Source organism: Papaver somniferum, chromosome 5 (assembly GCF_003573695.1).
Source record: "Papaver somniferum cultivar HN1 chromosome 5, ASM357369v1, whole genome shotgun sequence".
NCBI lineage: Eukaryota > Viridiplantae > Streptophyta > Magnoliopsida > Ranunculales > Papaveraceae > Papaver > Papaver somniferum.
This window is the reverse complement of record NC_039362.1, coordinates 50,717,154-50,789,242: the sequence shown is the minus strand read 5'-3', so window position 1 is coordinate 50,789,242 and position 72,089 is coordinate 50,717,154.

Genomic DNA, 72,089 nt, shown 5'->3' with positions numbered 1-72,089 from the left:
TTCTCCATTGAATTCCACAATTAATAATAAATAATCAACAACCGGGGGTATGAGCTACCTCTAAGTAAGCCCCGATTCAAATGGTGAAGGTGCATTCAACGACGATACACTAACAGTCACCACACGAACGAGTATTTCAAAAAATACAACGAAACGATGAACCTATGCAAAATAGAGAAGAAAATAATAAATAATTAAAAATATTGACCAGGGTGCTGGGAGCACGGACACACGACCAACCGACTGTGTCGTGGTCAATCCCACGCCAGTTTTATATTTTTAATGCATTTTTATTATTTTTCATGATTTGATGAAAATCCTCTCATTTTATCAAATCTCCTTCGTCTCGAGGAAACTCCTCCGTTTCATGGTACTTCCATAAATCCATAAAAAATAATACAAAATTAAGGAAAGGAGTATGGGGCGTGACCATTGGCCAACCGGCCATGCCTTGGTCCCAATCGGCCCCACACCCCACGATTGGTTATTATTTTATTATTATTTCTCTAATTTCATGAAAAAACTCCTTGATTTCATGGTATTTTGCACAAATCATCAAATAATAATAATAAAATAAAATAAATTATGAAAAATTATGGGACCAGGCCTTGGCCGGCCGGCCATGCCCTAGCCGGTCCCACACGCCCTTTGTTTTATTATTTTATTATTAGTTTTCCTTGAATTCATCAAATTCCTTGATTTCATGGTATTTATCTCAAATTAGGAAAAATTCCCTCAATTCATCAAAAATACATAAAAAATACACAAAAATTAGGGAAACTCGTGGGACCGGGCCCAAGCCGGCCGGCCATGCCTTCCACGGTCCCACACGCCCTTTTTTTTATTATTTTAATATTTTTTGCTTCCCTGAACTCATGAAAACTCCTTCAATTCATGGAAACTCCCTAAATTCATCAAATTTCTCAAAATTCATGAGTTTTTCATAAAATCATCAAAATATTATAAAATTAAGGAAAAGGCACCACAGGACCGTGGTCACGACCGGCCGACCCATGCTTGACCACGGCGGTCCCACGCCTCCTCATCCCTTATTTTATAATTATTTTTCATCATCTCATGGTGTTTTCCTCAGTTTCGTCGAAACCCTAATTTTGGCATATTTTCTCGAATGGATGCTCAATTGCACGCCAGAAAATATCAAAATTCTCAGGACTGAGACGCGGACGCCTTGGGGACACGAGCACGCTATCTTGACCGACCAAGATTGGATCTTTGGCTCACGAAAGCCGGTCCCATCAATTTTCACAGTTTTGACCTAATTTGCACAATTGCTCGTATTAGGTCCAAAACTCTTCCAAACACTTTGGATTTTCATGAAGTGATCGTCAGGCGGTCACGTGACAACCCAGGGACGGTTTCATGACTCCATGGTCGGTCCCTCGCCTCGTCATAATTAATTAGGTTTTCTCACCTAAGGCTCAGACGAGCATTTTTGAATAAATGATTAAGCCAGCATTTAATCATTCTTCCACCAACAAATCTTCAACTCTTCAGGAGTTCTTTTTATTTTCTCACGTGAGCATATGGAAACTACATGGTTGATCCACGGTCCCATGTAGTCGCTCCCTCCTCCGTCCCATGGTTAAAATTCTGACGAACCATGAATTGATCATCAAATGATCAAATTAGGGTTCCTGAATCCAAGGATCATCATTCCAGATTCCAACCTTAATAATTTTACGACGACCTCATGGTCATTAATCTTATTAATTATGCTTGTTCAACAACCAGTACTTTAATTAATATTTTTGTCACGCTGCCAATAATCCATCAGATGAGCAACACTTGCTCAGACGATCAAATATTCAACAATTCATCACATTAGAAACACTTGCTCAGATGATAAATATTTGCTCAGACCAAGGAATATTGGTTCAACAATCAATATTCAACGATCCATCGAATGAGCAATACTTGCTCACTTCATCGTAAGAACTATACCTCTGTCTCATGACATGTTCAATTCATGAGTTTCAAAACATCATGTTCATCTCAGCGACTACATGGAATCATCGTCCCATCAAACCACGAAGTCATCAATTGACTAACAAACCACGAGACGTCAATCGTGTCACTTGGGGGATATCACTTAGGGTTTTGGTCTGGCGGTCTACGGCACATGTGTTCAAACACACAATGGAATGTGAGCAAGTCGTGCAATCAGTTGAAGGAATTCACGAGGTAGTGGGTGGAAAATCGACCAAGTCTCCACACGTTGAGCAACTGGTTTCAAACACGGTTTCCACTTCCCCACTCCTTGATTCCATCAACTGTCACACTTCATAGAATCATGGTGTCTACAATTCCAGCAATATAAATAAGTCTTTGAATTATGATTGAATCATCGGCATCAACAGTATCATCAATCTCACGTCAAACTGACAACACGAGATCATCAACTCATCAATTGAGAAACTACTCTCAGTTGAGCAATTTCAATCATTCAGAGCTTATCATATTCAGAATTCACACACCCACAATCTTTGATTGCCATTGATTTCACACATTTCTCAGCTTCCCTCCTACAGATTAACCCATCCTATCTTGTGACCGAATTTACTCTGGAACGGTCATTGTCTTGATTTAGGCCGGAGTACTACATATTGATCTCTCGAATCTAAAGCACCCCCTTTGCAGCGGTGCATCTGTGTGAGGTTTAAAATTTCGCTCGGTTCGAGGAGTCTCCTTCGTACGGCCGTCTCCTCAATTCCTTAAAAACCAGCAAATCGTTTTTTCCCATCTACAGATTGGCGACCACAGTGGAAGATTAATCTCTTGGTTGCAATCTAACAATTTCACAAGATGGTTGGTCTTAGGACTAATTCAACTAATTCAGATCAGAATATTTCAAACGACAACATTCCTCATGTTACACCTGGCGGCATGGAGGGCAGAGGGATCCCGACTTTGGCAGAGTTGGCTCAAATCTTAGAGGTCCATACCAGGAACATGGACCTGATGAAGGAGACGATAAACCACATCCTTGACTTTCTCATCAGATTGACATCCGAGTTAGGAAGTATCTCCGCTCTAGAAGCCTCAACACCGGGGACAGAGACGTCATCTGACCCTCAAATCAACAGCTTCACCACATACGAGAAGCCGGTGGAACAAGAGGTCACATATTTGATTGAAAATCTATGCGAACTCCTGCACTTCTCCAGGGATCAGCGTACAGACACATTTTCAGCACTTAACCAGATATCATCCAGCGTGCAAATAACGCCACCAACACCATCAGTTGAAGAAGTCTCCCTAGTGCCTGGGCATTCGATCGACAACATCTCTTTTGAAGAAGAAGATCGCATGACGGATGAAGGACACAACCGAGCATTGTATGTCACTGGTTTCATCAAATGCACCGAATTTAGAAGAGCTCTTGTTGACACCGGTGCTTCCACCAACATTGTCACTATGAAGACTCTCAGGATGGACAGATTCCCACGAGGTAAAATCGTTCGCTCTCCCATCCTAATGACATGATTTGAAAGAAGTCAAATCCATACATATGGATATGCATACATAGATTTGAGGGTGGGGATGATTCGATCGAAAGCAAAGTTTCATGTGATCGAGAAAGAACCTGACTACCACATAATACTGGGACGCCCATGGCTCCATGATAACAAGGTGGTTCCTTCAACATACCATCAATGCATGAAGGCCCTGCTCGACAACAAGATCGTTCGTATTCCGGATTCATCATCTCCTTATGCTCCCGTCTATGATACTGAGTTCCTTGAATCTCAAAAAGGTGTCCAGGAACCTCAGGGAAGGATTCGCAGTACTCCACTTCCAAGCTAGAAGATTATCGAGAAGGCTGATAACAATCCGTCATCCTCAGCTGCTAAAATAATCAAGTCACCTACTACACCGACTAAACGCCATAATGATCAAGTCTCAAATCCAGGGACAAACTTCACGACCGATCGAGATGTAGAAGGGAGAGTCATTTATCATCGACGGAAAGATTAGCAATTAATTGGGGAGAACGATGAAAAGTCTCCCCATCATGAAGAATCGTGTCAGAGTGAGCTATCACTTGAAGAAGAAGTCCAAAATGCCCCACGAAAACTACAGTACGACACTAACTCTACCACTGACAATCTTGAAACAATCAACATTGGGACTGAAGACGATCCAAGGCAAATCCTGATCATTTCAGTGCTATCACCAAAGGAGCGGACCGAGCTGATAAAATTATTGAAAGAATATCAAGATGTCTTCGCCTGGACGTACGAAGAAATGTCGGATCTAGATGACAAACTCGTCACCCATCACCTGCACATCGTCCCTGGTTCCAAAGCTGTCAAACAACCTCCCAGACAATTTAGACACGAAGTCGAGGAGCAAATCAAGGTCGAAATCCAGAAACTGTTGGCAGCAGGGTTCATCAAGCCTATTCTTCATCCAACGTGGCTAGCAAATGTGGTACCTGTTAAGAAGAAAAATGGTCAAATCAGATGTTGTGTCGACTTCAGGAACTTGAATAAATGTTGTCCAAAGGATGATTTTCCTCTACCCAACATTGACATGCTCGTCGATGCAACCAGTGGTCACGGTATGTTCTCATTCATGGACGGCTATAGTGGGTACAACCAGATCAAGATGTATGAACATGACGCCAACAAGACTGCGTTCCGTACTCCCATTGGGAATTTTCACTACACTGTGATGCCCTTTGGATTAAAAAATGCTGGTGCCACCTATCAACGAGCCATGACTGCCATATTCCACGACATGATGCACAAGCAAGTAGAAGACTATGTTGATGATGTGGTGGTAAAATCGAAGACTCGAGCATCTCATCTCGAAGTTCTAAGGCAGGTGTTTGAAAGGTGCAGAGAATACAAATTAAAAATGAATCCTTTAAAGTGCGCATTCGGAGTTTCTTCCGGAAAATTCTTAGGATTCCTGGTCACGGCTGAAGGGATCAAAGTCGACCCAGACAAGGCAAAAGCTATTACCACCATGCCTCCTCCACGTACCGTGAAGGAACTACAGAGCTTTATGGGCAAGGTAAATTATTCGACGCTTCATTCCTGGATTAGCTCAACTCATTGCTTCGTTCACACCTCTGCTGAAGAAAGGAGCAAGCTTCACCTGGACAGCTGTTCAACAAGAAGCTTTCCATAAAATACAACAGATATTATTGTCACCGGCCGTCATGAGGTCTCCAGTGCAGGGACGACCTCTGATTCTTTACACAGCCTCCAGTGACGTCGCCATCGGCGCACTCCTCGCTCAGGAAGACGACGAAGGCGTCGAACGACCGATTTACTACTTCAGCCGCACAATGAGAGATGCTCAACTCCGATATCCAAAGGCCGAAAGGGCATGCCTGGCATTGGTACATGCAATCCAGAAGTTCAGACATTACTTACTATCTAACAGGGTCGTACTCATCTCCAAAGCTGATCCCATAAAGTTCTTGCTATCAAAGCCAGCCTTGATAGGGAGACCAGCGAAGTGGCTACTCCAGATGTCAGAATTTGACATAGCTTGCACGCCACCTAAAGCCATCAAAGGTCAAGCGGTCGCAGACTTGCTCGCCGCTTTTCCAGGGGAAGACACAACAACACTACATGAAGAAGTGCCCGGCGAATTCCCAGACATCTTGGTCATCAAGGAAGAAACATGGCTTCTATACTTTGATGGATCTGCCACCCCTAGTAGTGACACCGGAGGAGCGGGCATAGTGCTGGTGTCTCCATCTGGTGAAGTTTTCTCACATTCGTTCAAGTTGGATTTCCACTGCACCAACAACTCAGCGGAATATGAAGCCTTCCTATTAGGATTATCCTTGGCCAAGCAAGCAGGAGCAACACACCTCGAGATAAGGGGAGATTCAAAATTATTGGTCAACCAGATGAATGGAACGTATTCTCTCAAAGAAATCACACTTGCTCCATTCAGAACCGAAGCTCAGCGACTGTTGACCTATTTTGCTGACGCAACGATCGTCCATACTGGACGGACTAACAATAGGCATGCTGATTCCTAGCAACTCTCGCCTCCAAGCTGCAATTCGAAGGAGCACAGAAAACGATCACTGTACAGAGGCGTACGGTATCTTCAACTTGGCTCACTCAGATCGAAGACATTCCGAAGAACGATTGGCGAGCACCCATCATTCATGAATTGAGCAGCTCTATTTCAGAAGGCCAAGTCAGCCTCAAGGAATTGAAGAACTACTTCTTGCTTCATGGAGGGCTATACTATCGAAACCCTGATGGATCTCTATCACGATGTCTTGGGAGCGACGAAGGGAAGAACTCAAGCGCATACATGAGGAAGTCTGTGGGCAAACGTTAGTGGTAACACTTTACAGAAAGCTTCAAAGAATGGGGTACTACTGGCCATCCATGGAGACTCAGTCAAGAGCTTTACAAGGATCTTGTCCTGATTGCCAAACACCTCCTCATCACTTGGAGGTTTTGACGGTCCACCACACTGGGGACTGGAGGGAGCCTTACATCAAATACCTCCGGGACAACGAACTACCACTGGAAAAGAAGCAAGCAGTCAAACTCATTCAGAAAGCTAAGAGATTCGTCTATCTCGATGGGATCTTATACCGCAAAAGCTTTGGTGGAAATTTACTGAGGTGCTTAGCCGAACATGAAATCCCTACAATCCTGAAGGAAGTACATGATGGAGAACATCAAGGAAAGAGGAAACTATTTCTTCAAATTCATGAGAAATATTATTGGCCAACCATGGAAGATGATGCAGCCGCACACGTTCAGAGGTGTCACCAATGCCAAACCCATGGTAATCTCATCCACACTCCTTGTCTCCCGTTGAATTCTGTGAATAGTCCGTGGCCTTTCTACAGCTGGGGACTAGATATCATTGGGAAGATCAATCCAGCATCTTCAAAACAACATGAATACATCATCACTGCGACAGAGTACTTTACCAAGGGGTCGAAGCTATTCCTCTTCGAAGCACCACTGGAGTTACGATTGCCGCCTTCATCAAAGAGCACATAATATGCAGATTCGGAGTTCCTAAGCATATCATCACAGATAACGGAACTCCTTTTGCCAATCAAGATGTTGAGAAGCTGCTCAATAAATATGGGATCAAACAAATCTTCTCCACGCCTTACTATCCACAAGGAAATGGTCAAGCAGAAAGTACCAACAAGACTTTGGTCAGGATTATCAGTCGGACGATTCATGACAATCCTCGATCATGGCATGAGCAATTACCCATGGCTCTATGGGCTTACAGAACTGCACCAAGGAGCTCGATCGGTACTTCGCCATATTCCCTTGTCTATGGAGCCGACGCCATACTTCCAGCAGAAATCAAAGTTCCCTCAGCCAGGATTGCAGCATCCAGTGGTGTACAATGGGATGAGGCCGAAATCTCCAGATCAAGAATCGCTGAGCTAGATATGCTGGAATCAAGGAGAACCAAGGTGGAAAAATATGTGGAAGCTTACAAACAGAGGATCTCCAGAGCCTACAACAAAATGGTAAGACCTCAAACATTTCAAGTAGGAGATTTGGTATTAAAGTCGGCAAAGCACATTCAACAAGACATGTCCGCTCCTAAGTTCTCTCCTAAATGGGAAGGGCCATATGTTGTTATCAAAGCAGTGTCTAGCGGGTACTACAAAATTTTAGCAATCAATGGAGGAAAGGAAGGAAACATCTGTAGTTGCAGGAAATCCCACAACACACCCCTTGTATTATCATGACTATAATTTCTAGATCTAAACTTATTTGATATGAAAATAAAGATAAAAATAATGAAAATAGAAAATAAGACACAAGATTTACGTGGTTCGATCAATATGATCTACATCCACGGGGTTAGGGATCTTCACTATGATTGTTTGTAATTACATATGGATTACAATTGAGACTCCATTAATGAGTATTTGGAGCTCTTGGTTGAAGAAGGAAGAAGAAGATAATAACACAAATTCTGCTCTCTCTCTCTCTACAAATGTGTCCTCCCTAAAGTGTCTCTCTCCTTTTTCTTTTTTGATTATTTTCCTTTCTCTCTATTTCCTTTCTCTTTATATAGGTAGTTGCATAATGGATGACATCTCATATATGGTGGGGTACAGCTAACATTTCCCCTAGTTTCGGATTTGGCTTGCGGTATTTTCGAAAACTTACAAATGTTAACTTCGCAAACATTCTAAATTTCGCACGATCATCATACTTTTCTCACGTTTCAGCTGATGTCATCTGTTATGTCATTTCTGAAATCATACTGTGATGTCTTCGTGATGTATTGCTAGTAATTTCGCAAGCATGTCTTTGTTGCGAGATTCCGATCCTACATCTTGCCTTTTTTTCTTGAATATTGCTTGAAGAGCGATCTTCAGGAAAAAATCCGTTGTTGTAATTGTTGGAGCGAGATACGTGTTGTTGGAGTAGTCTTTGATCTTTGTTGATGAAGGAACGAGCGAAAGAATACTGGAATTGAAAAGTACGTACTTGCCTCTATTCTTTTGTGAAGTTCCGGAATGTTGCGAAGTAAATAAGAAGTATCATCTTTTGAATTATGCGAAGTATGAAGTATCCTTGAAGAAGTATAAGAAGCATAAAGTATCCTTGATGAAGTATAAGAAATATTCAATTCTCGAAATATAAGAAGTATCCGTCCTTGAATGAGAATAATAAGTATTGCCTCTATTCATGCGAAATTATTACTCCATTTTTGGTGATTCTTGCCGAGAAGATAAAGAACATAAAATGTTTTCTTGGTAATCCATAGTTGCCTCTGTTCTTTATCTATGAGGGCAGAATCCTTGAGAAAATGTTGAATGTGCGAATTGTTTCCTCATTCTTGTCTTGCCTCTGTCTCATGTTTTGTGCTCATGCGATAGTATAATCTCTTCAAGTTGCTTATAATTATGCGAAATAATTGAGCGAAATGATCATATCGTTCGGAATAATCACATTCTGCGAAATAATCATATTCTGCAAAATTCTGACACATTCTGTGAAATTCTGTCACATTCTGAATAATCCTACGAAACTCTGAATAATCCTACGAAATTCTGACACATTCTGCGAAATTCTTAAAAATTCTGCGAAATTCTGAATAATTCTGCGAAATTCTGCAATATTATTCCGTACAGTTTTGTAAAGTACTTGTGCGAATATAATGCTTATGTGATGATTATGTTATGAAATGTGTATGCGATGTTTATGCTATGAAATGCTTATGCAATGCTTTTATGATGCGAGTATGATGCTTGTATGATGAGAATGCTTATCTATTGCAATGTATAGCTAATGTTTGTGTTACTTAGCTCATTTTGCACGCTAAAATTGATGTAGCTTTAAATTTCCTCCATTCTCCATTTCTCTGGCTTTTTCTTTAGTGTATGCATTCTTCTTCATGTAGTTATTGTTTCTCACAAGTTCTTACTTGTGTTTCATCTTTCCTTTTTCCTGCACTATTAGTATCTCATAACAATATGATCGTAATATCAAGTCTGCGGCATTTTCACTGCCTCAGTTTCATTTCCATGTACATATTCGCAAGCTTGTTTGCTTACATATAATCATTCTCGCAAGCTTACTTGCTTACTCATTTTCTTATGTGGTCTTATTTTGCCTTCCTAGTTAAAGGTCTTATTTTTCCACCTCTTGTCATTGCGACAAAATCGCAGGACGTCTTTGCACTTTCATGAAAAAACCCATTGATCTTGCCTTAACTTTTTCTTTTGTATTATTGTCTCTTCAGGATTGTTGCGACAATATGACAGGCCTAAATATTCTTGCGAAAATAAAGCCCCATGACATTGCCGTCTTGCGACGAAATCGCAGGACGTCTTCACACTTTCATGTAATGACCCATTGATATCGTCTTATCTTTTTTCTAGTATTATTGCCTCTTCAGGATTGTTGCACAAATATGACAATCCTTAATACCCTTGCGAGTAAAAAGCCTCATGACATTTGCGTCTTAAGACACTTATCAGCTCCCTAATGGAGGGTGCCGCCCTTATCTTCCCCCTGGTTTCCCCTTCAAGGAGGCGTACTTCTACCATACAAGGTTAGCTCCTCCCATCCAGTCTTAAAAACAACCAGTTGTTTTCGTAGCCTCTTATCCCTTTTGCCTATATGGCTTATGGTTACGAGACTACACCCTAAGTGGGGTTTTCTTTGGGCCGAGTGCAGTATAAGCCAAGACTTGTCAAGAATGTCAAGGACGCTTCAAACGCCCCTGGCACTCTTGACTCAACCGTGTACCTCGGCGCCTTGATCAGATTCTGCACTCCTTGGGAGAGTCCTTATTACCTTAGTCGCCCAACCTAAGTCATATGCTTAAGCTGAGAATCCAAGGTGCCTCTCCCGGATGGGCTTTATTGACCCCAAATCTCCATGACTCAGGTTCCGGGGGCGGTGTAACCTTTCCCTGAACCATGCAACAGGTACCCCCTTATATGACGCACTTTAGGTCTTACATTTGCCTCTTGCGAAATTTTATTCGCGAACTAGGGTGTACGCCATAAAGGTTCGCCCCATTCTAATCGTAGATTTTTATGGATCTTAGATTGTCTCTTGCGAAATTTTCGCGTTTCTTTGTTCTTTTATTCTTTCATTCTCATAATATCATATCATTTGAAGCAAAGTAAATATTCAAGAGAAATTCTAATACATTATAATTCTGAAATCTTTGTAATTCTGCGATTGTTTCGCATTTTGTAAATCAAATCAAAAATCTTTTTATTCTCTGTAAAAGAAATATTCTAGAGAAACATATAAATTAAATTTTCTCAGTTTTCTGTAATTTTGAAATCTCGCAATCTTTGTAATTTTGAAGTCTTTGTAATCTTGAAATCTTTGTAATCTTTGAAATCTTGAAATCTGTGTAATCGTGCGATTGAATCGCTTTTTTGTAAATAAAATCAAAAATCTTTTTATTCTTTCTTAGTATAAAGTAAAATGTTCAAGGAAGTGGTACTTATCTTTCATGTGAGTCGTTGTTGTTGTCAAAGAAGTGAATAAATGCCTTAAAATGTATGAATTTCGCGCAGCAAAAAGAAGTGTGAGAAGTCAGATTTGAACCCTTGAACTGCTTCTTGGATTTTCTCGCACCATACCAACTGTGCTAAGCCTCTTTTGCGAAATAATCAAAGTTCTTGCGAAGTAATCAAATTCCAACTGTGTAAGAGGCAATTATGTATAAATTTCTCATACTAAAAATAAACATGCGAGAAGCAAGAATTGATCCCGCGACCTGCTGCTTGCATACATGCCTCCTGACCAACTGTGTTAACCCTCTCTTGCGAAATAATCAAAGATTGTGCGAAGCGATCAAATATCAACTCTGCGAAATGAACATTTGCGAAGCAAAAATTATTTGGTCGTAGGGAGAATTGAACCCATGTCCACTAGTTTGCATACTCCTTCTCTGACCATCTGCGCTACTTATTGCTTGCGAAAGAAACACGCAATGCTGTACTTTATTCCATTTCTTCGCCTTTAGGATTTCAAAAATGTGCGAAAAATTAAGCTTGATGAGGGATTCGAACTCGAGTTTTACAACTCACTCTAGTGAAGCTTGACCAACTGTGTTACCTCTTATTTACGAACTAATGAAACAATATTGCGAAATTATTTATTTTTTCGCTATCTGTAAACAGAAGAAAACTATGCTCGCAGGGAAGTTCGAACTTGCGACCACGAACGTACATATTGTTCTCTTGACCAACAGTTCAAGAATCTCTTTGCGAAATAAACGCACAATATTTTTCTCTTATTCTTTTATTCTCCCATGCAAATGAGAAGAAAATGAAAAATATGTGTCTCTGCGAAATTCGAACCCGTGACCTATCGCTTACTCGCTCCAGCTCAAACCATCTGTGCGAATTTCTGTTTGTGATAGAAATTGCAGCATCTGCCTCTTATCTTTTCTTCGTCCTTCCTTAACTTCTTTCACATTTGCCTTCTTCTCCTGAACATGAAAATCTTCCACTGAAACTTCCATTTTCTCCTTAAATTTCAGCACAACAACTAATTTTTTTCTCTCACTCTTTTCATGTCTTTGAATTGTTGATGATGTTTACTCCCTGAAAATGTGATTTCTTCCATAAAATTTCCATTTTTGAACCTAAACTTTGTAGATCTAGAAAAATATGAACAGTAGCTAATCTTCATGAAAATTTCTTGATCTAACAAGTTACAGGAAGGATAAATCCTTTACTCGTTCCCTGTTTCTAGCGCCATTATGTAGTTGCAGGAAATACCACAACACACCCCTTGTATTATCATGACTATAATTTCTAGATCTAAACTTATTTGATATGAAAATAAAGATAAAAATAATGAAAATAGAAAATAAGACACAAGATTTACGTGGTTCGATCAATATGATCTACATCCACGGGGTTAGGGATCTTCACTATGATTGTTTGTAATTACATATGGATTATAATTGAGACTCCATTAATGAGTATTTGGAGCTCTTGGTTGAAGAAGGAAAAAGAAGATAATAATACAAACTCTGCTCTCTCTCTCTCTACAAATGTGTCCTCCCTAAAGTGTCTCTCTCCTTTTTATTTTTTGATTATTTTCCTTTCTCTCTCTTGCCTTTCTCTTTATATAGGTATTTGCATAATGGATGACAGCTCATATATGGTGGGGTACAGCTAACATTTCCCCTAATTTCGGATCTGGATTGCGGTATTTTCGCAAACTTACAAATGTTAACTTCGCAAACATCCTAAATTCGCATGATCATCATACTTTTCTCATGTTTCAGCTGATGTCATATGTTATGTCATTTCTGAAATCATACTGCGATGTCTTCGTGATGTATTGCTAGTAATTTCGCAAGCATGTCGTTGTTGCGAGATTCCGATCCTACAACATCATCAATGGCAAATGGCTCAAAGCTTATTATGCCTGATCCATGAAACAAACTACCTCTTCATAATTTCAAGCATTTTCAAAAATGTAATTTCATTCCTCCAAAGAGCATGCGAATGCTCATTTGTTCATTAAACATTTCATAAATGAGAAAAATTCGTTCATACCATGATCAACTGTTTCACCTAACTAGAAACTCAGATTTACTCAAAAAACAACAACCACAAATGCTCACTCAGAGCAAACCATCCAGTAACGCATAATCCCTGTAAGAAGCCTCGTCAAGCTTCTTCTGAAAAATCTTGGTCTTTGCCTTAAAGTCTTCGACCGCTTTCTCAACCCTTGCTGACTCCAAAGCCAGTATCCTCTCCTCATCCAGTAAAGCTGCATTCATGGAAATTGCATCAGCAGCCTATGTCGCCTTATGAACCTTGATTATCTCAAGACGACGACGGAGCAAGCTCATATTGAATCGCAATACCTCACAATTAGAGATCATTTCATCCCATTGGTGCAGTTCATGGTTTTTGACGTCTCGCAAGTGCATATGATTCATTTCCTCGATGATCGGCAATAGCCCCGCTACCATGATTAAAAGGGTTGGAATAAAACCTTTCCACACTTCTGTGGTAGCAATGTGACCATACTTCTTCCAGATCTTGGTGTACAGAGATGCATGACATTTGGGAATCACGAATCCGCCGACCATTTCATTGTCTGGGAAGGTATTAATCAATGGGGCTTCGAATAAAAGTCCAGCGGTTGGGTATTCACGAGCATGGATACCGTCTCCGGTATCCACGGATCCTACAGAATCTTCACATGCCTGGTTACTGCTTTCCTCAACCTCAACCACGGTCACAGACTTTCCACTCTTTCTTCGTCTAGCATTGACGACGACACGGATATCCGCCTACGATGAAACGAATGAGTGTTAATCCCGGGACTCAGTACAATCTCAAGAGTCATAGGTTTACTTACAGACGATCCATCTTCAGCACGAGCCGATCCATACCGAGCAGGAGCTCTAACAGTCCGCTTAGGCCTTGCATTATGAGGAGTAACATTCTTCTTACAGTCCTACGACAAATCATTCTCTTGTGATCAACAATCTCGATTGAACAAATACAAGAAAGGAGAAGAAGAACAAGTATACAAATTACTGGGATAGACCTTGATATTTCACGCTTCGAATGAAGATCATCTTGAGAAGAAATGCTATTGCTCGACATGACGGCAAGGAGGTAGGATCAAAACTTCTCTGCACGATGAAACTGACTCAGGAATGGAAGAAATATTTGTGTGGATCATAGATTTGGAGTTTTGAAGATATATATATATATATATATCAGGCGATAATCATCACTCGCGAATAGTAAACTCAATTACGAGTTTCACTGAAACCCTAGGCTTTAAAGATCAATACTGAAGACGCGGAGGAAAATAACGCACTGGGGACTGAACATCACGGGTCAAAGGATAGGCCACGCGGCCTTGTACACGTCATGAATTCTCAGCCGTGTGTTATGTTACTTCTCATGAAAATCGACAAGTCATGATGAATTTAGATGTCTGGACATTGGTCCATGTCATGGATTAGAAGAAATCGACGTTAACAAAATGTTCATCATTCAGAAGAAAAGTCTAATTGAAGTAAAGTCATTTAAACAGTCAAAAGAAAGATATCCACTATGAAGACTAAAAAGGGAATGCTCTAACGTCTAAATAAGATGGAAGTAAAACTACTCGTCGGAATCATCCGTATTGTCAGCTTCAACGTCACTGTCCTTCTCGGAATCATCTTCTTCAGAGTCACTGTCAGGATCATTGGTGAAGTCCGGTGGACGGAAGATAACATCATCATCTGAATCCGAGTTATCTTCTGCTTCAGCTTCAATTTTCTTCATCGTCCTATGATGCTCTCTTTCATATCGATCAGGCTTAATGTAACGCTCGGATGGTTCCCATGTGATCTCTCCTTCAGAAGCATCAGAATCAGAAGGCACCCCATCCAAGAATTGATGCTTCTCCTCAACCCTCTGTCTCTTACGCCGGGTGCGATCTTTTTCACGTTGACGGGCATCCTCCTTTTTGTCTTCAGCTCTTTTCTTTTCGAGTTCACCAAAAGAGACTCTTCGCTCACCCAAGGGAACATTAGGCTTCACACCTTTCTGGGTAACCCTAGACTTTGATTTCGCTACAGGAGCGTCGGAATCCTCATCAGAAGAGCCAGAGGAAGAAGAGGAATACCAGTAATCGTAATTGCAGTTATTATTGGTCGACATTTTCTGGAACCGGAAGATCAAAGATTACTACTATGTAAACAAATCAACATAAGCAAAAAATGGTAACTCTTAACTCTTACCTTTTATACTTCCACTAACAATAGTGATAGTAATGCTAGAGTTAACACCTCAAAATCGTTCGTCTCTTCGAAAACTGCATAAAACGAACGAAACTTTATTAATTTCGAAACTGATTTTCATAAAATCACGAACACAATTTTCATAATGTGAACATTCACACAACTGACCTATGAAGTTCATAACAATAAAATATTTTATCATAAATATATTGTCTATCTTCGAAGGTTCCTCAAAACCCACGTTTCTGATTTTTCGAAAAAACAGCAGTTAATGCAACATTGCTTACATAAATTCTCAAAAATTTTATCTAATGAAAACAAATTCATGCAAATAAAATATACCATCATATTTTACACAATATATGTCACGGCTGCATATATATAAAAAAAAAATATATTTTTCCTTCGTATCGTCGTTATTTGTCTTTAAAACGAAGGTTTATTTCAAAAAATATTGTGAAAGCTCACATCTCATACATATGATAAAGTTTTGTATTTACATGAAAGCTTATAAGAAAATTTTTATCACTGGACACAAGTTCATCATACATATTTTCCTTCGTGTCGTCGTTATTTTTCTTTAAAACGAAGGATTATTTCGATTTTGTGAAAATTTACTCCTTTTATGATAAAGCCGTGGTACACATGAAAGCTCATACACTAACTTTTATCACTGGACCTAGGTTCATATACTAAAAAAAAAAACTCTCCTAAATCAGGGATTATAGTTAGTTTTCAAAACTAACGATCGAACGAACGTACGTTTTCAAAAAACGAGGGTTTTTTCATAAAACTCCACTAATATACACACATGTATATAATTTCATCATGGTCAAAGCATGAACAATTCATGAAGGTCATAGAATCAGCAAACATCAAAAAAAAAAAATATATACGCACCTAGAAAGTTCGGCAGGAAATTGGCCGGCGGCAACGGCGACAGGCGGCGGCGCTGGAACTCGGCGACTTCCTGCTGCTGACGTGATGAAGATGAAGAGTTGATCAAGGTGCTGGTCGTGTGAGGGAGGAATAAAAAAAAAGAGGTATTAATCCCTTTTATATCAATTTTTATTTCCAAAACCTAATTTTCTAAGGATTTCCTTATTGGGCCCGACCCGCGAATCCTAACCGACCACGGACTCGTCGTCCAAACCAGCGGTTCAACACCAATTTATGCTCATCAAACGACGCTCCAATCATGACATTGAAGCCTTCATCAAGTCGTGGCTTGCTCATGCTCTCAAAATCCGGTAACGTCTCAACTTACGACTAAGTTCAATTACTGATATTATTATTTATGGCCGGAAAATCACCATTTAATGCTGACTGAGGAACACAGATTTCCTCAGTAAGCAGGGGACTTAATGTAGATGGTGGATTTTTGACAAAGGCTAAATTCGCAAACCAGACGAAGCTCTGATTTAGCAATCAGACATGAGTATCGAGACACGGGTCTCTCATCGAATTCTCAACGAAGAGTACCTTATCTAAGATTACATGTGGATATGTAGTCTCACGACTGGACAACGGCATATCTCATGAATACTGAATACTTTCAGTGATTATTTCTATATAGCATCACGAGATGGACGGCTCCTAGACAGCTTGCTCTGCTAGTATAGAGCGATAACGTCTTCAGGAACAAACAAAAAGTTTACCCTGACTATATAAAGGATATGACTTACCGGCAAGCTCATATCGGGATAATTAATGCTCCTAGACAGCTTGCTCTGCTAGTATAGATCCACAAAGTTAATCATTCCTAATTACAATTTCTCATATTCCATGGTCGAATCCACGACTGGTCCCATGGAATGGCAATAAAGATTGTTCTGATTCTATGATCGAATCCACGACTTGATCTCATAGAATAGTAACTATATTATCCCATTACTCCGATTTCATGATCGAATCCACAACTGGTCTGATAAATGGTAATAGATAAATCTTAATTACTCAGATTCTATGGTCGAATCTACGATCCCATGGAATGGTAATGCTCACTTTATTATTATGAATTCGTAGTCGAATCCTCAGCTGATCCTATGAATTAATAATAAACATCTTATTACTTAGTTTTGTGAATTATTCTCCACTGAATTCCACAATTAGTAATAAATAATCAACAACCGGGCGTCTGAGCTACCTCTAAGTAAGCCCTGATTCAAATGGTGAAGGTGTATTCAACGACGATACACTAACAGTCACCACACGAACGAGTATTTCAAAAAATACAACGAAACGATGAACCTATGCAAAATAGAGAAGAAAATAATAAATAATTAAAAATATTGACCAGGGTGCTGAGAGCACGGACACACGACCAACCGACCGTGTCGTGGTCAATCCTACGCCAGTTTTATATTTTTAATGCATTTTTATTATTTTTCATGATTTGATGAAAATTCTCTCATTTTATCAAATCTCCTTCGTCTCGAGGAAACTCCTCCGTTTCATGGTACTTCCATAAATCCATAAAAAATAATTCAAAATTAAGGAAAGGAGTGTGGGGCGTGACCATTGGCCAACCGGCCATGCTTTGGTCCCAATCGGCCCCACACCCCACGATTGGTTATTATTTTATTATTATTTCTCTAATTTCATGAAAAAACTCCTTGATTTCATGGTATTTTGCACAAATCATCAAATAATAATAATAAAATAAATTATGAAAACTTGTGGGACCAGCTAGAGCATGGCCGGCCGCCCCTTTGTTTTATTATTTTATTATTAGTTTTCCTTGAATTCATCAAATTCCTTGATTTCATGGTATTTCTCTCAAATTAGGAAAAATTCCCTCAATTCATCAAAAATACATAAAAAATACACAAAAATTAGGGTAACTCGTGGGACCGGGCCCAAGCCGGCCGGCTGATTATAGTTTTTGATTGTGATTGTAGTAAATAGGATTCGTTTCAGACTTGTGAAGGAAATGAAATTTTAGATTTAATAAAATTATATATACAAAAATATTAACAATGGGTGCGAGAGGTAACCAAGACACTAGATTCCACTATTATGCAAAATTGAATGATAAATATTTCAAAACTCTATTCAATTCTTAAGTCCTCTTTTATCTTTAATTCACTATCAATCATACAGATTCTCAAACATTATTAGTAAACCTTAAGCATAGATTATCAAGAGATTAAACCAAGCATAACCTATCAAACTGAATAACAAATAATTAAGACATTCATTCAAATAATTTAAAACTCTGCAAAAGCAGCGATTAGGTGAATTATATAATTAAATGAAATAGTTACCCATTTATGTTGCGTGAATAGCTTCCTCCATTGCCTTGGTTACGAGGGAATTAGCCGCTCATCATGTTGGAAAACCTCTCAAAATATTTCATTGACGCTCAAAAATGGTTTACAAATGATGAGAATATGAGAAATACAATAAAATCGGGTTTGTAACAATTATATTTGATAAAAACCAGAGAACTACGACCCTCAGTGACGAAATAAGACTGCTGCAGTTGTGTCGCAAACGTTGTAGCAAATAAGTCGGCCTGATGTACGACCCACAGGTGTGAGTCGTTATTACTGTAGAAAAACGACTGCTGATGCAGGTCCGTTCTTCGTGTTCTTCATGTTCATCAGCAGCAGCAGCAGCAGAAACTGAGTTTGGGAAAACTCGAATTTCTTCTTCTCTGGCTCTCCTCAGCCCCCTAGACTCTGGACAACCTTTCTACTCAACCCCAGCAACCTATTTATAGCCAACAGACCCATCAGATCTCGCTCATTCACTCCATATAATTCTCTTTAACTCGGCAGTAAAGAAAATATTTCTGGGAATATTTTCTTTCCTTTTTCATCTTCTTATGCGTATTCAAGCCTCCAAATTACCATATTTAACTCCTTCACGCTCTAACAGGCTGTGAGGGTCTTCCATGCACGCACAAAACACGTTGAATCTTCTCCAAATCACGTGAAACCCGTGATATACACGAACTGCCCTGTTTTCAACCCGTGAATTGTTTAGCTGATTCTAGCCAATTCTGGTCGAACAAAACGCCCACCGTGTGTTTAATAGGCCATATCACAACTATCTACCAAAAATCAGCCATTGAATCTCCCTAGAACACGTTCAACAATTCGATCAAAAATCTGCAGAAGTGTTCTCCATTTTCCCGCTAAAAACAAAATTCAAATGGAAAAGATGACCTCCCCCTAATCATGTACTGGGGTGCGAATAGCAGATGCCTTTTGGGGTGACCTGGGGTGCCCCTTAGTAATTGAGTTGCCCCTTATCCAAAGGTGAGAGTCCGAATAACACGTGTCCTCCGGGGCTTTTACCAACTTTTCGAGCCGAATTTTGAAAATATAAAAAGACTACACATAGCACGTGCAGCAGGCCGTTAAACCGCTAGGTGGCCCTAGCGGCGGAGTGTTGTCTCCGGAGGGTTTACCAGAGGTGTACCCACAAAACCTTTACTCCTAATTGGTCACAAGTATCCAAAGAGCTATGAGGACATACATATTCTCAACCTATCTCCAAGTAAGTAGAATGCCAGAGAAATTAAAGGTGTCACCTCTAAAGCTGACTGAAGAAAAGGGGAGACACATCCACATGACTGCTAGATAAAGAGATATCAGCTACACAGCTAGATAAACATTGTAAGATGCGTCCGCTTCTTTACAGATGGATAAGATTAGGAGAGAGATAAAAATGAGAGGGACATCTGCTACACAGCTGGACTAATTACGTGTGATGAGTTAAACCAGTGCTAGAAAGATTTTGTGCCAGATTGAAAGCAGACTAACAAAGCAACCAAAATGCATCTTTCTTCGACTCTCTCACAGTGCTCAGTAGAAACAACGCCTTCTTCGGTCTTCAACTGTTGATGATAAACTCTCGAACCTCATAGAACCTTGACAATTAACTCTTCTCTTGGATTTCTTTCTTGACTTATAAATTTCTTCTTCTCTATGGCCTTATTGAACAAAAAGAACGTAATGATGTTTCATTCATTTTTTATTTTTTTTTTGAAAAACAAAAAATTACAAGACAAAAATTTACATGGCCATGAGAGAAGGACTTTCAAAACTTGGATCTTCGCAACTTGTGATGTCTTGGTATCATGGATTCTAACAACTTATATCATTTGCTCTTATAACTTCAACTTTGATTTTTGAATTATTCTCTTCTATTGTTGCTTCTAAACCTAAAACGTCTTCACTTTATTCATAGATTTTGATGTCGCTCCGCTTGTTGATGATGATAAGTTTCTACTGAGAGAGAGTCGCAATCCAGTAACTAAGACTACATTGTGAGGTTGCTTTGTCTTTCTGGCATTTCCCTGACCTACTTGCCTTTCCATCATGTATGGTTAGGTCCATCACGGTTACCCTCTAAAAGGAACAAGTTCTCTCCTGAATTTCAAGGATCTCAATGTCTTTTTCTCTAATGTCTCAATAAGTTGTTATCCCTAGCATTCCAATTTCTATCTTTTCGGTGAGAAACAATATGTAAACTTAGCTAACCTGATACCATGTGACGCTAGAAGTTTCAAAAATGCAACTAAAAAGTTTCTCCCATACCCCCAAACTTAAATCTAACATTGTCCTCAATGTTCTAAAAATAAAATTAAAAGCATATGAACAAGGAGAAACTGTTACCATTTGAAGCAAAAAGGGTTAGGGAAAGATATTACCATGTTGCATGAGATTGGGTTACCTCCCAAGAAGTGCTAAGTTTAAAGTCTTCAGCCAGACATCAGAAGGAATTAGTCACCTCATAGAATCATAAAGTAACAACCGAAATAACTGTGGGTCTTCAAAACCAAAAAGAGCTGACCAAAGGAAACTACAATAACCCAAGAAAGTGAACAAGGATAGCATGCCCTTATCTAGTTTCCTGATTAAGATATTTATATCTAATTGTGGTTCAGGTTCAGGTTCTAAGAAAGGGTCTAAATAAAATACTTTCATTGGTTGCGTTTCTTGATAGGTGGGATCCGAATCATTAGGTCCTATAGTCTGGAAAAACTCAAATATGATCTTAGAAGCGCACAATAATAACCTAAATAACTGAGGATCCTCTAAGTCAATAAGATTTGACTTACAAAATTGACCACAATGAGAGTAGTGGTCACTCTTAAGCAAATGTGTCGATTCTAATTTCCTAAAGCATTTAGGTTTAGTTTCACAACTTAATATTCGACACATTTGAAATATAAACGTTCCCACATTTGGAACAAAACTATTTGGTGGGAAAACAAAGTCAATCTGGGTATCATAGCCTGGGCAAACCACATAAACCAGAGGATGGGTTTCTAACGACTGAACTTCTTCCTGGACATCATTAGGTTCGGGGAAACGAGTATGAAGGTAATATTGTAAATTGGTCGAGGCAGAGATATCAAGTCCAAAATGAGGGATCTCTGTAAGAGCTAAAGGTATGGCACAAGGAGAATGATAATCACCCCCAAACTTAGATTTTTGGGTATCTCTAGATAGACTAGCTACAATTTCCTTAATTTCTAGATCATTGGAATCCTAAAAATAGTCAATTGATTCTTCGAGGTTATACTCAAGTGACGCATCCTCAATCATATTTAATAGCTCTACGAGTTCATTTTCTTCGTCTAATACTATTGTTTCTAAGTCACTAGACTCTAAAACAGCATTTTCGGAATAAACCCGTTCCTCTAAAGCATTATCGGCTTCGTAATCAAAAGAAAAAAACTACATCGTCTAAAACGGTGGTATCCCTAATCAAATCCTCGTCCTTTTGAATAGGTGAATAATCATAAAAATTATTTGGATTTGAACTAGAAATAATATAATCATTATATAGCTCAATTGGATTAATAGATTCCTGATTACTATGCCTACATATTTAAGATTCTTCATTACTACTATCCTCATCATCATAATAGTACAAAGATGATTGAACCTTATCTAAATAAGTAGTGTCTTTTATTCTAGCCTCGTCCTCTAAATTAGGCAAATATTCACTATTGATATCAAGGGTAGAATTAGAAACCTTATTTTGGAAATTTAGATTATTTCGAGCAGCATTAGCCAACTGTTCATTTTCTGCCTCTAGACGTGCCTGAATTTCACTGAGCATAACACTTATACGTTTACCACTCTCGTTTATCATCTCAGAATATCGTGTACACTCTTCTTTTGAATTATTCATTGCAACTAAACGTTTATACGTCCTTTCAATTCGTTGTTGGGTTCCTTCTAGAGATGGAACAGGTTCAGAAATATCATAATCAGGACTAGTTTCCAAAAACGAGTAACCAGTACTACAGTGTTCCTGATTTTCTTGCTCGTAAACCAATTCGCGTGTGGATAGTAATTGGGCTCACCATGGTATGAACCATAACCTTGAAAAGGTCGGCGTTCCCAACTACTATTCCCACCATGGTCATAAAAATGATGATGTCCATATTCAAATTCAGATCGATACTCATTGTATTGGCTTCTGTCATACCAGTTCGACATTCTTAATTTCAAGGGAATTCTACACAATCACAAACAAGGCTGACTCGACCAAATCAAACCTATAAAATCTAGCAAACAACAAGCATGATGGCTCCAGTTAGATTGTTTCTAGACCAACTTCTAATCCTTCGAAAGGGAATTCGTTACAATTTAAGCAAACCCCTCTGGAATCAATCCGAGTCAAAGTAAGTTGAATTGAGGCGAGGGAAGCTCAGTGGAGCTTTGATACCTAAGGCCTCACCGCTATCACAAGACGGTGCAATCACGCATTCAACTCACAGAAACCATCATGAACTTCGAAGTATGCTAAAAGAGTAACCAATATTTTTCGAACGACTTTCCTACTAAGCTCGTTACCCTATAGGTCTCATTCTAGTCAAAATTTTAAGCTTAGGTTCGCGTTTGGTTTCGTTTTCCTAAAGCGGGCAAGAAGGGAGAGGTGATGAAATCCGAACCCTTATCTTGTATTGGCCAGGCCTTGCCCTTTACTAGGAATTTAAAAACAGTCCAAATTCGTCCTCAATCAATGAATCACCTTAAGGAATACAGTAACTCGCTTACAGGAGATTCACGAGTGTTTCGATGGACTTACCTCCCGTACCAGACGGGGGATGAACCGTTGAAGTCGACTCGGACCACGACTACTATGTCATGTACGAACCCGAGGGGCCGAGACGATATTGTAATCGTCGTCCTTCCATGCAAACAATTTATATTTAATTTTTTTTATACAACCCTTCCGTAGGGTTTAAAATTAAAATAAATTGTCCAAAGTCCAGTCCAATGAAAAGAAATACAAAAAAAATAATAATAATTACAAAAAAAATGGAAAGTCTTTTAAAAAAAATAATAATTCTCTCTCTCTCTTTTTTTCTCTTTTTTTTTTTTTTTTTTTTGCTTTGTCTTTTTTCCTTCTCTTTTAGCTTTAAGCTTTGATTCCAAGGTCTTTAGTATCCAACTTCAAACCTGTAATACAAAGACACAACCAAAGAGATGTAAAAAGAACAAATGGAATAATAAAAAATAATAAAAACCTAAAAATTCTACCTAACCACAAATCCGCGTGGCGGCGCCAAAATGATTACGATTTTTGATTGTGATTGTATTAAATAGGATTCGTTTCAGACTTGTGAAGGAAATAAAATTTTTAGATTTAATAAAAATATATATACAAAAATATTAACAATGGGTGCGAGAGGTAACCAAGACACTAGATTCCACTATTATACAAAATTGAATGATAAATATTTCAAAACTCTATTCAATTCTTAAGTCCTCTTTTATCTTTAATTCACTATCAATCATACATATTCTCAAACATTATTTGTAAACCTTAAGCATAGATTATCAAGAGATCAAACCAAGCATAACCTATCAAACTGAATAACAAATAATTAAGACAGTCATTCAAATAATTTAAAACTCTGCAAAAGCAGCGATTAAGTGAATTATATAATTAAATGAAATAGTTACCCATTTATGTTGCGTGAATAGCTTCCTCCATTTCCTTGGTTACGAGGGAATTAGCCGCTCATCATGTTGGAAAACCTCTCAAAATATTTCATTGATGCTCAAAAATGGTTTACAAATGATGAGAATATGAGAAATACAATAAAATCGGGTTTGTAACAATTATATTTGATAAAAACCAGAGAACTACGACCCTCAGTGACAAAATAAGACTGTTGCAGTTGTGTCGCAAACTTTGTAGCAAATAAGTCTGCCTGATGTACGACCCACAGGTGTGAGTCGTTATTACTGTAGAAAAACGACTGTTGGTGCAGGTCCGTTCTTCGTGTTCTTCATGTTCATCAGCAGCAACAGCAGCAGAAACTGAGTTTGGGAAAACTCGAATTTCTTCTTCTCTGGCTCTCCTCAGCCCCCTAGACTCTCGACAACCTTTCTACTCAACCCCAGCAACCTATTTATAGCCAACAGACCCATCGGATCTCGCTCATTCACTCCATATAATTCTCTTTAACTCGGCAGTAAAGAAAATATTTCTGGGAATATTTTCTTTCCTTTTTCATCTTCTTATGCGTATTCAAGCCTCCAAATTACCATATTTAACTCCTTCACGCTCTAACAGGCTGTGAGGGTCTTCCATGCACGCACAAAACACGTTGAATCTTCTCCAAATCATGTGAAACCCGTGATATACACGAACTGCCCTGTTTTCAACCCGTGAATTGTTTAGCTGATTCTAGCCAATTCTGGTCGAACCAAATGCCCACAGTGTGTTTAATAGTCCATATCACAACTATCTACCAAAAATCAGCCATTGAATCTCCCTAGAACACGTTCAACAATTCGATCAAAAATCTGCAGAAGTGTTCTCCATTTTCCCGCCAAAAACAAAATTCAAATGGAGAAGATGACCTCCCCCTAATCCTGTACTGGGGTGCGAATAGCAGATGCCTTTTGGGATGACCTGGGGTGCCCCTTAGTAATTGAGTTGCCCCTTATCCAACGGTGAGAGTCCGAATAACACGCGTCCTCCGGGGGTTTTACCAACTTTTCGAGCCGAATTTTCAAAAAAATGTTTATTTTCCAAAGGTGCCTACAAACACATAAAACACCAAAATTAGTACAAACTCGAGTGCCAACAATATATAGTATTGAGATCAAATTAAATTATTTTTCATCATCTCATGGTGTTTTCCTCAGTTTCGTCGAAACCCTAATTTTGGCATATTTTCTCGAATGGATGCTCAATTGCACGCCAGAAAATATCAAAATTCTCAGGACTGAGACGCGGACGCCTTGGGGACACGAGAACACTATCTTGACCTAGCAAGATTGGATCTTTGGCTCACGGAAGCCGGTCCCATCAATTTTCACAGTTTTGACCTAATTTGCACAATTGCTCGTACTAGGTCCAAAACTCTTCCAAACACTTTGGATTTTCATGAAGTGATCGTCAGGCGGTCACGTGACAACCCAGGGCCGGTTTCATGACTCCATGGTCGGTCCCTCGCCTCATCATAATTAATTAGGTTTTCTCACCTAAGGCTCAGACGAGCATTTTTGAATAAATGATTAAGCCAGCATTTAATCATTCTTCCACCAACAAATATTCAACACTTCAGGAGTTCTTTGTATTTTCTCACGTGAGCATATGGACACTACATGGTTGATCCACGGTCCCATGTAGTCGCTCCCTCCTTCGTCCCATGGTTAAAATTCCACGAACCATGAATTGATCATTAATTGATCAAATTAGGGTTTCTGAATCCAAGGATCATCATTCCAGATTCCAACCTTAATAATTTTACGACGACCTCATGGTCATTAATCTTATTAATTATGCTCGGTTCAAAAACCAGTAATTTAATTAATATTTTGGTCACGCTGCCAATAATCCATCAGATGAGCAACACTTGCTCAGACGATCAAATATTCAACAATTCATCACATGAGAAACACTTGCTAAAATGATAAATATTTGCTCAGACCAAGGAATATTGGTTCAACAATCAATATTCAACGATCCATCGAATGAGCAATACTTGCTCACTTCATCGTAAGAACTATACCTCTGTCTCATGACATGTTCAATTCATGAGTTTCAAAACATCATGTTCATCTCAGCGACTATATGGACTCATTGTCCCATCAAACCACGAAGTCATCAATTGACTAACAAACCACGAGACGTCAATCGTGTCACTTGGGGGGATATCACTTAGGGTTTTGGTCTGGCGGTCTACGGCACGTGTGTTCAAACACACGATGGAATGTGAGCAAGTCGTGCAATCAGTTGAAGGAATTCACGAGGTAGTGGGTGGAAAATCGACCAAGTCTCCACACGTTGAGCAACTGGTTTCAAACACGGTCTCCACTTCCCCACTCCTTGATTCCATCAACTGTCACACTTCATGGAATCATTGTGTCTATAATTACAGCAATATAAATAAGTCTCTGAATCATGATTGAATCATCGACATCAAAAGTATCATCAATCTCACGTCAAACTGACAACACGAGATCATCAACTCATCAATTGAGAAACTACTCTCAATTGAGCAATTTCAATCATTCAGAGCTTATCATATTCAGAATTCACACACCCACAATCTTTGATTACCATTGATTCCACACATTTCTCAGCTTCCCTCCTATAGATCAACCCATCCTCTCTTGTGACCGAATTTACTCTGGAATGGTCATTGTCTTGATTTAGGCCGGAGTACTACAGATTGATCTCTCGAATCTAAAGCACCCCCTTTGCAGCGGTGCATCTGTGTGAGGTTTAACATTTTACTCGGTTCGAGGAGTCTCCTCCGTACGGTCGTCTCCTCAATTCCTTAAAAACCAGCAAATCGTTTTTCCCCATCTACAATACCTCAGTCAGCGGTCTTCTGAGAAAGTTTAAGCTTATTTGTTAATTGATTTGCTCTTCGTTGAAGTTTATTGACGTACCTCAATTGGTGTTTGTACTTGTAACACCTTGAAAGTTCATGACCCTTTAGAGAACAATACGAGCACGTAAAACTAGGATAAAAGTCAGGCTTCTGAGATGTGCACGCATCTAGACACATGGTGGAACCTGAAACATTACAAACAGAGTTTCCAAGAAATGGGTCAATTTTTTCTTCCAGATTAGTTGGATTCTCTTCTGAAAGAATATTGAGATTGATGTATGCATTGCTACAGTTATAAAAATCAATATTTTCACCAAGAAGTGCAACACTTGATTTCTCGTCTTCATTGGAATCATAATTGTCAGACATTTCATCAAGAGTTGCAGCAAGACCTTTGTTCCCGGTGTATTTTCTACGATTTGGGCACTCGTTTGCAAAATGGCCAAATCCCTTACACTTAAATCAATGAGGCATATCCTCATCATCAGTTTCATCTGCTTCCCTGTTTTTAGGTGGAATACGATTATGAGGTTTAACTGATGCTTTAGGCTTATCTCTGGAGAACCGTTTATTCATATTCAACAGAAGATCCCTAAACTGTCTTGTGATCATCGAGATTGACTTGTCAAGATCTTCATCTGATGAATCTGTCTCAGAGTGATCATTTTCAAAGATATACACTTTTTTACTCTTATCAAGTAATTTAGTGTCCTTTTGTGCTTTGAACGCAACATCCTTAGTTTTGGATGAATGTTCGTGATCAAAGATCTTAAGCTTCCCAACCAGCGTATTTCTGGAGAGATTATCAAGGTTATTTTCCTCAACGATGGCATGCTTCTTAGAGTCGTATCTAGATGGAAGCAATCTGAGAATTTTCATCACAATGTCCTTTTTAGGAATAGTCTTATCCAATGCAAAAGATGCATTAACAATTTCAGATACTTTGTGATTAAACTCATCAAATTTTTCTTCATCTTCCATACGAAGGTTTTCCCAATCGGAATTAAGATTCTGAAGCCTAACTTCCTTTTCACTGGAGTTACCTTCGAATACGGTTCTAGGATATCCCACGCATCTTTAGACCTCGTGCAATTGGACACATGGTGCTGAAGATTTGGGGTAATGGCATGTATAATGGCATTCAAACCATCGGAATTTTGCTTTGCAGAATTTATCTCGGCAGGGGTGTATTCACCAATAGGCTTGGGAACGTTTACATCTCCAACTGCCACGACGGGAGCATTATAGCTGAAAAAGCGGGGGTCTAACAACCACACCCAATGTTTCGCATAGCAATCTGTATGGACAAACTCCAATATACTTTTATGAGAATCAACTAGACAGTTAGATCAATCAATTAAAAGTATATCAAAGAGTTTATATCTCAATCTATCGATTTGATCTTTACTCAAGCAAATAGAAATCTTCGAGTCTTTATCAAAGAGAGATAACTTGGATGGTACCAAAGACCAATATCCAAGTGTCAATCAATTTAAATCAACAACCAAAAAGGTTGGATATTCTAATTGATTGAACAAGGTACAATCTGTATTATTTCAATTATATAAACAAACATAATGCGGAAAAGAAATAGCACAGACACCATAATTTTGTTAACGAGGAAACCGCAAATGCAGAAAAACCCCGGGACCTAGTCCAGATTGAACACACATTGTATTAAGCTGCTACAGACACTAGCCTACTCCAAACTAAATTCGGTCTGGACTGTAGTTGAACCCCAATCAATCTAACACTGATCCAAGGTATAGTTATGCTATCTGATCCCAGAAAGATACTGCGCACTTGATTCCCTTAGTTGATCTCACCCACAACTAAGAGTTTCTACGACCCAAAGTCGAAGACTTTAATAAACAAATCTATATCACACAGAAAAGTCTACGGTGATAGATAAATCCGTCTCCCACGAATATACCAATGAGTTTTGTTCCGTCTTTTGATAAATCAAGGTGAACATGAACCAATCAATAATACTAGACTTATATTCCCGAAGAACAACTCAGTATTATCAATCACCTCACAATAATCTTAATCGACGCAGCGAAAAAAGATATTGCGGAATCACAAACGATGAGACGAAGTTTGTTTGTGATTACTTTTTATCTTGCCTATCGGAGAGATAAATCTCAAGCCAATTATTACAATTGTACTCGTACGATAGAATCAACAAGATCAGATCACACAACTACGATAAAAGTAGTATCGGTCTGGCTTCACAATCCCAATGACGTCTTTAAGTCGTTAACCTGGTTTAGAAGAAGAAACTAAAGGTTAAATTAGAATCGAATCTAGCTTAGCACAACTAGTATCACACAGAATGTATGGGGATTAGGTTTCCCAGTTGCTAGAGTTCTCCCTTATATACACTTTCAAATCAGGGTTTGCAATCAATGTTAGCTTAGTAACAAAGCATTGAATATTCACCGTTAGATGAAAACCTGATTAGATTCAAGCTAATATTTCTCAACCTTTAGATCGAAAACTTAGCTTGTCATACAAAAATAAAATGTCCAATTTTGGGTTTATGAACCGTACCCAAACATTAACATTTGTTGGTTCAACAAGTCAACCAAATGGTTAGCCATATGATTACTCTCATATCAACCTTATTCTTCTTCACCATAACTAGTTCAAATGACTCAAATAAACTAGTTAGAGAGTTGTTCAATTGCAAGGAAATCTTATGTAACTACCCAAGACATAATTGAAGCAAAATCGGTTTGATTCACTCGAATCGGTTCATGAACTTTAGCCACGGTTTGCAAAAGCATTCCTTAGTTTATTTAAACATTAGTTCAAAAACAACCGACTTTAGATATAACCTGCTCAAGTTGACGGACTGGGTTCGCGGACTTAAGCTCATGTAAGGAGTACACAAACTCCAGCAGAAAATCTCGAGCCGAGAAGTTCCGCAAGTTCGCGGACTTGGCTCACGCTACTTCCAACTTCTCTTGATCAACAAAGTTAGCAAACTTTGGTTCAAGGAATATGACTTATGCATATATGTGTTTCCACAACAATGCTTATATCCACCAATGGTTATGTAATCTAAACTCTCATTTAAATCATTGAAACATTCTCAGAGAACGTTATATAGCCGTTATCCACAGACCATTTTTCGTCAGAGCAATTTTCAAAGTGATTGAAACATAACGTGACTTTCGTCACTTGGTAAAGATGAATTCGGCTAAAGCGAAATCTTACCAACACACATTTCGATAAATAAATAGGCGAGATAAACTCGGCTCGAAATAGCAAATGTGTATAATGAAAGTCTATATATCAAAACGACTTTTGTCTCAAGAGTAGGAGATAGAGTAAATAGACTTTTGAGTGACAGATAAGTTCAAGTCTCCACATACCTTTTAGTCGATGAAGATCCACCAGTTCGTTGAGTAGTCCTTCGTCTTGTATGATGATTTCCATGGAGTCTTGATCTCAACTACACTTTATATCCGAATCCAAGACCTTAGCTCTAATAGGCTAGTAATCAAGACTTATAGTTTTGATCACTAATATTTATAAACATGCTTGAGATAGCAACGCATGCGAGTTCGACCGAGCAATGCTCTAACAATCTCCCCCTTTGTCAATTTTAATGGCAAAACTATTAATACATGTGGAATATAAAAAATAAATAAATTAACTTTTGTAGTTCCTATTCCACATGCCTAATCTTCAACATTACTCGAAATCTTCGTCACTTCCAAGTCCTCCAATGATCCCAAAGGTTGTAAGTCTAGCATCATCGTTGTTAAAAATCCGTAGTTATAACAACAAGAAAACAATAGTTCCCAATCATTGTTATACAATGTCATAGTATCATTATACAGCGTCAATGTTCAATTGTATCAAAACTTCAACAACAATACTATGGTGATATGTATCACTCCCCCTTAGTCAATACTCCATCTCACATGGAAATCACTCCCCCTTACATAATGATCCGAAAACCATATGTATTTGTAGTGTGAACTACATATTGATTCTCCCCCTTTTTGTCAATAAAATTGGCAAAGGTACAAGAACGGGATCCTAATGAAATTTCCGAAAGAGACATTTCATGACCAAAAGAAAGAAAACACATCATCTTATTTAGATGCAATCATAAAGCCAAAGCTAAATGCATTCATCAAGGAGTTTAAAGATACAAGATAACCCCTATAATATTCCACAGCCGCACTCCCCACAAAGATTTGGAAATTGAGCGCAAGTTCAAAAAGAACTCTCCCCCATAATATGTCATTCCCAAGGGAACAACAAGAGCGACCTCAATTTCGAAATAGAAAAGAAGGATTTATTTGGACATAACAAATCACATACAAGTATGAATTTGAATCCAAAATATTAAATTAACCACAAGAAGTTCATGATTAATTTAACCGAAAATGCTCAACACAAGTAAACTTATGGAGACTTAAGAGCGCTCAATTAGATTAATCACAAGTAAACCCATAATTAATCTAACCGAAATACACAATCAAACTAATCACAAAAGTAATCAATTTAATTGGTCATACTCACATAAGAGAGTCTATGGAGCAATGCCTAAGTTAATCATGAAAACAATCAACCCAGTCATGAACGCTCAAACATAAGAAGACTTATTGAGTCATAACTAAATAACCAAACAAGATGATTAATTTAGTTCAAAATGCTCAACATAAAGTACCTTACGGAACAACAACAAAGCTAATCATAAAAATAATCAACTTGGTTGTTTCGTGCTCAACATAAGACAGATTACAGAGCCACACAGTAATACATAAAATATGGATCAGGGAAGATCAATTACTGCGTAATATACAAGGATTCATTCTATTTTCCATCACTATTTGCATAACGACGTTTAATAGACATAATCCTTGCAAACAAAAGATTTTAACCTATCTTCCATCAAATATTGACAATATAGGCTTAACTTTTGTATTTGTCAAAATTCCATTCATTCTTTTATCAATACATGCATATCGACTTACGAAAGGCTTTACTTTTGACAAGATATGGGACGGTCAAGTTCACGGACGTAAACACACACATCCCATAACAATATTGCAATATATAAAACCTTAAAGATTAATATTGCAAAAAATCATCTTCCAAACAAATTTAGAATTTAAACCAATAAATCGAAAAACATGAAGATGAAAACATTGGACATAGCTATGTGTAATCACAATAATGGCTATTCCAAACTCTAGTTATTCTTCTAAAAAACAAGAAAATAGAAGATTTACTAGGCAACAAGACAAACTCGTAATGCACTTACAAGATGATTTGTCCTTATAGGGTAGAATCAATCTTTTTCGCATGGATTTGCACCAATAATAACTACCAAATACGTATAAAAAGATTTTCTTAATCAAAGAAGAACATACAAAGTCAATAACGACTATGCACCATAGTTCACAAAGGATGATTGTGAACATTCAAGAATTCCATAGCACTGCATACTACTTTTCATTCTTGAACTTCCTTCTTTGTGATTCACCAACAATATTCTTGTAAAAGCTAAAATTAGCTTAGAATAGTAGTACTCCAAGAATCCAAGCGCCCAAGTTCAAGAGAAGTGGAACAAGTGCAACGAAACGGAGCAAAATACTCAAAAACAAGAGACATGACAAATACCAATCTTAACTCATCCAAATTCAAGGTTTCTCATCTCCATTTTGAATATAATTCAAAGAGGAAGAGAGTGCAAAAATAATGAGGTCAATCCGAGTTCGGACGAAGACATTACGTCCAAAACAAGTTTACCGAATATTGACGTCAAGTATGCATACGGGTTTGCAAACGAATTTTCGTATCCTGGAGCAGTATGCAGACAGGGTTTGCGAACTTAAACCCTTGGATTTTGGTTTATAAATGATGTTATCCATACTTGGTATGTGCACCATTAAGTCCAAACATCCCGAACTAATGTTTTCATACCTAAACATTTAAGAACCTTAAACACAGATCAAGTTAGGCAGAAATGAACGATAAGCAAGGTACATGGATCATTATAAGTACTCAAACAAGTAATAAAAACAAAAAAACTTGCTCAAGTTTATAGACATACCTTTTTAGAAAAGTCTAATTGAATTCTACAACCTTTCCGAATATAATTTGTGCGCCCCAGTTGTTGTGCTTCCCTCACCGTATACATAGCAGGGCATTTCTTGGTGAGGATGCACTTTCAACACAAACAAGTTGTGTTGAGGTGAACAATGTCTTGCTCACCATGGCACCAAGAAAGAGTTTCTTTCCAACAACTCTTAAATCTTGTAGTGTTGAGAAACACCCAAGGAACTGTTTTTATAAGTCTCTCAAAGAACTTCAAGAGAACCCAAAGAGATTTGTGTTTCTGATTTCTTGTTTTCCAACTTATAAAAACAGTTTCTGCAGATAGTTTTTAGCACTGACGGGAAACTTTTTTGATAAAAAGAGACTTCCTAGATTCTTCATAAAAGAAGACAATACTACTATCTTTATAGGAAGTATCAGGAATTGAGCAACGAATAAATTCATGCTTTGAGGTGATACACTCAGACAACTGAGATTTAAACTCTTCTTGTAATTCGTTTAGTTTATCATAACTAATTGGATTACGCAGAGGAGGAGCAGTGCTCTCATTGATTAGTAAATCAATATCAACCTCAACATGAATATTATTCATCATAACTTGATTTAGCCGGTCAAGAGATTCTTTCTCTTTCTGTAGGTGTAACTTAACATCAAGAGATAATCTCTCAAGATTCTTTTCAAACCCTGAAAACACTTCAAAGGATTTTAAACCTGGTGGAGGTTTAGATAGAATTTCTTCTACAGATTTTATTAAATCAGTCATGGAAGAGAATTCTGAAATCCCTGGATCTGGTGGTGCATTTATTGAGATAACACTACTGTCCATAGAGTCAGATCGCTACAAACACAGACTTGTAAGGACTTGAACGTGTTTGCCTGCTCTGATACCAATTGAAAAAGCGGAAGTCTAACAACCGCACCCAATATTTCGCTTAGCAATCTTTATGGACAAACTCCAATATACTTTTATGAGGATCGACTAGACAGTTAGACTAAATCAATGAAAAGTATATCAAAGAGTTTATATTTGAATCTCTCGATTTGATCTTTACTCAAGAAAATAGAAATCTGCGAGTCTTTATCAAAGAGAGATAACTTGGATGGTACCAAAGACCGATATCCAAGTGTCAATCAATTTAAATCAACAACCAAAAAGGTCGGATATTCTAATTGATTGTACAATGCACAACCTGTATTATTTCAATTATATAAACAAATATATTGCGGAAATAAAACAACACAGACACTAGAATTTTGTTAACGAGGAAACCGCAAATTCAGAAAAACCCCGGGACCTAGTCCAGATTGAACACACACTGTATTAAGCCAGTACAGACACTAGCCTACTCCAAACTAACTTCGGTCTGGACTGTAGTTGAACCCCAATCAATCTCACACTGATCCAAGGTACAGTTATGCTCCTATGCCTCTGATCCCAGCAGGATACTGCGCACTTGATTCCCTTAGCTGATCTCACCCACAACTAAGAGTTGCTACGACCCAAAGTCGAAGACTTTAATAAACAAATCTGTATCACACAGAAAATTCTACGGTGATAGATAAATCCGTCTCCCACGAATATACCAATGAGTTTTGTTCCGTCTTTTGATAAATCAAGGTGAACAGGAACCAATCAATAATACCAGACTTATATTCCCGAAGAACAGCTCAGTATTATCAATCACCTCACAATAATCTTAATCGACGCAGCGAAAAAAGATATTTCGGAATCACAAACGATGAGAAGAAGTTTGTTTGTGATTACTTTTTATCTTGCCTTTCGGAGATAGAAACAGCAAGATCAGATCACATAACTACGATGAAAGTAGTATCGATCTGGCTTCACAATCCCAATGAAGTCTTTAAGTCGTTAACCTGGTTTAGAATAAGAAACCAAAGGTTAAAGGAGAATCGACTCTAGCCTAGCACAACTAGTATCACACAGGATGTGTGGGGATTCGGTTTCCCAGTGTTGATGGTGGTTTTTAGCTTAGGGTTAAAATCGTAAAACTGTACATCTGACATGACGTCACTATGACCATTAGCACATTTATTGAATCAACCAGCATGCCTACGTAAGAATTACCGGGGTACCTTTTTTTTTACATGGGTCATGTTCCACGACAAAACCCTTACCATTGACTAACATCATCCATGTCAAACCGTAATTCTCATGCTACCGCGCCAAGGCATGCCAACCATGCCACCCGCACCACTGTGCCAATGGCAAACCATGCCAGCCACATCTTCGCGCCAATGCATGTCAACCATGCCAGACGCACCACTGTGCTAATGGAAAACCATGCCATCCACATCACCGAGCCAAGGCATGCCAACCATGCCAGCCGCACCACTGTGCCAATGGAAAACCATGCCAGCCACATCTTCGTGCCAAGGCATGCCAACCATGCCAGCCGCACCACTGTGCGAATGGAAAACCATGCCAGCCACATCACCGCGCCAAGGCATGCCAACCATGCCAGCCGCACCACTGTGCCAATGGAAAACCATGTCATCCAAGTAACCGCGCCAAGGCATGCCATCCATGCTGGCCGCACCATGCGCCAATGGCATACCAAACCCTTGGCCCTAGCCATGCTGGCCGCACCATGCGCCAATGGCATGCCAAACCCTTGGCCCTAGCCATGATGGCCGCACCATGCGCCAATGGCATGCCAGACTCATTGCCCCACCATACCAAGCCAACCGCACCTTGCCTTGGCCTTACCATGCCAAGCCATCCAAACCCTTGGCCCCACCATGCTAATCCAACCGCACCTTGCCTTGGCCCCAGCCATGCTGGCCGCACCATGTGCCAATGGCATGCCAAACCCTTGGCCCCACCATGCCAAGCCAACCGCACCTTGCCTTGGCCCTACCATGCCAACCGTCCAAACCCTTGGCCCCACTATTCAAGTCATCCACACCATTCTGTCTTGGCCCCACTATGCCAAGTCGTCCGCACCATTATTCCTTGGCCCCACTATGCCAAGCCGCCCGCACCATTCTGCCTTGGCCCCACTATGCCAAGCCGTCCGCACCATTCTGCCTTACTATACCATGTCGGCCTTCCCTATGCGGCTACCAAAATGAAGGTGTGCGACGATCAATGACCACCCTTTAATCCTAGATGCAAATCCTAGCCTTCCAAGGTCGCCAGACAATACATGGTAACCTTTGGCCTAAAACCCTACTTTTGGCCACGCCAAACCACGCCAAGGCATGCCATGCCACATGTTCCAATGGCATGCCAACCACCTGGCCGCGCCATACCATGCCGGCCTTCCCTATGCGGCTACCAAAACGAAGGCGTGCGACGATCAACGACCACCCTTCAATCCTAGATGCAAATCCTAGCCGTCCAAGGTCGCCAGACAAAGCAGGGTAAACTTTGGCCCAAAACCCTAGTTTTGGCCACACCAAACCGTGCCAAGGCATACCATTCCACATGTGCCAATGGCATGCCATCCACCTTGTCGCGCCACGCCATACCTGCCTTCCCTATGCGGATGCCAAAACGAAGGCCTGCAACGATCAACAACCACCTTTTCATCTAAGTTGCAGATCTTAGCCGTCCAAGGTTACCAGCTAATGCATGGAAAATTTTGGCCTTAGTTTGGTCGCGCTTAAACAGAGCCAAAACCCTAACTTTTGGCCGCGCCTAAACCAGACCATATTAAAGCCATACCGAGCATGCTTTCATGCCACTGGCTACCAAACGAAGGGTTGCAATAATCAACATCTAGCTTTCCTCTTAAGATGAAAAATCTCGACCGTCGAAGATCACCGAGCCGGCAAGACTCCCAAGCTCGACTTTCCAGACGACAACAACATGCTACATGTTTTCCATGAAAACACTCGAGACATCAACGCATGTCACAAACTGGGGGATGCTCATTGGGTATTAGTTTGGCGGTTTACAGCGTGCGGCGTACACTACGCCCGTTATAAGAAAGTATCATAAGGATGAGGCGGGTAGTAAATACAAGGAGTAATGGTGAAACGCTTTCTTTTATGGAACATCAATTCCAGGCGTTACCGGTTACCACCTCCTCCCATTTACTCACCCGTTTTCCATTTCTTAATGAGACCAGAGTACGTTTCACTTCGACTTGTATAAATAGGCATTACCTATTTCCACCGAACAACAAGTTCAGGTCAGGAGCATACAACACTTAGAAAACATTTGCTAGCTTTCCATCTGTTAGCTTCCCACTTTCCGATACAAGTTGTAGAAAACAACTACTCTTCAAGAATCAACTATTCTGGTCTAAACACTTTCTTCACTTCCCTCCCCAAAACCAACCCTTCTCTTTCACTTTGTGACCGAAGCAAGTCTGGAACAGCCATTTTTTGGTTTAGGCTGGATTTGTACAAATTGATCTCTCGAATCTAAAGTACTCCGTTGCAGTACATTGTTTAGGGTTTAAATTCGTTTCTCACCCACACACCCAAAATTACCAAAATCAAAAGAAACCGTTTTCACCCTCAAACAATTGGCGACCACAGTGGGAGATTGATCTTTCGGTCACGACGTCAGTTTTCAATCCTCGATCTACTACCTCGACCCAGACGTCAGGACGGTTGAGGCAAACGATCCGCTCAGGGATCGACGACTCAGCAACCAGACGACCCGATACGATCCGCTCAGGGATCGACGACTCAGCTACCAGACATCCCGATACGATCCGCTCAGGGATCGACGACTCAGTTACCATACGACCCGATTACCAGTCATGATACCGCAAGGGGTGACTGGGGACTTCCCAGAGGTTAGAAGCAAACGATCCGCCCAGGGATCGACGACTCGATTATCAAGTGACTCATGGACGACTGGGGACTTTCCACAATCGCGGTGCTTCCCACAAAACTCGGACTTGCACCTGACTCATTTTTCGTTAGCAGATCCAAAAAACCGAGTAAGTCTTGCCTAGACAAAATACATGGTTTAGTATTTCAAGTGTTCACGGGAATGATAAAACCGATAGCCATGTTATGTTCAATCCCATGTCATCAACCGACACGCAACGTTCACGGTTCCATATCTTCCCTGGGATGTTTGTGTCAGTTACAATCATAACCAAAAAAGACATCATCCTAAAACAGTTCATCCCGAATAATAATCCAAAACCCTCATAGGTAACACTTGTCTATCAACTCAAAAATCCAGAAAATCAAACCATAAACCAGTCGCTTTGTTTGACTTACAAAAAAAAAAAAAGGAAAACCCTAACGTCCGGTTCTTCGTGGAATCAATCACCTACCCGTACGTACCCACTTTGCATAATAATGATTACCCATCACTATTCATGAGGTAGCCGACGCTAGTACGATGATATTCGAAGAGGAATTGTTTACGATGAATTATTTCTACAAGTTTATGAAAGGCATTCCTACGGATAGGGTTTACACCAGTTCAGTAGAACAATATTTCTACAGATTTATGGAAGGCATACCTATGGCTAAGGTTTGCACCAACACAAGAAAAACAAGAAAACAAATTGAAAGAGAAACGCTGGAGTATATGCCTGGAATATGCTTTCCCACTTTATTGTTATCGCGCCACGCCAAGCCAGCGCCATGCCAAGTTAGCGCCTTGCCAAGCCAGCGTCCACGCCAAGCCAGCGCCCACGCCAAGCTGGCGCCCATTCCAAGCCGACCTAGCGCTAACAACTTGCATCCATCCAGCGCTAACAGCTTTCATCTTTCCAGCGCCAGCAGCTTGCATCTCTTCCAGCGCTGACAACTTGCATCCTTCCAGCGCTAACAGCTTGCATCTTCCCAGCGCCAGAAACTTGCATCCTTCCAGCGTTTCTCTTGAATTCTCAGTAGAAGGGAATCAGCAATCCAGTTTCATCACACGTAGAGATCAGAAACGACTTCTCCAAAATCGAGGCAAGGAGATCAGCAACCCCCCTGAGTTCACAAAGACTCTCTTCCCGTCAGGAGATGCATGATTTCGAGGGACTTCGCCCACAAAATTGTGCAGTCTATGGTGGAACATTTATGAGAGATTTTATATTTTACCAAGGCGCAACGTCAAGACATATTTGCAGCCCTCAACCGCACTGTGTCAGGAAAACATCTATTTCCAGCCAAGAAGTCGTTCCCAAAAACATCTATTTCCAGCCAAGAAGTCGTTCCCAAAACCCTACCTCTCTTTGAAAGCACGATAGATGGAACTGGGGACTCCTAACCACTTTTCGCTTGAAGGGTGTCCAGTTTGACCGCACACTGATTGACGCAGCCTCTCCGCTTCAACGTTCACTTCAACAGCCGTGCCGCTTCAGCATTCTCTCCATAAGTTGCTCCAGGATCGAATCCGAAGCTTCAGAGTTTGTCTTCTTAAGTTTCAACATCCTCTCCAAGAGCCGAAACCGCCTCAACGCCGCTTCCTCCTGCCAAGGATCGTACCAGGGACGCCACTCCTTCCTGCAAAGGGTCATACATCCACGCCCCCCATGTCAAGGATCATGATCACAACCAGCCAACCTTCGAAGTCATGAATGCCTTTTGATCCATACCGCCAAAACTCATGATCATGGACAGTTTGCTCGCTTACGCATCCATCCAATCCTTTTACTTCCATGGATGACCATACAATTCCATCCAACCTACTTTGTTACCACAACAATGTAGTCTCTTCTGATTACACCTGCTACCAAGAACTGTTGCCACTCATTTGTCGATACCAACCAGAGCTTCACCACAGCAGCAATCGCTACAAAGATGAAAACATGTAAACTATACTTGGGGACTGAGGATATAAACGGAATCCCTTCACTGTCAAAGCTCAGAAGACACAGTCAACCAAAAGGCCATAGCCACACCAAGGTCATCTACTCTTCAAGGGTGTAGCGCAAGATTATCATCACCTCTCTGTCTAGAAGACGCCTTCAACACTTTACGAGGCCGCGGAGAATCCCAAGCCTGCTCAGAGGAAAACAACTTTAGAAATTAAAGAAAAATGCGACTGGGGACTGCTCATCGCATTCCATCCCGACGACCATCAAAGACTCATGAGATAACTCCAGAGACGCGGCTGAAACATTTTCTTGAAGAAACAGAGGGAGCCACGATAAACAACATAACTCTGTCATTCCTACTTCCCCGCTATCCAGAATATTTCTTCCATGTGCATCCCAACGTCACATCCAGAAGAGTACAATAATCTTGTATCAAATCCCGTGGACATGGATTCAACGCGATGCAATGAAAGTAGGCTACAAATTGGGACTACCATCATGGGACACCTTCACTCCCCTCAACCTGGCAACATCGTCACTGCCGAAGTTTTACGAGCCACAGGAATTTCTCAACATGAAGCCGTACATGTGCATTGAAGACTCCAAAATCACGCCACAAAGATATATTCACATATTCGGCCGTGCCATCGGATCTAACAGAAATATAACTGGGGACTTCTCACCGCGTCCCATTCCATACGATAGTCCAAGATTCAGAAGATGGTTCGAAGGATGTCTTTTGGAATAAAGTCCTTGAAGACTTGATAGCAGCACGTCGGTAACGAAACTTCTCCCAACTCATTTATTTCATCCAGTGGATCCAGAAGTTTTCGACCATGCAAGCATTCACAGCACATCACCATCACGATCAGAAGGTCCAGACACTGAACAACCTAAAGTCGAGGATGGACCGACAACGCAACCACAATCTCCAAGATTATCCCTGACATGATCGTTTCCGAGCATATATTTCATCCATCCGTCCCAAGAATGCGATGTAGTTTGGAAAATTTTGGAATCCACTGGAGAGACACTGCAGACGAAAGCTCAGATTCGGACGAGCAACAGAAAAACATAAAAGGATCAATACCTCTTTTCATACGGACGGAGTTTCTAGAGTTTGCACAGAATAAAGTTTCCTTCTTGCTCCATGAACGGGAATAGAGGACTCGACGCGACTGTGCTACCCCGTGCCCGCAACATCCCTCATGAATTCTTCCGAGTTTCACTGTCGGGATGTTTTCACCTTCTAAACGAGCTCAAAACCTAAATATTCCCTCTTCAGGAGATAGGAAATTCTTTTCCGGTCAGATGGAGGGGCGGACCGTCAAAATCCGAGTTCGTATGAGAATTCTACAACGATTCTAGTAATGGGCTCTAATTAGGGTTTCGGCATGCCAAACCCTAATTTAGACAAAGTTGCCAGGCACCATCACTACCATTTTATAACCTAAGTTCCAGCGTCATCACCATCGTTTGGTAGCCGAAGTTCCGAAACCAGTTTACACCATTCTATGGACTGAAGCCAGTTTCCTCCCATTCCAAGCCGACCAACGCGTCCGGCTCTCATTCCAAGTCGATCGACGCCTGCGGTTCCCATTCCAAGCCGACCGACGCCTGCGGCTCCCATTCCAAGCCGAGCAACGCGTGCGGCTCCCATTCCAAGACGACCGACGCCTGTGGCTCCCATTCCAAGCCGACCAACGCCGGTGACTCTCATTCCAAGCTGAAAATCTACATCTCACCACTTCACGGTCTAGCCAGTAACAACACCAGTAGAATCTATGCAAGGCCTCCAACACGAGAATCACGAACTCTCCTTACCTCTCGAAAATGGTTAGTCGGACCTTCCTGACCATCTTTCCACGACTTGTCGTTTCGATTTTTGTCATTTCCCGTCACCATCTTATGCTTACCTCGCAACAATGCTCCTGTTCCGAGCTAAGCAGGGGACTTAATGTTGATGTTTTTTTTAGCTTAGGGTTAAAATCGTAAAACTGTACATCTGACATGACATCACTATGACCATTAACACATTTATTGAATCAATCAGCATGCCTACGTAAGAATTACCGGGGTACCTTTTTCTTTTTATATGGGTCATGTTCCACGGAAAAACCCTTAACATTGACTAACATCATCCATGCCAAACCCTAATTCTCATGCTACTGCGCCAAGGCATGCCAACCATGCCAGCCACATCTTCGCGCCAAGGCATGCCAACCATGCCAGCCATACCACTGTGCCAATGGAAAACCATGGCAGCCACATCTTCGCGCCAAGGCATGCCAACCATGCCAGCAGCACCACTATGCCAATGACAAACCATGCCAGCCACATCTTCGCGCCAAGGCATGCCAACCATGCGAGCCGCACCACTGTGTCAATGGCAAACCATGCCAGCCACATCACCACTCCAAGGCATGCCAACCATGCCAGACGCACCATTGTGCCAATGGAAAACCATGCCAGCCACATCTTCGCGCCAAGGCATGCCAACCATGCCAGCCATACCACTGTGCCAATGGAAAACCATGGCAGCCACATCTTCGCGCCAAGGCATGCCAACCATGCGAGCCGCACCACTGTGCCAATGGCAAACCATGCCAGCCACATCACCACTCCAAGGCATGCCAACCATGCCAGACGCACCATTGTGCCAATGGAAAACCATGCCAGCCACATCTTCACGCCAAGGCATGCCAACCATGCCAGCCACACCACTGTGCCAATGGCAAACCATGCCAGCCACATCACCGCGCCAAGGCATGCCAACCATGCCAGACACACCACTGTGCCAATGGCAAACCATGCCAGACACGTTTACCGCGCCAAGGCATGCTGGACGCACCATGCGCCAATGGCATACCAAACCCTTGGCCCTAGCCATGCTGGCCGCACCATGCGCCAATGGCATGCCAAACCCTTGGCCCTAGCCATGCTGGCCGCACCATGTGTCAATGGCATGCCAGACCCTTGGCCCCACCATGCAAAGCCAACCGCACCTTGCCTTGGCCCTACCATGCCAAGCCGTCCAAACCCTTGGCCCCACCATGTCAAGCCAACCTCACCTTGCCTTGGCCCTAGCCATGCTGTCCGCACCATGCGCCAATGGCATGCCAAACCCTTGGCCCTAGCCTTGCTGGCCGCACCATGCGCCAATGGCATGCCAAACCCTTGGCCCCACCATGCCAAGCCAACCGCACCTTGCCTTGTCCCTACCATGCCAAGCCGTCCAAACCCTTGCCCCACTATGTCAAGCCATCCGCACCATTCTGCCTTGTCCCCACTATGCCAAGTCGTCCGCACCATTCTGCCTTGGCCCCACTATGCCAAGCCGTCCGCACCATTCTGCCTTGGCCCCACTATGCCAAGCCGCCCGCACCATTCTGCCTTGGCCCCACTATGTCAAGCCGTCCGCACCATTCTGCCTTACTATACCATGTCGGCCTTCCCTATGCGGCTACCAAAACGAAGGCTTGCGACGATCAACGACCACCCTTCAATCCTAAATGCAAATCCTAGCCGTCCAAGGTCGCCAGAAAACACATGGTAACCTTTGGCCCAAAACCCTAGTTTTGGCCACGCCAAACCACGCAAAGGCATGCCATGCCACATGTGACAATGGCATGCCAACCACCTGACCGCGCCATACCGTGCCGGCCTTCCCTATGCGGCTACCAAAATGAAGGCGTGCGACGATCAACGGCTACCATTCAAGCCTAGATGCAAATCCTATTCGTCCAAGGTCGCCAGACAACGCACGGTAACCTTTGGCCCAAAACCCTAGTTTTGGCCACGCCAAACCGTGCCAATGGCATGCCAGCCACCTTGCCGCTCCATGCCATACCGGCCTTCTCTATGCAGATGCCAAAACGAAGGCCTGGAACGATCAACGGCCACCTTTTCATCTAAGATGCAGATCTTAGCCGTCCAAGGTTACCAGCTAACGCATGGCAACTTTTGGCCCTAGTTTGGTCGCGCCTAAACAAAGCCAAAACCCTAACTTTTGGCCGCACCTAAATCAGGCCATATTAAAGCCATACCGAGCATGCTTTCATGCCACTGGCTACCAAACGAAGGTTTGCAATAATCAACGGCTACCTTTCCTCTTAAGATGTAAAATCTTGACCGTCGAAGGTCACCGAGCCGGGAAGACTCCCAAGCTCGACTTGCCAGACGACAACAACATGCTACATGTTTTCCATGAAAACACTCGAGACATCAACGCATGGCACAAACTGGGGGATGCTCATTTGGTATTGGTTTGGCGGTTTACAACATGCGGCGTACACTACGCCTGTTATAAGAAAGTATCAAAAGGATGAGGCGGTTAGTAAATACAGGGAGTAATGGTGAAACACTTTCTTTTATGGAACATCAATTCCAGGCGTTACCGGTTACCACCTCCTCCCATTTACTCACCCGTTTTACATTTCTTAATAAGACCAGAGTACGTTTCACTTCGACTTGTATAAATAGGCATTACCTATTTCCACCAAACAACAAGTTCAGGTTAGGAGCATACAACACTCAGAAAAAATTTGCTAGCTTTCCATCTGTTAGCTTCCCACTTTCTGATACAAGTCGTAGAAAAAAATTACTCTTCCAGAATGAACTATTCTGGTCTCAACACTTTCTTCGCTTCCCTCCCCAAAACCAACCCTTCTCTTTCACTTTGTGACCGAAGCAAGTCTGGAACGGCCATTTCTTGGTTTAGACCGGATTTGTACAGATTGATCCGTCGAATCTAAAGTACTCTGTTGCGGTATATTGTTTAGGGTTTAAATTCGTTTCTCACCCACACACCCGAAATTACCAAAATCAGCAGAAACTGTTTTCACCCTCAAACACCCAGTTGCTAGAGTTCTCCCTTATATACTGAAAAAGCAGGGGTCTAACAACACCACCCAATATTTCGATTAGCAATCTGTATGGACTAACTCCGGAACACTTACTAGAGATTCAACTAGACAGTCAGACTTAATCTAGATAAAAGTATCTCAAGGAGTTAATATCTCTCTCTTGTTTTCATTCACTCAAGCTAATAGAAATCAGCGAGTCTATAATCAAACACAAGGAATAACTTGGAAGGTACCAAAGACCAATGTCCAAGGATCAATCAATATCAATCAACAACCAAAGGTCGGATTTCCAATTGATTGATTCAAACGCACAACCTGTATTATTTCAATTATATAAACAAATATAATGCGGAAATAGAAATAACACAGACACCAGAGTTTTGTTAACGAGGAAACCGCAAATGCAGAAAAACACTGGGACCTAGTCCAGATTGAATACACACTATATTAAGCCGCTACAGACACTAGCCTACTCCAAGCTAACTTCAGACTGGACTATAGTTGAACCCCAATCAGTCTCCCACTGATCCGAGGTACAGTTGTATTCCCTACGCCTCTGATCCTAGCAGGATACTGCGCACTTGATTCCCTTAGCTGATCTCACCCACAACTAAGAGTTGCTACGACCCAAAATCGCAGGCTTTAACAATAAACAAATCTGTCTCACACAGACAAATCTATCAAAGGATGAATCTATCTCCCACAGAAAAACCCTAAAAGTTTTTGTTCCGCCTTTTGATAATAATCAAGGTGAACAAGAACCAATTGATAATCCGATCTTATATTCTCTAAGAACAACCTAGATTAATCAATCACCTCACAACAATCTTAATCGTATGGTAGCGAAACAAGATGTCGTGGAATCAGAAACGATGAGACGAAGGTGTTTGTGATTACATTTTATATCTTGCCTATCGGAGAACTCTCACGATATCAAGCCAATCAATATGATTGTACTCGTACGATAGAAGATGCAAGATCAGATGACACAACTACAATAAAAGTAGTATCGGTCTGGCTTCACAATACCAATGAAGTCTTTAAGTCGTTAACCTGGTTTTAGAAGAAGAAAACCAAAGGTTAAAGGAGAAACGACTCTAGCAGAGAAACTAGTATCACACGAACGTGTGGGGATTAGTTTTCTCAATGCTAAATGTCTCCTTTATATAGTCTTCAAATCAGGGTTTTGCCTTAGTTGCAAAGTAATCAATATTCACCGTTAGATGAAAACCTGATTTAGATTCAAGCTAATATTTCTCAACCGTTATATCGAAAACTTAGCTTGTCATACACAAATGACTGTACGCTTCTAGGTTTGTTAACCGCACCCAAACGTGTACATTGTTGGTTCAACAATAGTCTACCCAAAGAGGTTAACCATATGAGCGTTTCATACCAACCATGTTCTTCTTCACCATAACTAGTTCAATTGACTCAAATGAACTAGTTAAGAGAGTTTTTCAATTGCAAGGAAATCTTATGTAACTACAAAAGAAACAATTGAAGCAAAGATGATTTGATTCACTCGAATCGGTTCATGAACTTTAATAGCCACGGTTTGCAAATGCATTCCTTAGTCTTTTAAGATTAAGTTCAGAAATCATCTTTAGATATATAACCTTCTCAAGTTCGCAGACTAGGTTCGTGGACTTAAGACACCGGATAGAGTTTACAAACTCCAGTAGAAATTCTCGGGTTCGAGAACTACGCCGGTTCGCGGACTGGGTTCCCAGATTTGGCTCACGCAAGTAGTTTGTCAACTCCAGTAGAAATTCTCGAGTTTGAGAACTTCGGCAGTTCGTGAACTGAGTTCGCGAACTTGGCACTTGCCATGCTTCCGGTTCTCTTGATCAACAAAGTTCGAAAACTTCGGTTCAAGGAATCCATTGGTTATGTAATCTAAACTCTCATTCCAATCATTGAAACATTCTTAGAGGACGTTATATAGTTGTTACACTATTTCTCGTCAAAGCAATTTTCAAAGTGATTGAAACATTCATGACTTTCGTCACTAGGTAAAGATAAACTTGGTCGAAGCGAAAATCTTACCAACACATATTTCGAGATATAGATAGGCGAGATATACTTGGCTCGAAATACCAAATGTGTATGATCTATTCTATATATATATATAGCATACGACTTTTGTCTCAAAGAGTAGGAGATAGAATAGATAGACTTTTGAGTGACAGAGAAGTTCAAGTCTTCACATACCTTTTTGTCGAGAAGTTTCACCGGTTCTTTGAGTATATCTTCTACTTGTATGATGAATCTCCATGAAGTCCTTGAGCTCAACTGCACTTACTATCCTAGTCCGAGACTTAGCTATAAGAGACTAGAAATCAAAACTTATAGTTTTGATCACTAACATTGACAAACATGCTTGAGATAGCAACGCATGCGAGTTTGACCGAGCAGTGCTCTAACATATACACTTTCAAATCAGGGTTTGCAATCAATGTTAGCTTAGTAACAAAGCATTCAATATTCACCGCTAGATGAAAACCTGATTAGATTCAAGCTAATATTTCTCAACCGTTAGATCGAAAACTTAGCTTGTCACACACAAATGAAATGTCTAATTTTGGTTTTATGAACCGTACCCAAACATTAACATTTGTTGGTTCAACAAGTCAACCAAATGGTTAGCCATATGATTACTCTCATATCAACCTTATTCTTCTTCACCATAACTAGATCAAATGACTCAAATGAACTAGTTAGAGAGTTGTTCAATTGCAAGGAAATCTTATGTAACTACCCAAGACACAATTGAAGCAAAATCGGTTTGATTCACTCGAATCGGTTCATGAACTTTAGCCACGGTTTGCAAAAGCATTCCTTAGTTTATTTAAACATTAGTTCAAGAAAAACCGACTTTAGATATAACCTGCTCAAGTTCGCGGACTGGGTTCGCGGACTTAAGCTCATGGAAGGAGTACACAAACTCCAGCAGAAAATCTCGGGCCGAGAAGTTCCGCAAGTTCGCGGACTGAGTTCACGGACTTGGCTCACGCCACTTCCAACTTCTCTTGATCAACAAAGTTAGCAAACTTTGGTTCAAGGAATAGGACTTATGCATATATGTGTTTCCACAACAATGCTTATATCCACCAATGGTTATGTAATCTAAACTCTCATTTCAATCATTGAAACATTCTCAGAGAACGTTATATAGCCGTTATTCACAAACCATTTTTTGTCAGACCAATTTTCAAAGTGTTTGAAACATAACATGACTTTCGTCACTTGGTAAAGATGAATTCGGCTAAAGCGAAAGCTTACAAACACACATTTCGATAAATAGATGGGCGAGATAAACTAAGCTCGAAATAGCAAATGTGTATAATGAAAGTCTATTATCAAAACGACTTTTGTCTCAAGAGTAGGAGATAAAGTAAATAGACTTTTGAATGACAGATAAGTTCAAGTCTCCACATACCTTTTAGTCGATGAAGATCCACCAGTTTCTTAGATAGTCCTTCGTCTTGTATGATGATTTACATGGAGTCTTGAGCTCAACTACACTTTCTATCCTAATCCAAGACCTTAGCTCTAATAGGCTAGTAATCAAGACTTATAGTTTTGATCACTAATATTGACAAACATGCTTGAGATAGCAACGCATGCGAGTTTGACCGAGCAATGCTCTAACAATAGCCATTAACAACATATACCCATGATTGAAAATCACGTGCTTGAAGAAAATCTCGCATAGTAATTTTCCACCATAAGTAATTAGAGCCATCGAAGACTAGTGGTACGTTAATTGAGATAGCACCTCTGTCCATAGAGTCAGATCGCTACAAACACAGACTTGTGAGGTCTTGAACGTGTTTGCCTGCTCTGATACCAATTAAAAAAGTGGGAATACAACAACCACACCCAATATTTCGCTTAGCAATCTGTATGGACAAACTCCAATATACGTTCTAGAGAATCAACTAAACAGTTAGACTCAATCTAGATAAAAAGTATATCAAAGAGTTTATATCTCAATATCTCGATTTGACATATACTCAAGCAAATAGAAATCTGCGAGTCTTTATCAAATACTAGAGAGATAACTTGGATGGTGCCAAAGACCAATATCCAAGTTTCAATCAATTTAAATCAACAACCAAAAGGTCGGATATTCTAATTGATTGAACAACGCACAACCTGTGATATTTCAATTAAATAACAAAATATAATGCGGAAAAGAAATAACACAGACACTAGAATTTTGTTAACGAGGAAACCGCAAATGCAGAAAAACCTCGGTACCTAGTCCAGATTGAACACACACTGTATTAAGCCGCTACAGACACTAGCCTACTCCAAATTAACTTTGGTCTGGACTGTAGTTGAACCCCAATCAATCTCATACTGATCCAAGGTACAGTTATGCTCCTGCGTCTCTGATCCCAGCAGGATGCTAGTACTTGATTCCCTTAGCTGATCTCACCCACAACTAAGAGTTGCTACAACCCAGAGTCGAAGACTTTAATAAACAAATCTGTATCACACAGAAAAGTCTACAGTAATAGATAAATCCGTCTCCCACGAATATACATACGAGTTTTGTTCCGTCTTTTGATAAATCACGGTGAACAGGAACCAATTGATAAACCGAACTTATATTTCCGAAGAACAACCTAATATTATCAATCACCTCACAATAATCCTAATCGACGCAGCGAAAAAAGATATTGCGGAATCACAAACGATGAGATGAAGTGTTTGTGATTACTTTTATATCTTTCCTATCGAAGATATCAATCTCAAGCCAATTATTACAATTGTACTCGTATGATAGAAACAACAAGATCAGATCACACAACTACGAGAAAGTAGTATCGGTCTAGCTTCACAATCCCAATGAAGTCTTTAAGTCATTAACCTGGTTTAGAAGAAGAAACCAAAGGTTAAAGGAGAATCGACTCTAGCTTAGCACAACTAGTATCACACATAAGGTGTGGGGATTAGGTTTCCCAGTTGCTAGAGTTCTCCCTTATATAGTCTTTCAAATCAGGGTTTGCAATCAATGTTAGCTTGGTAACAAAGCATTCAATATTCACTGTTAGATAAAAACCTGATTAGATTCAAGATAATATATTTCAACCGATAGATGAAAACTAGCTTGTTACACACAAATGAAATGCACATTTCTAGGATTGTGTAACCGTACCCAACAATAGTCAACCAAATGGTTAGCCATATGATCACTTTCATATCAACCATATTCTTCTTCACCATAACTAGGTCAAGTGACTCAAATGAACTAGTTAGAGAGTTGTTCAATTGCAAGGAAATCTTATGTAACTGCACAAGACACAATCGAAGCAAAAACGATTTGATTCACTCGAATCGGTTCATGAACTATATAGCCACGGTTTGCAATTTGCATTCCTTAGTTTATAAAAGAATAAGTTCACAAACATATTTTTAGGTATAACCTACTCAAGTTCGCGGACTTAAGTTCCCGGACGGAGTTCACAAACTCCAGCAAAAATTCTCGGGACGAGAACTTCCGCCAGTTCGCGGACTGAGTTCGCGGACTTGGCTCACGCCACCATGTCGGTTCTCTTGATCAACAAAGTTCGCAAACTTCGGTTCAAGGAATAAGGACTTGTACATATATGTGATTCCACAACAATGGTTATATAATCTAAACTCTCATTTCAATCAATGAAACATTCTTAGAGGACGCTGATATTCTATAGTTGTTATTCACAAACTATTTTTCGTCAAAGTAAGCAATTTTCAAAGTGATTGAAACTTTTCATGACTTTCGTCACTAGGTAAAGATGAACTTGGTTAAAGCGAAAGCTTACCAACACATATTTCGAGAAATAGATAGGCGAGATAAACTCGGCTCGAAATATCCAATGTGTATAATCTAAGTCTATATAGCAAAACGACTTTTGTCTCAAGATAGGAGATAAATAGACTTTTGAGTGATATATAAGTTCAAGTCTCCACATACCTTTTAGTCGATGAAGATCCACCGGTTCCTTGAGTAGTCCTTCGTCTTGTATGATGATTGACATGGAGTTCTTGAGCTCAACTACACTTTTTATCCTAGTCCGAGACCTTATATATAGTAGACTCGAAATCAAGACTTATAGTTTTGATCACTAACATTGACAAACATGCTTGAGATAGCAACGCATGCGAGTTCGACCTAGCAATGCTCTAACAAACACATTATTATATTCATATCACTCGAGAGATTTCAAATTGTATAATATCAGAGTGTATGGGTTTGTTCTGGGATTAACTTTTGCAATTGAAATACTTAAGATCATTAATCTAGTTTTGATGCTTCAATTAGGTTGTAACGTTATTAGCTAAGCACGTTTAGTATTTGGGGTGTCACAATTTGTATCTAAGATTACAACAAGATTGTTTTTCTTAGACATTGTTTTAGATGACCCCCTTTTTGCTTTCACTTCAGACTTTGGTATCCACATGTGAGTGGATTTTGGATGAAGATTCTTCAGTTCTTGCAACATTGCATTTTTCCAAGCTGAAACATCATATCTCATATCCTTATTGATAAAGGTATTAGCCTTTGTATCAATGTTCCTTTTAGGATGGGGATTCGAATTACAAGAATAATTCTTTTGTCTCAAGGTAGGACCCTGGTGATCTGAAGGCCTTTTAGGAGTGAATTTACTCAGTTCTTTCGAAACAAAAGATAGAGCATCTTGCATCTTTCGAATTTTACAATTACTTTGCATGTGACCTTTATCTCTACAATAATAACAATGCTTATTAAAAGGGGTAAAGATTTTAGTCTTACCTTTGTGAGATGTTCTGTCCTTATGTTGATCCTTAATTGGAGACTTACTTTGATTGCATTCAGAGATGCTTTTTGCTAGACTCTCATTTGAGCTCTTATGCGGATCAGGAGCATCAATTTGTTTCGGTAGATATTCTGAAGCAGAGGAACATACTGCCTTTACAAACTTTTCTTCTTCGTTGATTGAACAAGTATCAAAACCCTCATATCCTAATCTGCGTTTATCGTCATGATTTCACCCTGCCTCCAACATAGAAGACAAATTGATTGTACTATCATTGAGTCTTGTTAACCTTGCGACTTCTTCTTCCAAGATCTTGATATTTTTAATAGCATTGGATAATTTGACTTCAAGTGGATTTTCTTTGAAGGAAACAGACTCATCTTGTTCCTTACTCATTAGATGTTGAGAATTAATCCTTGCCTCGGTTTCAACAAGTTTTTTATTTAAAAAGTAATGCTTCCTGTTGAGATTCTCAAACTCAAGAGTTTTTGAGTTCAGGCTTTCTTTGCAGTCCTTAAGGAGATATCTAGTATCATGATATCCGTAATAGAAGCCATAGAATATTTTCTTAGTTTTCTATTTTCTCTGCAAAGAGGAGCAAGAAATCCAATCACATCTGAGGTAGATAGTCTTTTTGTAGAGACAACACCTAGTAATGAGGAAAATTCAGACACATCTCCTTCAACATCTTGATCGATTTCTGAGTCACCATCTTCAGAAATTTCATCAAGTTGTTTTTCAAGGCAAGTTTTCCAATCATCAGAATCTATGTTATAAGGATCAGAATCAGATTGCTCAGTAGATTCACAGAAGATGTCATTTTTAGATGCTGGTCTTTCATCTTGGTTCTTGTTAACTGAATCATTCATAGGATTCATTTCTTATAGGTTGGATCGTACCAAACACATATTGTTAGATCTGTTCGTGTTTGCCTGCTCTGATACCAATTGAAAAGACGAGGGTACCCAAATATACCACAATATTTAATTTATCCACCTATAAGTCCTCTACCGAAAGTGATTGTCTATGGACAAAGTTGAGAGAATACAACGAATCGGTACACACTTTGTGCGATCATCCATGGATACAGATCGAGACAATACGACAACAAGATAACTTGCGTGATTGACTATGAATACAAGATCGAGAAAATACAACAACGAAGTTTGATACTTGATAATAGTTTTGGACTTAACCAAACTCTATAGGATCACTATCAAGTATATTCGTAATTAATGTTTGTGTATTTTACTTCTAATTATAATAAAACAATTATAATTGCGGAAACAGAAAAGTAAAAGACACAACAAAATTTTGTTAACGAGGAAACCGCAAATGCAGAAAAGCCCCGGGACCTAGTCCAGAACTGGATACTCTCAAAATTAAGCCGCTATAAAAAATCTAACAAACTTCATATAGTTGAGACCAAGACACTAAACTTATAGTTCACCTAGTTTCTTCAGTATCCCTGCGCTTCCGACATTTAATAAGTGAACGCACTAGAAAAATTCATTTGGATCGTATTCCAAACAGTAAAGGAACAACAAATCGGTTTGGTAACAACTGTCTTGATTTTTTCAAATGAAGATATCTCAAGTCATATGCAAATCCTTTCCCGTTTAACCAATAAACTCATTTTCCTGGTCAGATCAATCTATCCAAAAACTACCGAAGTAGCAGAGTTTAGATTTGCAATCAATCAGTATAGAATCAACAAAGAAACTATAAGATGATGTCGATCTTACACAACTAATCAATCGAGTAAATCCGATTCTAGGTGGATCCCAGCCGATCAAGGTTTGTGCACACCAAAGATATAGAAACCAAATCATAAATCTTCTTTAATCTTCAATAAACACCTGCACAACACCACTTGAATCTCTTGTAATCAATCACACACAAAACAGAGTCTGTTAACAATGGATTATCACAAGACGTCTTTGGATCTACAAACAGTTCTAAAGATCCCGTCGATACTTCGATCTAGTTTGAGTGAATCTTATATCAGAAGAGAAGATTCTCAAGAATAAACAAACTAGGTGCAATCAAAGTTCAACAACCATTAGTCAATCAAATCAATCGAAAACTAAAATAAACTGCAATTATTCAGTTTCCCACCAACGATACTCGTAAACGCTTCTTGATCCCACAGAAGTCTTTAAACGAGTCAAAATATTTCGCCTAATTAGGGTACTTTACTCTCCGATTAGACGGCTCCACCAGAAACAACAAAAAGATGAAGTTTTCCTGGATCTTAGGATAGTTTGCTCGAAATGCAAACTTGGGTAATTATAGACCAAGGATGTTTGGACACCAAGGAATTTCCAAAACCGAATATTCTCAAGATATGCAATAAATGCCCAAATCGGTTTTCATAATTCCTAGAAATGCTTTGTCCAATATTTCCAAAATCTCACTAGAAAATCTCCAATTAGTAAATGCACATCACCAATTTTTATTTTCTAGAGATATGCATTTAATTGCTGGTAATTAAAAGCATATAAAACTATTAACCTTAATTAAAAGATTCATAATTTATTTCGGTCCGGGATCTCCTTAAGTTATTAAGCAATATCTTTGAACAATAAAAGATAAGAATTATTGAGCATGTTCAAAGTATGTCGCCATCTTTTCTTCATAAATCCTATTTCATATTTATAATCTTGGAACCGATTATACCACACTTCCAAACAAGTTAGAATTGGTTCATCTGTATTCCGAGAACTATGTGATTGATTAAATATCAATTCACTAATGATGGGTTTACGGTTTTACCATACACAAGGATCGGTTCGACCTTAATATGGTTACTGGGACCGGTTACATCAGTTACCAGGATCGGTTATGTTAGAGTACTGCTCGGTGGAACTCGCAAGTGTTGCTATCTCAAGCTTGTTTGTCAATATTAGTGATCAAAACTATAAGTCTTGATTTATAGTCTACTTATAGATGTCTCGGACTAGGATAGATTGTGTAGTTGAGTATTAGAATTCACGGCGTTCATCAATTGAAGACGAAGAACTACTAAGGCGAGCTTGTGGAACTTCATCAACAAAAGGTATGTGGAGACTGAAACTCATCTATCACTTGGAAAGTCTATTATATCTCCTATATTGAGACACAAGTCGTGTTACAATATAGTTTTCTATTATACACATTTGAGATTTCGAGCTGAGTTTAACTCGCTTACATATTTCTCGGAATATGTGTTGGTAAGCTTTTGCTTCAATCAAGTTCATCTTGATCATAAGAAAATCGCGGCGTAACATCTTACATGGTTTACGTGATACAATCATTGGGTGTAGACTTGAAATGTTTCGTTATGATTATTTCAATAACTTGAAAATTAGTTTGATACTAATAGTGTGTGAAAACGGGTATTGTCATCCTCTAAGAAAGTTTGAATGATTGAAATAAGAGTTTAGAATACTTAACCATCATTGGATTATAAACATATTGTGCATTCTTGCATGTATGTGATCCATGAGCGGAACTAAAGTATGCATACCCGTATGCGTAATTGAAGTTGTGAAATTATGTGTACCAAGTACACATACCGGTACGCATACTTGCGTAAGGTATAGGTCCGCGAATTTCTGCTGGGATTTGGAAGTGTACTAAGTATGCGTACCCGTTTGCATACTGGCGAACACAAACCCAAACCGTCTACTTAAGTACACATACCCGTTTGCATACTTAAGTAGTTAAAGTTCTAAAATCGGTTGCCTCATGAACAAATACATTTATATATTAAGGAATGCATTTTTTGCAAACCGTGGCTATAATGTTCATGAATTTATTCGAGTGAATCAAACTGATTTTGCTTCAATTGTGTTCTGTATACTACTTTGAGAATATATCAATTGAATATTTCTTTAAATATTTTCATTTGAGTCATTTGAACTAGTTATGGTTAAGATGAATAAGGTTGATATCAGATTGTTCATAAAGCTAACCTCGGTTAACTACGATTGAGCCAACATGGTGTACACGTTTAGGTACGGCTACATAAACCTAAATGAGGGTACATTTCATTTGTGTATAACAAGCTAAGTTTGATCTAACGGTTGAAAGATATTACCTTGAATCTAATTAGGTTTTCATCTAACGGTGAATATTGAATGTTTTGTTACCAAGGTAACTTAGATTGCAAACCCTGATTAGATAACTATATAAAGGAGAACTCTAGCAATTGGGAAACCTAATCCCCACACCTCCTGTGTGATACTAGTTACAAAAGCTAGAGTCGATTCTCCTTTAACCTTAGGTTTTTCACGAAACCCTGTAGGTTAACGACTTGAAGACTTCATTGGGATTGTGAAACCAGGCCCAACTATTTTCTCTGTCGTTGCGTGATCTGATCGTGCTGTTTCTATCGTGTTTGAGTACTATCTTCTTTAAGATTGGATCGAGATTTAATCTTCGATAGGCAAGATAAAAAGTAATCACAAACATCTTCGTCGCATCGTTTGTGATTCCACAATATCTTGTTTCGCTACCATACGATTAATATTATTGTGAGGTGATTGATATTTCTAGGTTGTTCTTCGGGAATATAAGTCTGGTATATCAATTGGTTCTGGTTCACCTTGATTTATCAAAAGACGGAACAAAACTCATAGGTATTTCTGTGGTAGACAGATTCATCTATTCCTATAGCCTTTTTTGTGTGAGACAGATTTCTTTATCAAGTCTTCAACTTTGGGTTGTAGCAACTCTTGGTTGTGGGTGAGATCAGCTAAGGGAATTAAGTGCGTAGTATCATTCTGGGATCATAGACGTAAGAAGCGCAACTGTACCTTGAATCAGTGTGAGATTAATTAGGGTTGAACTACAGTCCAGTACGAAGTTCATTGGTAGTAGGATAATGTCTGTACAAATTTAATACAGTGTGGTGTTCAAATCTGGACTAGGTCCCGAGGTTTTTCTGCATTTGCGGTTTCCTCGTTAACAAAACTTCTGGTGTCTGTGTTATTTCTTTTCCGCATTATATTTTGTTATATAATTGAAATATCACAGGTTGTGCGTTGAATCGATCAATTGGGAAATCCAACCTTTGGTTGTTGATTGAAATTGATTGATCCTTGAACATTGGTCTTTGGTACCGTTCAAGTTAATTCTCTTGTATTCAATCGGTCTCGCAAATTCCTATTTGTTGATTGCAGATTGAATTGAGAAAGAGAGATGCAAAACTCTTTAATATACTTTTCTCTACATTGAGTCTGACTATCTAGTTGATTCTCTTGAAAGTATATTGGAGTTTGTCTATTCATATTGCCAGACGAATTGTTGGGTGTGGTTGTTAGACCCCTGCTTTTTCAGTTGGTATCAGAGATGGAAAAAACATTAAAGACCTTATAAGTCTGTGTTCGTAGCAATCTGAGTATGGACGATTCTGTCTCTAAAAACGCTTCACCAGAAATGGATAAACTCAACTTCGAGCGTGTTCTAGAGACCATCGATATGGTTGAGAATCCTAATTTAGAAAAATTCATCAATAATCTTTGTCTAGAAAAACATCGTTTGATAAGGAAAATTGATGGACTTTATTGCGAGTTTTATATAAAAAATTATGAGCTTCGAGAATACTTTGAAGAGGTTGTTTATCTCCAAAAGAAGTTGGATGAACAAATTCGGATCAACTCTGATCTTATTGCAGAAATTGCAAAACTTAAGGATTTGAAACCTGTAAAGTTATCTTCAATGGATTTGAGTAACTCCTATAATTCGTCATTGAAGAATTGCCTTATGTCAGGTGATAAGCAAGGTTTAGGCTTTGTGAAAACTGAAAGTGCTCAGAATTCTTCGAACAAGAATAAATATGTTGGTACATGTATGTTTTGTGGTTCTCTTGACCACTATCATCATATATGTTTGTCTTTTAAAAAAGGAGTAAATGTTGCACGTAATCTTCACAAGAATGTTGTACAACTTCTGTCTGCTCTTAAAAGACAAACAATACTAACAAGAAAGCCTAATTGGGTTAGTAGTGCCATTATGTGAGATTTTGCTCTAAAATCAACATCACCCTTTCAATGGTTTCTTGATAGTGGATGTACCAGGCATATGACTGGAGATATCTCGTGGTTTGACAACACAAGCGACTTTGATGGTGGTCGAGTAACATTCGGTGATGGGAGTTGTTGCTACATAAGCCAGAAGGGGACGATCAAATTATCTGGTGTTCCTGAAATTCATGATGTAGTATACGTTAAAGGTATGACTGCTAATCTTCTTTTTGTTAGCCAAATATGTGACAAAGGCCATAAAGTTGTCTTCCATGCTAATGGATGTAGCATTACAGACAAGTCTGGAAAAGTGATTTTTCAAGGATCACGTGGCAAAAATAACTGTTATCTGTTGGATACTCAGTTTAGTAATTGTTGCAATTTGACTAAGGTGGAATATACACATCTTTGGAATGATCATTTTGGTCACATCAATTATCGTCTTCTAACTAAGATCATAAACAAAGAACTTGTTAGAGGTGTTCCCAAAATCAATGCTAAGATTTGAAGGTGTATGTGGTGCCTGTCAAAAGGGTAAACAAACGAAAGTTCCACATAAATCATCTCGAGATATTATCACTAAAGCTCCACTTGATTTCATTCATATGGATCTCTTCGTCACAATTCAACAACCTACTGTGGATGGAAAGAAGTATGCTTTGATTATGGTAGATGATTACACCAGATTCACTTGGGTAACGTTTTTGGCTCACAAGAATGAAACCCTTAGTGAATTCAAGATTATTGTTAATAGAATCCAGAATGAACAGGGTCGCAAACTAAAGAAAATTAGAATCGGTCGTGGCACGGAATTCAAAGACACCAAAGTATTTGAATAATGTGACTCTCTGGGTATTATTCAACAATACTCGCCACCCATTACTCCACAAGCTGCAGAAAGAAAGAATAGAAACATTCAGGAAATGGCAAGAGTAATGCTCCATAACAAAAACCTACCGTTGAAGTTTTGGGGAGAGGCGGTTTTTACAGCTTTCTACTTGATCAATCGTGTTTACTTACGCTCAAAGACCTTAAACACCCCCTATGAGTTGTCGTACAGTAAGAAACCCAACTTACACTATCTCAGAGTGTTCGACAATAACTGCTACATTCTAAAGGACCGTGAACATAAAGAAAAATCTAACTCGAAAAGCGATGAAGGTATTTTCTTGACTATGCTTCTGATAGTCGTGGTTTCAGAGTCTTTAATCTCGGAACCGAAGTCATGATGGTATCTGCAAATGTTATCATTGATGATCTAAGCAATTTTTGTCATGATGATTCTCCTGTTGAATTGCCTCCAACCGAGACAATTGAGAAAATCAAAGAAATCCCAGAATCAGTAGAAGTTATTCCAACAGTTATTGATCCTGATATTTCTAGTGATGAGGAGAAGAGCCCTAGTCAGGATATTTCTGCTGAACGAGAACGTGCCCCTCCACAACATCTTTGGGTTCAAAGAAATCATGATACTAACAATATTATTGGTGGGAGGGATTCTACAGCTAATACGAGAGGACAACTTCAAAATATTTGTAATTTTGGATGTTATCTATAGCAAGTAGAACCTAGAAATATTGATGAAGCTCTTAGCGATCCCTTTTGGGCGAATGCAATGTATGAAAAGTTAAATCAGTTCCAAAGACAAGATGTATGGAAGCTCGTACCTTGTCCTCCCCCAATATCAATATTGTTGGTACTAGATGGATATTCAAGAACAAGTCTGATGAATTTGGCACCATTGTCAGAAACAAAGCTAGACTTGTCGCTCAGGGATATTCACATATTGAAGGAATCGACTTTGACTAAGCCTTTGCTCCTGTGGCACGCCTTGAGTCCATTCGGCTATTATTAGCTCATGCTTGTTTTCTTAAGGTTAAGTTGTTTCAAATGAACATTAAATCCGCTTTCCTAAATGGAAATTTAAAGGAAGAAGTCTATGTCGCTCGACCTAAGGGATTCGAAAACCCTGATTTCCCAGATCATGTCCTTAAACTTAATAAGGCATTATATGGGTTAAAACAAGCACCTCGTGTCTGGTTCGAAAAAATGACTACTTCCCTTCTTAGGAAAGGTTTTTCGAGAGGTGGAGCTGATAAAAACGTTGTTTACCAAATTGAGTGGGAAAGATGTTGTTATTGCTCAAGTCTATGTAGATGATATCATCTACGGATCAACATCTGAGAAACTTGCAAAATATTTTCAAGTCTCTCTTGGCAAGGAGTTTGAAATGAGAAATGTTATTAAATTATAATTCTTTTTGGGCTTATAAATTCAACAACACAAGGATGTAATTTACTTATCTCAAGAAAAATATGCAAGAGATCTTGTCACAAGATTTGGTCTTGATAAGTCAACTCCAAAACTGACTCATATGCCTACCACGTGTAAACTATATCAAGATGAGAAAGGTGCAAATATGGATCAAAAACTCTAGCGATCTATCATTGGAAGTCTTTTATATCTTACACCTACTAGACCTGATATTGCTTTTAGCGTTGGTTGTTGTGCTAGGTTTCAGACGAATCCAAAGAAATCTCATCTTGCAGCCGCGAAAAGGATCATACGATACGTCAATCACATTGTAAGGTATGGTCTATCTTACACTTTTGATACTAACACTGATCTTTATGCCTATTCAGATGTTGATTGGGCAGGATGTTTGGAAGACATAAAAAGTACATCAGGGGGTTTCTACTATGTAGGATTGAATCTTTGTGGCTTGGCATAGCAAGAAACAAAATTCACAATCTCTGTCTACATGTGAAGCATAATATATTTTTGCAGGCTCATGTTGTACTCAACTTCTCTGGATGAAACAAATGCTTGTTGATTACGAAATTGATACTGGAATAATGAAGATCTTTTGTGACAACTCGAGCGTGATTCGAATCACTGAGAATCCCGTTGAGCACTCAATAACTAAGGACACTGATATAATGTATCATTTTATTCGATATCTATATGAAAATGGTATTATAAATATGGAATTTGTGCCTTCCGAACAACAATTAGCTGACATTCTCACCAAACCATTAGATACTGCTACTTTTCAACACTTATGACAGTCTATTGGTATTGTTTTGGTTCATTAGTCCTTCCTAAACTCTTTCCCCTGCACTTACATTCATCTGTTGGGCAATTGAGTTTGGAGTTCCAGTTTAAGTGTTGCTTCAATTCTGCATTTATTTCAGTAGTTGAATTTCTGTTAGGTATCCTAGTGTCCTTATGTTAAATCTTTCTTTTCTTTTAAAAGTAAGGTCGCCCTTGTTGTTCTTTCGGGAATGACATTTTATGTGGGAGAGTTCTTAATTGACCTTGTGCTTAATTGCCAAATCTTTGTGGGGAGTGCGGCTGTGGAATATTGTAGGGGTTATCTTGTATCTTTTAAACTCCTTGATGAATGCATTTAGTTTCGTCTATATGCTTGCATCAAAACAAGTTGATATGTTGTTCTCTTTTGGTCATGAAGTATCTCTATGAAAATTTCATGAGGATCCCACTAGTTTCGTACCTTTGCTAATATATATTGACAAAACGGGGGAGAATTAATGTGTAGTTCACACTACAAATACATATGGTTTACGGATCATTATGTAAGGGGGAGTGGTTTTCATGTTGAGATGAAGTATTGACTAAGGGGGAGTAATACATATCACCATAGTATTGTTGTCAAAGTTGTGATACAATTGGACTTTGATGTTGTATAATGATACTATGACATTGTATAACAATGATTGAGAGCAATTGTTTTCTCATTGTTATTGCTACGAATCTTCAACAAAAATGAAGCGGAATTGAACACATTTGGAATCATTGGAGTACTTGGAAGTGACGAAGATTTCGAGTAATGTTGAAGAACCAAGGAGATCAAGCATTTGTATGGGAAGATACAAAGTTTATTTATTTTGTAATCCATATGTATTGATAGTTTTGTCATTAAAATTGACAAAGGGGGAGATTGTTAGAGCACTGCTCGCTCGAACTCGCAAGCGTTGCTATCTCAAGCTTGTTTTCCAATATTAGTGATCAAAACTATAAGTCTTGATTTCTAGTCTACTTATAAATGTCTCAGACTATGATTGAAGACGAAGAACTACTAAGGAGAGCTTGTGGAACTACATCAACAAAAGGTATGTGGAGACTGAAACTCACCTATCACTTGGAAAGTCTATTTCTACTCTATCTCCTATATTGAGACATAAGTTGTGTTACGATATAGTTTTCTATTATACACATTTGAGATTCCGAGCTGAGTTTAACTCGCTTACATATTTCTCGGAATATGTGTTGGTAAGCTTTCGTTTCAATCAAGTTCATCTTGATCATATGAAAATCGTCGCGTAACATCTTACATGGTTTGCATGATACAATCATTTGGTGTAGACTTTAAATGTTTCATTATCATTATTTCAATAACTTGAAAATTTCTTTGATACTAATACTGTGGGGAAACGGCTATTGTCGTCCTCTAAGAAAGCTTCAATGATTGAAATAAGAGTTTAAAATACTTAACCATCATTGGATTATAAACATATTGTGCATTCTTGCATGTATGTGATCCATGACCGTAACTAAAGTATGCATACCCGTATGCGTACTTGAAGTTGTGAAATTCTGTGTACCAAGTACACATACCAGTACGCATACTTGCGTAAGGTATAGGTCCAGGAATTTTTGTTGGGATTTGGAAGTGTACTAAGTATGCGTACCTGTTTGCATACTGGTGAACACAAACCCAGACCAGCTATTTAAGTATGTGTACCCGTTTGCATACTTGAGTGGTTAAAGTTCTAAAATCGGTTGACTCATGAACTAATACATTTATATATTAAGGAATGCATTCTTTGCAAACCGTGGCTATAATGTTCATGAACTGATTCGAGTGAATCAAACCGATTTCGCTTCAATTGTGTTCTTGTATACTTCTATGAGAATATAGCAATTGAACAACTCTTTAACTAGTTTCATTTAAGTCATTTGAACTAGTTATGGTTAAGATGAATAAGGTTGGTATGAGAGTATTTATATAGCTAACCTCGGTTAACTACGGTTGAGCCAACATGGTTTACACGTTTAGGTACGGCTACATAAACCTAAATGAGGGTACATTTCATTTGTGTATAACAAGCTAAGTTCGATCTAACGGTTGAAAGATATTAGCTTGAATGCATTCTTTGCAAACCGTGGCTATAATGTTCATGAATTGATTCGAATGAATCAAACTGATTTTTCTTCAATTGTGTTCTTGTATACTTCTATGAGAATATAGCAATTGAACAACTCTTTAACTAGTTTCATTTGAGTGATTTGAACTAGTTATGGTTAAGATGAATAAGGTTGATATGAGAGTGTTCATATAGCTAACCTCGGTTAAATACGGTTGAGACAACATGGTGTACACGTTTAGGTACGGCTACATAAACTTAAATGAGGTACATTTCATTTGTGTATAACAAGCTAAGTTCGATCTAACGGTGAAAGATATTAGCTTGAATCTAATCAGGTTTTCATCTAACGGTGAATATTGAATGCTTTGTTACCAAGGTAACTTAGATTGCAAACCCTGATTTGAAAACTATATAAAGGAGAACTCTAGCAATTGGGAAACCTAATCCCCACACCTCATGTGTGATACTAGTTGTATATGATAGAGTCGATTCTCCTTTGACCTTAGATTTTTCACGAAACCCTGTAGGTGAAAACGACTTGAATACTTCATTGGGATTGTGAAGCCAGACCCAACTATTTTCTCTGTAGTTGCATGATCTGATCTTGCTGTTTCTATCGTGTTTGAGTGCTATCTTCTTTAATATTGGGTCGAGATTTAATCTCCGATAGGAAAGATAAAAAGTAATCACAAACATCTTCGTCACATCGTTTGTGATTCCACAATATCTTGTTTCGCTATAATACCATTAAGATTATTGTGAGGTGATTGATATTTCTATGCTGTTCTTCGGGAATATAAGTCTGGTATATCAATTGGTTCCAGTTCACCTTGATTTATCAAAAGACGGAACAAAACTCATAGGTATTTCTTTGGTAGACAGATTCATCTATTCCTATAGACTTTTCTGTGTGAGACAGATTTCTTTATCAAGTCTTCGACTTTGGGTCGTAGCAACTCTTGGTTGTGGGTGAGATCAGCTAAGGGAATCAAGTGCGTAATATCCTGCTGGGATCAGAGACGTAAGGAGCGCAACTGTACCTTGAATCAGTGTGAGATTAATTAGGGTTCAACTACAGTCTAGTCCGAAGTTCATTGGTAGTAGGATAGTGTCTGTATAGGCTTAATACAGTGTGGTGTTCAAATATGGACTAGGTCCCAGAGTTTTTTTGCATTTGCGGTTTCCTCGTTAACAAAACTTCTGGTGTTTGTGTTATTTCTTTTCCGCATTATATTTTGTTATATAATTAAATATCACAGGTTGTGTGTTGAATCGATCAAATGGGAAATCCAACCTTTGGTTGTTGATTGAAATTGATTGATCCTTGAACATTGGTCTTTGGTACCGTCCAAGTTAATTCTCTTGTATTCAATTGGGCTCACAAATTCCTATTTGCTGATTGCAGACTGAATTGAGAAAGAGAGATACAAAACTCTTTGATATACTTTTCTATAGATTGAGGGTCTGACTGTCTAGTTGATTCTCTTGAAATTATATTAGAGTTTGTCTATTCAGATTTCCAAACGAATTGTTGGGTTTAGTTGTTAGACCCCCACTTTTTCAGGTTACATCAATTACCAGGACCGGTTACCATATTAACATGGTATTACTTGTGATCGGTTATACAAGTCACTCGGATCGGTTACACCAATTACAAGGATATATTACACAACTCTTTTGTGATCAGTCACACCAATTACTAGGATCGGTCACACCAATTAAAAATATCGATCATACCATCTTAGGTGATTACTTAGGATCGGTTACACTAATAAAAGTCATACCAATACATAAGTCAGGCACTTTGATTAGTTTTATCAAGATACATAATAAATTATGATCGGTTATACTAAATAACACATATCGGTAATACAAAGATATGCAATGAATAACAATACCAATAAGCCTATCGATTTTCCTTTCAATCCAAAGATATGAGTAACCGTACCTAAACGTGTGCACCTTGTTGGCTCAACAATAGTTAAACTAAGTTAGCCATATGAACACTTTCATATCAACCATATTCATCTTAACCATAACTAGTTAAAATGAATGAAACGAAACTAGTTATAGAGTTGTTCAATTGTTTATATTTTCATAGAAGTATACAAGACACAATTAAAGAAAAATCGATTTTGAATCACTCGAATTAATTCATTAACATTATAGCCAAGGTTTCTAAAAGATTGCATTCCTTAATATATAAATGTATTAGTCCATGAACAAACCGATTTTAGAACATAACCTACTCAAGTATGCAAACGGGTACGCATACCTAAGTAGCCAGACTTAGTTTGGGTTCGCCAGTATGCGAACAAGTACGCATAGCTTCTAAACTCAGTTGAATTTCCGGAACTTGAACCTCACGCCGGTACGCATACCGGTATGCACACTAAGTTCCCGGGATTTCATTAACCAACCAGTACGCATACGGGTATGCATACTATGGTTCCCGGACTTGGAATAACTTGCGACAGTTAGCACACAAGTACGCATACTATGTTATATCCAATCATGGTTATTTGTTCTAAACTCCCATTTCAATCATTGAAACATTCTTGGAAGACGACAATAGCTCACAAACTATTAGCTTCAAAGCAATTTTCAAATGATCGAATGATCAATACGAAACATTCCGAGTCTACATCAAATGACTGTCTCACACAAATCATGTAAGATGTTACAAGGCCATTTTCACATGATCATCTTTTGACTTTCGTCAAGAATATAAGATGAACTTGGTTAAAGAAAAAGCTTACCAACACATATTTCGAGAAATATGTAAGCGAGTTAAACTCAACTCGAAATATCAAATATAATCGAAGTCTATATAGCTATACGACTTTTGTCTCAAATAGGAGATAAAGTAGATAGACTTTTGAGTGATAGGTGAGTTCAAGTCTCCACATACCTTTTGTTGATGAAGTTTCACAAGCTCCCCTTAGTAGTTCTTCGTCTTCAATCAATGAACGTCGTGAAGTCTAATGCTCAACTATACTTACTATCCTAATCCGAGTCTTAACTATAAGTATACTAGAAATCAAGACTTATAGTTTTGGCAAATAAACTTGACAAACAAGTTTCAGATAGCAACAGTGCTCTAACACGTTTCTATCTCAAGCTTGTTTGTCAAGTTTAGTTTATCAAAACTATATACTTGGTTTCTAGTCTACTTATAGATATGTCTCGAATAAGGATAGAATGCATAGTTGGCTTTAGAATTCACGACACCAATTGAAGACGAAGATCTACTGAGGAGCTTGGAGGAACTTCATCAACAAAAGGTATGTGGAGACTAAAACTTATCATCACTCATAAGTCTATTATATTTTATCTTCTAATGAGACTAAGTCGTATAGCTATGTTGACTTTTACATTATACACATTTGATATTTCAAGTTGAGTTTATCTCGCTTATCTATTTCTCGAAATATGTGTTGGAAGGTATTTACTTTAGCTGTGTTCATCATATTCTTGACGAGTTTAGTTGGAAACAATTTATTTGTTGGAAACTAAATATAAGTCAAAAGATGATCATGTGAAAATTACCTTGAACATCTTATATGATTTGTGTGAGACAGTCTTTTTTTTGTTAACTTGGGAAGTTTCGTATTGATCATTCGATCACTTGAAAATTACTTGAAGCTTATGGTTAGTGTGAGACAACCATTGTCGTCTTCCAAAGATGTTTCAATGATTGAAATGAGAGTTTGGAACATTTACCTATGTCTGGATACAACACGGTATTGCATACCTAGTATGTGAACTGTACTTGTATAATTCAGGTCCGGGAACCTTGTTTGCGTACCTAGTATGCGAAAGGTTTTACCTGAGAAGGTCCGGGAACCTTGTTTGCTTACCTAGTATGCGAACGGTTCTACCTGAGTTGGGTCTGGGACGGCTTTTTGCGAACCGGTTTGCGAGCGACTGGACAAGCCAAGGTATGGAGCTGCTGTTCGCGTATCTGGTTAGCGAACACAGCGGCAAAATTCTAGAATCGGTCATGTATGATTATCATACTCATGAACTAAAACACTTATGATCTAAGGAATGCAATCTTTGCAAACCGTGGCTTAATGTTCATGAATTGATTCTTGTATAAGTACTTTATACGATTACGAATTAAACCGATTTCGATTCAATTTGTTCATATATATTTCTATGAGATAGTGAACAATTGAACAACCCTATTTGAAACACAATTAGATTCATTTAATTATCTTTCATGATTGATTGATCTTCATATTTGATCTAGAAGTGTTAGATGAATACAGCTAAGACAAAAGTGTTCATATGGCTAACTTCTGTTAACTATTATTGAGCCAACCTAATATACACGTTTAGGTACGGTAACCCATATCTAAATGAAGGTATATTTCACTTGTGTGTAAGAATCTATGACCATCTAATGGTGGAGATTGATTGCTTTATTTTAAAGCAGACTTAGCTTGAATCTTAAATTAGGTTTTCATATAACGGTGAATATTGAATGCTTTGTTACTAAGCTATCATAGCTTTGATTGAAAGCAACCCTGGTTTTAAATATTATATAAGGGTGAACTCTATAAATGGGAAAACTCAACCTTTAACCTAGGTTTTTCCTATAACCATTATAGGTTAACGACTTGAAGACTTCATTGGGAATCGTGAAGCCAGATCCAACTATTTTCTATGTAGTTGCGTATTCTGATCTTACTTATTCTATATTGAGTTTTATCTTCTCTAAGATTTACTCGAGATTTATCTCTGATAGGTAAGATATGAAAAGTAATCACATCAGTTCTTCGTCTCAGACTCTTGTGATCCCGCAATAACTTTTCCTGTTAATCAGTTGGGTTATTGATAGACGCATTTATATATCTATTTTTTTCTCAATTATGTGTATTGTTAGTGCTCAATTTCGTATTTATTTGATTATTTTATGTTTTTGTAGGTATTTTGGAGAAATAAGCTTTTGCGGAGAAATTTGGCTCGAAAAGTGCTCTTTGCACCCCCGGGAGGAATTACTAAAGGCACCCAGAAGTTCGCTATTTACACCCTGGATAAGGGGCACCTCATTTTCTAAGGGGTGCCACAACTGCTATTTACACTCCATCAGAGGATAAGGGGAGGTCATCTCAACAATTTAAATATCACGGTTTGGCGGGAAAAATTCTTCTCGTCTGCAGAATTGTCTGGATTGAATATGAGGGAGATTTAGTCTGGTTTTCTTGTTGGATTGGGTTCGTGTTGGGATGTAGGGACTAAACAAGGTTCACTATTCAGTTAAAACCAGAAACAAAAACGATTTCTACGTAAATCCTATAAAACAGGGAGAAGACATTCAAGGGATTATCTGGATTGGTTTTGGGAGATTTTAACTCGGATTTGTTCGAGTATTTGGATTGGCATTGGTTGTTTGGATCAAAACAGGAATGGTAAGACTTTTGCTTATGTAAAAAAGGGAAATTATCATCAAATTCCGGCAAAACAAAGATGAGAGTTCATTCCGGCAAGTTTTCAGTTATACATGGAAGTTTCGTGGGATTTGGGAGAAAATATCCTCCCTGAGATATGTCTCTATCATATACAGAGAAATCTTGGGACAAAATCAAAGAGAAGACGCGTAAAGAAGAGTTAAAATAGGAAATACCCGTGACTTGGGAAGGAAGAATAATTGAAGATATCTTAGGAATTCCTCGATCATGTGATATATAAATAGGTTGTTCGAGTCCCAGGAATGGAGTGGGGGTTTTGGGGAAGTTTTTGTGACGCTGCAGGGCTAAAATTCAAGTTGCGGGAGGAGTTGCAGCAGAAGCAGTAAGAAGACGAAGATGAAGAACATAAAGCTGTGCAGGACAGTCGTTTCCAGAGTCTTAAATTTCAAATCCTGTAACAGTTGATTAGCAACGCATATCTTCAGTATTGCAACACCTATTGTAACAGTGACATCTCTAACGTCATTACATCATTGCAGATTCGCTGTGTTATATATTTTCTCCATTAAAAACACCTTTTGAGATATGAAGTATTATTTTGGGTGTGTTTTAAGCATGAGGAGCTAAACCCCATCACTGGGACGATGGAGGAAGCCTTATTTCATAATGGTTTGGTAACTATATTTGATTCTTTATGACTTTTTGCACTTGATTCAACTGATTTATGATTTTTATTAATTATTTGTGATTTCGTTTGATGGCGTATGCTTAGCCTTAGAGCTGATGCGTCATTCTTGTGATTTACAATTAATGTTTTACAAAATATACTTTTGGCAAAGAAATAGAGTCCATAAAAGAACTATAATTGTTAATAATCAGTATATGCATCACTCGATTTTGATTAGTGGTGGAATCCTGAGTCTCAGTACCTCTCGATATTTGTGACAAATCCTTTGTATATAAGTCTAAAATCAATCTCACAAGTCTGAGTTGAACGAACGTTTACTACCACTTTTCTACAACATAAAAAATCACATCAATTTTTGGCGCCGCCGACGCGGACTTGTATTTAGATTTGTTTTAGGTTTATTTTTATTATTTTTTGTTCTCTTTTACGCCTTTGGTATTTTTTTGATTCTTTTAAGATTTAAAGTGAAGCTACAAGGAAACAAAAAGTGCTATAACAGGAAAGCATCGCCGAAGAAGGAAAGAAAAGATGAGTCCAAGGAGTGAAGAATATTTTGTATATATTTATTTAATTTAGACTTTATTTCTTTTTATTTTTAGAAACTTTAAATAGGGTTTCATTGTTGTAATTTTTCTTTTTATTTTGGACACTTTTGGACTTTATTTTTGGGACATTGGACTTTATTTTTAAAACACTAAGGAAGGGTTAGTTTAAATAAAACTGTTGCAGGGAAGGACGACAGTTATGATACTGTGTCGGCCCCTCAGGTTCGTACACTGACATAGGAGTCGGTGGCCTGAGTCGACTACAACCGATTCGTCGCCCGTCTGGTACGGGAGGTAAAATTCTTTCCACCCACGAATCCCCTGTCAGTGGGTTATCGTTTGTGTTAAAATCACGTGCACACACCAATTGCATCGTCAGACACCGATTTTTAGGAAAACACGTGGCTTAGTATGGTGAACCTCTGGGCGTTATCATCCGAAACACCACAAGCCTTAGCCTTGTACCTTTGACCAGTCCTTGACTGTAGGTATATTTTGCTAAAGGTAACCTGAGCTTACCCAGTTTTAGTCGACCTTGCATTTGCACGTACACAAAAGTATGTCGAACTGGTATTACAATAGCCAATACAATGATTATCCGACTGATCAAAATGGACATTATTCTTTTTATGACCATAGTATGAATAGTAGTTGGGAACATCCACCTTTTCAAGGATATGGGTCATACCATGATAAGCCCAATTCACATGCATGGCAGCCATACGAGCAAAATTATTATACTTCTCTTCTGGAAGAGGCACGTAAGATACTTGAGTCAACACGTAAGTTACTTGAGTAAGACCACATAAGTTAGCGGACAAAAATGACTTAGTTATGGATGAAAGAACTGTAACAATGAGTGAACCTTCTTTAGAAGATAACCTCAGGAAGTTAGTTGAGTCAGCATGTAAGTTAACTGAGTCAACACGTGAGTTTGCTGAGTCAACATGTAGGCTTGAGTTAGAGATGGAAGAAAGAATTGCTCGAATTACACTAAATTTCCAACACATTGCTTCAAAAATCACCCTTGAAAATGAGGAAATTTTTTATTTATATAATCAAGATGACGATGTTAGAATTGGAAGAAATACTTTAGATGAGGTTCAACCATTTTCATGTTATTATAATGATGATTATGATGAGGATAGTGTTGATGAAGAATTTGAAATATGTAGGCATAGTGATCAGGAATTTGTTACTCCTATTGAGCTTTATGAAAATAATGTTATTTCTGTTTCAGATACAAATAATTTTGATAATTATTCACCTATTCAAAAGGACGAGGATTTGACTAGAGATACCACCGTTTTAGACGATGTAGTATTTCCTTTTAATTACGAGGCTGATAATGGTTTAGAGGAACGAGTTTATTCTGAGAATACTATTTTAGAGTCTAAGGATTTAGAAACAGTAGTCTTAGACGAAGAAGATGAACTCATATATCTTTTAAATATGTGATGCATCACCTGAGTATAACCTAGGAGAAGCAATTGACTATTTTCAGAATTCTGACGATCTAGAAATTAGAGAAACTGTAGCGAGTCTATCTAGAGACACCCAAAAATCTAAGTTTGGGGGTGATTATCATTCTCAATGTGCCTTACCTTTAGCTCATACAGATATCCCTCACTTGGGACTTGACATATGTGCCTCAACCATTTTAAAAGATTATCTTCATACACATTTTCCTGAACCTAGTGATGTCCATAAGGAAGTTCAGTTGTTAGAAACTCATCCTCTGGTTGATGTGGTTTGCCCAGGCTATGATACCCAGATTGACTTTGTTTTCCCACCAAATATTTTTCTTCCAAATGTGGGAACGTATGAATATCAAATGTGTCAGTTACTAAGTTTTGAGACTAAACCTAAGTACTTTAGGATATTAGAAACGACATATTTGCTTAAGAATGACCACCACTCTCATTATGGTCAACTGTGTGAGTCAAATCTAATTGACTTAGAGGATCCTCAATTGTTCAGGTTATTATTGTGTGCTTCTAAATTTTTCCAGACCTTAGAACCTGATAAATTGGATCTTACTTATGAGGAGGTGCAGCCCATGAAAATATTTTATTTAGACCCCTTTATAGAACCTGAACCTGAACCACAACTAGATGAGTTGTCTTAAACAGGAAACTAGGAAAGGGTGTGCTATGTTTATTCACTTTCTTATTTTGCTGCAGTTTCCTTTTATCTGTGATAACACATTTTGATGCAGATGATTCACAGTTGTTTCGGTTATTGCTTTATTATATGAGGTGATTAATTCTTTCTTATGTCTGGCTGAAGATGTTAAACTTAGCACTTCTTGGGAGGTAACCCAATATTCATGCGACACGGTAATATCTTTCCTTATCTCTTTTGCTTCAAATGGAAACAGTTTCTCCTTGTTCATGCTTTAAATTTTATCTTTAGAACATTGAGGACAATGTTAGATTTAAGTTTGGGGGTATGGGAGAAACCTTTTAGTTGCAATAAATAAACTCTAGAGCCTAGAAATTTATGCTTATTAAGGATGGCAATAACCAATCTAAGCGGATGGAAGCATATTGGTTGTAGGAGTTGAGGAACCAATCTGATTAGATGGAAACATCTAAAGAGTCTATTCATAAAAGCACAGAGCTCAAGTGTTAGAAATAACATGGTAGTTTCGCCATATCTCGTTGAGTCCTTGTCACTTCTGTTTTTATTTTGTTTTCTTTTTAAA